Source organism: Urocitellus parryii, chromosome 12, assembly GCF_045843805.1.
Source record: "Urocitellus parryii isolate mUroPar1 chromosome 12, mUroPar1.hap1, whole genome shotgun sequence".
In the NCBI taxonomy this organism is placed as follows: domain Eukaryota; kingdom Metazoa; phylum Chordata; class Mammalia; order Rodentia; family Sciuridae; genus Urocitellus; species Urocitellus parryii.
Genome location: NC_135542.1, coordinates 94,552,784 through 94,624,872, shown reverse-complemented (window position 1 = coordinate 94,624,872; position 72,089 = coordinate 94,552,784). Strand labels below are relative to the sequence as shown.

At 35.4% G+C, this 72,089-nt stretch overlaps 1 protein-coding gene across 3 annotated transcripts; it reads left to right on the top strand.

Moving 5' to 3' along the window:
• Positions 1-23,152: 23,152 nt before the first annotated feature.
• Positions 23,153-69,361, top strand: Gcfc2 (GC-rich sequence DNA-binding factor 2). 3 transcript variants are annotated; one of them, XM_077791798.1, is made up of 17 exons: positions 23,153-23,509; positions 25,557-25,685; positions 29,046-29,270; positions 29,993-30,090; positions 35,003-35,118; positions 38,698-38,884; positions 42,087-42,210; positions 43,114-43,195; positions 43,719-43,831; positions 44,553-44,752; positions 46,803-46,953; positions 49,920-50,041; positions 59,093-59,169; positions 61,015-61,081; positions 63,201-63,347; positions 66,481-66,605; positions 68,605-69,361. In XM_077791798.1, exons 1-17 carry the CDS (start codon positions 23,239-23,241, stop codon positions 68,720-68,722), a joined length of 2,352 nt encoding a protein of 783 aa, XP_077647924.1. In that variant the 5' UTR covers positions 23,153-23,238; the 3' UTR covers positions 68,723-69,361. The 3 variants fall into 3 exon arrangements, with proteins under 3 accessions (XP_077647924.1, XP_077647925.1, XP_026253225.2); XM_077791799.1 differs by lacking the exons at positions 44,553-44,752; positions 46,803-46,953; positions 49,920-50,041; ... (3 more) ...; positions 66,481-66,605; positions 68,605-69,361 and having other exon boundaries at positions 43,114-43,227; positions 43,719-43,799; XM_026397440.2 differs by lacking the exons at positions 44,553-44,752; positions 46,803-46,953; positions 49,920-50,041; ... (3 more) ...; positions 66,481-66,605; positions 68,605-69,361 and having other exon boundaries at positions 43,087-43,227; positions 43,719-43,799.
• Positions 69,362-72,089: the final 2,728 nt, after the last annotated feature.

Below are 72,089 nucleotides of genomic sequence, written 5' to 3'. Positions count from 1 at the left end.
CATGGGGCGCTAGCAGAGGGCCGAGGGAGGATGGAGGAAGGGCTGCCCCAGATGGATGCAAAGGAAGCCATAGGTGCCATCTGCAGCAGTGCCCTCAGTCAACCTCACCGGTGACCAGGCAAATTGAAATGAAAACAATAGCTACATAACATTTGCAGGTTGATGAAATTGCAGTTTGATGATTCTAGAAGTTAGTAAGAATATGGAGCAACAGAAACTCTTGGACTTTGCAGATAGGAGTGTGTTGAGTGCCACCTGTGGACTATGTGTGGACCAAATGGCATGGAAACCCATTGAATAGGAAAATCTGGTATTTGGTAACTTCCAGTGGCAATCCTACTGGTAAGATCACGCTGATACATGTGAGTCCTATTCAGCTCTACCAGGTCCCACACAGCTCAGGAGATGGGGTGAACTTGTGCAGCCACACAGCCTCTCATAGATGGGTGGAGCCTGCCAAGATGCCAATCAACCTGTTTGACTTATCCCTACCTTTGATGTACCCCTTTCAATAAAAACCACTGGGGTCATTGTCCAATTATTCTGTTCCAGCTCCTACCAGGACAGGAAGAATCTATCAGGCGCTCCCTTTAAACCATAATTCTGACTCTGTTTTTTATTTCTTCACAAATTATTTCAGACTATTTTCTCAGGTGACTTATCCCCTCCTGAACAGGAAAAATTACCCTTTGAGGCACTGGCTACTTGGCGATAGGAGTATGAATCTGAACAACCATTTCAGTGGGCAATTAAACAGCATCCGGTAAAGTAGGGAATGTGTAGCCCATCATCCAACAATTGCACTTCTAGATAAAAACCCTCAAGAGAATATTCTTATTTATTATGCAGGTCAATTTAGCTCTGTCATTTCACCTTCCTTTGACCCCACTAGAAAAAGTCCAGAGAAGTCTTCAATTCCTCAACTCCAAAATACATCAAGATGTATCATGATGTTTTTAATATAAAAATACAAAAACAGCTTTCCTGAAATTATGTCATTGCTTTACAAGAAAAAAAAGTTGCTATAGTCCATTATGTTTAAAATAGTATTATTCCTTTCCAACACAAATTCCATTGAAGTAAGAATGTATTGCCAGAAGGAGCAATAAAAATAAAAGTTATCTTCAAGTACTACTACATTTATTAAAAATTCCCTAGTCCTGGGGCTGGGGATATAGCTCAGTTGGTAGAGTATTTGCCTCGCATGAACAAGGCTATGATTTCAAACCCCAGAATCAAAAAAAAACAAAAAAATCCCCAGCCTTAACAGCTCTTGTAAGGTCATCTATGCTCTCTGATTGGCCTGCCTCTGTACCATGTCTTTTCACTCTCCCCAGCTCTCTCTGTGCGAGACATAATCAGCCTCACCCAATTCCTTGATTATTCCACACCTCTCCCACCAGAGGGCTCTTGTTCCCTCTGCTGAACAGTGGTCTTCTCTACCTCTTTGTCTTGCTAACTCATGATCAATTTACAGGTTGCATTTCTTGGAGAACAATGAACATTTGATAAATATTTTTGTCTGATTTAGACTAGTTAAATGCTCCAATGACATATCCTATTGGCTTGTCTTTAGAAGTTGCATCAAGCATAATGCCCTAAAAAAAAAAAAAAAAAAAAAAAAAAAAAAAAACAGGTCATGAACAAGGAGCTGCATCCAATCCCAAGGGAATTGGCAGCCTGGGAAGGCAGGTAACAGGTTGATATTAGGATGCCAGTGGGAACAGGTACAGGATCAATAGTGTTCCGCCTTTGAGAAATGTTCGTCTCTCCCAAACATGACATGAATGGGAATGTGAAAAGGGGATGTTCTGTTAGGGCAAGATCATCTCAAGGGCACAGAATGGTTCTTTTAAATGTAGAGTCTTTTTATACCTGCTGTAAATAACAGAAATTATGGGATTTTGTTTGTTTTGTTTTGTTTTTGGAACCAGAGATTGAACCCAGAGGTGCTTAACCACTGAGCTACATCCCCAGCCCTTTTTATTTTTTTTATTTTGAGACAGGATCTCACTAAAGTGCTCAGAGTCTCTTGCTAAGTTGTTGAGTCTAGCCTTGAACTTAGGATCCTCCTGCCTCAGCCTCCTGAGTTGACGGGATTATAGACATGCACCACCATGCTGGACAGAAATTATGCTTTTGTGTTTCTTTTCTTTCTTTCTTTCTTTTTTTTTTTCTTGGTACTGGGGATTGAACTCGGGGATACTTTACCACTGAGACACATACCCAGTCCTTTTTATTTATTTAATTTGAGACAAGGTCTCCTTAAGTTGCTGAGGTTGGCCTCAAACTTGGGATCTTCCTGCCTGAGCCTCCCAAGTCACTGAAATTTCAGGTTTGTGCTACCATGTCCAGCAGAAACGGTGCTTTTGAAACACTTGTAAAGCATAGAGACAACAAAATCCCACTTGGTTCACATATTAGTCATCATTCCATTATCACAACAAGATACTTTAAAAATCAACTGAAAGGAGAAAATATTTATTTTGCCTCAGGGCTTGAGGTTTCAGTCCACAGTTGCTTAGCCCCATCACTTCAGGCCTGAGATGAGGCTGAACATAGTAATAGAGCACATGTGGTAGAATAAAGCTGTTCACTTCATGGCAGCCAGGAAGCAGAGACAGAGGCAGGATTAGGGGTTCCCTTCAAGGCTACAACCCCAGTGACCTAATTCCTACAACTAAGCCTCATCACCTAATGTTTCCACCACCTCCCAACAGTTCCATCAGCTGAGGACCAAACCTTCAACACATGAGCCTTTGGGAACATTCCAGATCCAAACTATAATTGAACATTTGTGACTTGTATAACCAGGTGATGTCATGGAACAAAGTACCCTGGTGAGATGCCCCACGAGGAACAAACAGTCTCAAACTTCTAAGACCTGCATACACAGCTGCGCCCAGCCTGCTGACTCTGGGGCACTGGCTCTCAGAACAGCACAGTTGGATGCAGGTGTCTACCCACTGATCCTTCCAGGCTGCAAAGTTCTCAGACAGGGGCCTTCTGAGATTATTTCTCTCTGCTTGGCTCTGCAGCTCTCTAGATTCCAGGATAGATTATATCCTGCCAAGAGTTGAGGTTGACAGGCAAAGAATAATAAATGTTCAAATGGTACATCCCTAGGGCACCGAGTCTCAGTCTCTCCTGGTTGGCTGCTTCAAGCTTTGGTGGCCTGCATGTGTGCGGTGGCATGCGAGGCCCTTCTGAGGCAGGCTTCAAGCATCCCAGACATCAGTAGCATTAGACTCCTCCTGAGATAGCTGGTCTCAAAGGGGACAGCTTCCTGAATACTCGTGCTTTAAGTCAAAAAGCTATATGGTGCCTGGATCCCTCATCATTTAATTGTGAAGGTAAAAGCCTACTATACTGACTCCCACGAAGCATCCCTTCCTAAACCTAGGATGTGGTACAAATTTTGTGGTACAATATTCCAGCAGAATAAACATCCACCATCAGCAACCTAGGAGGAAATGATTTTCCCATTAGAGTACATGCTTCACCATATTGCTTTGCAGGAATTAAGGGGCTAGGTAGGACAAGGGTCCCAGGACAGTTACCATAGGAAGTCATGTGCAGGACACCAGATGTGCTCCACTATTTGCAATGAATATATTTATTCAGAAGGCTTCCAAAATTCTGGGTACACTTCACCCTTTGAGTCTTGCGTATGCCTATATAGACTGCTGTTCACTCGAGCCCTGTCAGGGACAGTGGATGGCATTGTTGATCATCAGTGACAAGCCAGACCACAAAAAAGATGGCTTGGATCAGGTTGGAGGTCCAGGTTGTTTTTTTTTTTTTTTTTTTTGGGCAGCCTACAAGAGCTAGAGGAAAGGTACTACCAGCTTCTCTTTTTCTACCAGGCAAAGAACTCACCATGGTTCAGTTCCCAAGTAAAATTATAGCCTGACATTTCTAGGTGCAGTGGGTTAAACAGATCTAGAAATGAAACTACGTCAATGGGCAAAATGAGAAACAGGTTCTTATAGAACTGGCAAAGCCAAAGCCAAAGTAGACACTGCCCTCATGTGGGAGGAAAAAAAAATCTTTTTAAAGAAAGCAAACTCCAGCAGATGACCTGTAGCTGAGTGTTATTCAAAAACATGCAGAATCGGTAAATTGCACTCTACCAACAAGAGCTGACTGACAGTCTTCCTTAGATGGCTAAAATTCTAAAGCCAAATACTATATGAAGTATTATGAGCAATGAACAATGATTAACTTTTTCATGAAATGTAAACTCAAGAAGTTGTTAAGGTTTCGACCGATTTATTTTTAAAACAAAGTGAATATGACATTTAGTTAATAGAAAATCTGCCCCCCACCACCACCACCAATAAAGGTGAAGTTACAAAAGAAAGAAAGAAAAAAGTAGTTTAAAGTGACTCCTGATTATTAATTCTCCCCTGGGGATGACTTATTTCTACTGGGTTCTAAAGCATAGCCATCCTCATGGGAACTAGCAGCACTGTTCCCAAAGCTTGCCAGTTTTGTGTTTGCTTTCTGAGATTGTCAGGAGCACTAGTGTTTGGGTGTAATGGCCTCTGAGTAGGATCTTTGCTCCATCCCCTGAACATGGAGCTCCTGAAAAGAGGGTAGAGAGGGTCTCTCTAGAAGCAGAAGCAAAGTTAGGAGGAAGAGAAAGGGGGGTCCAAACCTCCATAAAACTGAAGATCTGCCCTGTTTTTCAGAATCTCTGTAGCCAAGATATGTGGCAAGGTGCCACCAAGAAAAACAGGAAACCCTATACCTCAGGGCTTTTCACCTGGAGTGCTGGAGGACAAGGGCTTATCAACCCACTACTGCTCCTGTTCTCTACTCTCCCACTCTTCAAGCACTCACTCTTCTGTTCCTGCTACCCTTCCTCTTGACTATATTTTCATTCCTCTCTCCTGTCCTATTTGCTCTCACTGGAAGCCCTCTGGGGGCCTCACTTCTCTCCACATCCACCCTAGACTCCCTGTTCCATATGACTCTATTGCTTGAACTTTTAACAACTTAGTCTTCCCTCATCTAAAATTCACCAACTATGAATGCATCCCACCAGTTGCTCTCTCTTCCATCTCATGGCATTAAAACATTCCTGGAGAAAATCGTATTCCCCCGAGCGTCAGAATCATGTGACTCTGTGGTAGACAAACTTCAACCGTCCCCAGTGCTTCTGGGAGATTTATTCTCCGTGGTTAGTTGAACAGCTTAGCACTATTGAAACTTACCCACTTTCCAAAAGTTGGTTTTTCTCCATTAACCTTCCCCACACACCTTCTTTGTGTAACCTCACCTCCTATGTCAAGAGGAAAAGTTTAAATAGACATCATAGCACAGGAGTTCTCTCAGCACCTCAATGTCAGTGACCAAAATGATTTACATCCACTTCATCTTATATCTCTAATTAAAAAATTTCTCCTTCTTTCCTTCTTTTTTTTTCCTCACTGTATTTCAATTTCTTTATGTGTAAAATACGAATAATACTCCTGAACTCATGGGGGGTATTTGTATTAAATAAATTATTAATGATTTAAAAACATATTTTGAAAAAAGCATTTTTAAAGATCTTTGAGATATAATCCATACACCATAAAATTTTCACAAAATGGCTTGGCTTTTATATATTCACAAAATTGTATGACCAGTATCACAACCTCCATTTGAAATATCTTTATTATATCCACCACCACCAAGTAATCCTGTATCCACTGATGTCACTCTCCTCTCTCCCCTCTCCTTATAGCCCCTGGCAACTATTACTCAGCTTTCTGTATTTTAGATTTGTCTCTTCTGGGCATTTTATATGAAGGAAGAATATACTGTGTTCTTCTGTCTTTGGCTTCTTCCACTTAGCATGATATTTCAGGGTTTGTCTTGCAAGACGTAAACAGGGTCTTGTACAGTTAAGTGCACTGTAAGTGTCCCTGTTTGCAATTACTATTTCCTGGTCCATTATTCCCCAAGGACTCAATCCCAACCCTTTCCATGCTTCTGGGATTTCAGCAATTATTTTTTCCCTGCAGTATTTTCAGCTCTTTTCTAATTTCATCTCTGTCTTGACATAGAAAGCTTTTCAAGCCTATCCAATATCTATTTACATTCTACCTCCCTGTCTCCCCATCCTCTCTCCCTTCAGAGAAAATTGATTTAAAAACGTATCTACTCTTTTTGCCACATTTTCTTATTAACTCTTGATGACTAGCATAGCACTGAGTAGAAGCAGCAATAGTAGGTTTTCTTAGAATTGCTACCCACTCTCAGAAACGGACCTCAGAACTGTCATGGGTGTTGAGTCATGTTGAACCATCTGAAATGGCCCATGTGCAACCACATGTGATTCAGAAAGATGGCAATTTTATATCATTCAATCTGTTAATACCTGCCAGTCACAGATTACCAAGAACACACCCACAGTTAAGCAAGTTGGTTTTATTGTCCATTGCAATGAGGGAAAACCCATACCACTAGACACTGTGGGATGTCTCAGTAGGAAACTGTTAGAAAACATACAGGATTTAAGTTTGTCTTAGATGACTGATGAAAGGAGTTAAAGAAGCACGACTTTATTGTGGGTTGGGTGCTATCAGGAAACAGAAGCAAATCTATCATTTGAAATCTATATAAATCTCATTGGGGGAAGACTAGAGTGAAGCTAACATGGTAATTGACAGAGTAGTAGCACTTACTCATATTAGCCAGGATGAGGGATATCTGATCGTTTTTGTGATTTGAACAAGGTTCATGGACAAGATTACAGAATAGTCTCAATTTTTGTCTTGATTCATCATGACCACAGAATGACCTTATTGGATGTTGATATACAGACACACACACACACACACACACACACACACACACACACACAAACTGGAAAGGTGTCTAGAGAACTGTACAGAGTTGAATTAATTTTTTCCTTCTCTGTCCAAGAATGAGTTCTTGAATCAACAACATAGACATGGCTATAGCTGTGAAGTAACATTTAAGACTGTAGACAGGATATATTAGCCAACTGTAAAAAAAAACTGAAAAAATTATTTCTCACCTTTATAATAAGTCTCAAAGCCAGGGCCCTGGAATAGAAAAAAACCAAATAATAAAACATGTCTCCAAATACACCAGGGTGTCTTTTAGAGAGTCAGGTAGATTTTTATTTTAGCTTAGTCAAGGACTGCTTTACTTACACTTGAGTACAGAAGCACATCAAGACAAGATTATTATAGCATAAATTTTTTCTCGGCTTGTTAAGGATAATTCAAAGGCTAAAAAAGTTTGGGGAAAAAAAGACCAATTCAAAGGTTATGTATTTATAATTTCAGCTAATGAATTTAAATTTGAATGGGTTTATCAGCCTTCTAGAGAAGAAATTGTGTAACTTGTGTTTTTAGGTTCAGGTACATGTTTTTGACATATTTTCCCACTAGTTTTTGTTTTTTGTTTTTGCTATGGAAGTTACAGCCCTTTTCCCTACAGGGGATTTTTCAAGTAGTATACTTGCCTGCATCTTTTTGTTTCTTTTCAAAGGAAACATGATCTGCTGATACTTTCCAATATTAGAAAATCTCTGACAATTATTCCTGAATACACGTTAATGTTAGCATGTATCAGGCAGGTATAAGCCTAATATTCACTAAAGTAACCATCTAGTAGGTACAGACTCCATTGAGAGTATAAGTATACTTTAATACAACCAGAGAAGCAGGCCAATTTTTTTTTTCCCCTCAAGTTAGGCGGATTCTTTAGAGGGAGATAGATAGTCCCTGTGTGTCTTTGAAGAGAACAAACTGACTGTCATGGAAAGAACAGCCCCAAAGTTAGTTCTCATTCCTAGAAGACCAACTTTTCTGATTCAGTAATGACTTTAGTGAAAACCAGTAGGAGGTTAAAGTTTAATTTTTAAAATACTAAATAAAGGTTGAGATTAATTATGTGAGGGAAATTTAAGTTGAAGTAGGTCCTATAAATGATAATCTACCTTTTGAAGTGTTTGATGGAACTGTTATTAAGTTTTGTCAACAGACAGTTAAATTCATAGCCAGAGCTATGATCTGAGAAAAACACATTAGAAAGTTTTTTCCTTTCTCATAGAGTCAAACATAGTAAAATGAAGATAAGGGAGATCATGTCGAAAATCCTTTTATCTAGTTAATAGAGAGCACCAAAATATGATAAGTACATTGACAGTAAATTAAAGGCAAATGGGTGATAAAGAATCGACAATTAGGGCTGGGGATATAGTCCAGTGGTAGAGTGCTTGAGGAGTACATAAGAGAGCCTTAGTTCAATCCCCAGTACTGCAAAACACACCCACACAAATTATTCTTTTCTATTTTCCTGTAAACAGAGGCTTCTGGCCAAATCCCAAGGATCCTAAATTTATAGTCTCAAAATCAAGTGGCCATCCAGCAGCCAGAAGAAAGTATCGTGTGTCTCTTAAGTTGGGGCAACACTGGACTTTTGCTGGTGTTGGCTGTTAATGTCACCAAATAAGGCATATTCTGTTAAGGATCAAGTACAGTTTTTTTTTTTTCCTAGAAGAGAGGAAGCCTAATATCTAGGTATCAGATCATGTAGAGTCTGCTTAGGAGATATAGAAATATTGCTTGATGGTGATATAAGACCCAACCAGAACAATTGTAGAGGAAAAGTTTATTTGAGAGTTCAGTTTCAGAGGTCTTAGTCCAAGGAAGGCCAGCTCCATTCCTCCGTGCTTAAGGTAAGGCAGAGATTGTGGAAGAGTGTGGAAGAGTGTGGAAGAGTGTGGCAAAGGGAAGCAACTCCCGAGATCAGAAAGCAGAGAGAAATCTCCACTTGCCCAATACAAATATATACACCAAAACCACGCCCCCAAGGCCCCACCTCCTCCAGCCACACCTTACCTACCTTCAATTACCACTCAACCCCATCAGGTGATCAACTCACTGATTCCGTTAAGGCTTTCACAACCCAGTCACTTCTCTTCTGAACCTTCTTGCAATGTCTCACATGTGAGTTTTTGGGGGACACCTCACATCTAAACCATAACAAATGAAGCTCTCATGATGTTTGGTCATATTTTGTAACAACAAAAAAGAACCTAGGATGGGGAGCAGTGTCTAAGTGCATGTACACCCTGGTTTTAACTCAGAGGGATTTATTTTATTGTCTCAACACCAGTGGAAATAACTTGGACCCTGGATATTTGAGATTTCTTAGAGCTTTGATAGTTATAGTTTTATAATTTCCTGAATTCTTTCCATTTTTCCTGAAGTTGATAGATAAGGGTAGTGGAGTTTCTGAGCAAACGGTAAAGATGGATTGGAATCAGGTGAAACTCAGGAGGACTTCTGCTCATTGTGAAGATTAAGAAGAGAGAGAGCTAGGCATTGGCACACTCCTGTAGTTACAGCCACTCAGGAGGTTGAGCGGGTGGCTGATCTCTTGAGCTCAAGAGTTTGAGATTAGCCCAGGCCAGATAGCAAGACCCCGTCTCAAACAACATCAATGAAAGTGCAGTTAAATGGAGTGAGTAGATAGGAAGAAATAAACAAAGCAGACATTGAAGACAAGAAATAAAGGCTGAGAATGTAGCTCAGGGGTAGAGCACTGACCTAGCGTGTGCAAGTCTAAGAAAAAGTAAAAAAAAAAAAAAAAAAAAAGGGCAAGAAAATGATAAATAGAGTCCAATTTCCAGTTCCAGTCCTGCCCAAGACCTATTTTATATATTTTAATACCCTAGAGTCTTATAAAAATATCTTTTTTTCAAGTTTTATTTTATTTAAATACCTTGAATTAGTATGCTATTTGCTACCATTGGTCAAAGTTGATTATCAATTAGAATAATAATGGTAATGATTCAAAACATATGTGTAAACTATTACATAGGTACATGTAACTCCTAAGAAATACTAATTTGTCATTAAATGGATGCTATGAAACAAGTTATTATTTTGAAAACAGATAAAAGAAATAAACATTTATAATTTTTTTTTTGGAGGGGAGGGAATTGGATTGAACCCAGGGGCACTTAACCAGTGAGCAACATCCTTAGCGTTTGTTTGTTTGTTTGTTTATTGGTAGATGGGCACAATATCTTCATTTATTTACTTTTTTTTAAAGTTTTTTATTAGTTGCTCAAAACATTACAATGATCTTGACATATCATACATTTGATTCAAATGGGGTACGTAATCTTAATCTTTTTTTTTTTTTTTTTACAATGGTTCCACCTAGTGATATTTTTATTTTATAGTGGGTACAGAAGTGATTTGTATTCAATAGAAATCATACTTCAAATTTTTAATTTTATATTTTCCTGGGATGTGGATTATGTGACTCATACTTTCTTGCAATGCTGAGCTGTGGCAGTAAGCAGCTGCTCCTAGTCAGTCATGTGACCAGCAGTGTAAACAACTGGTATTCTATAGTGTGTTATGTGCTAAAGCTATGATAGTAATTTAGGTGTATTAAATGCATTTTTAATTTGTGATAATTTCGACTTGCAGTGTGCTTACTGGTGTACAGATTGCAGGACCACATTGGTTATACAGCCACATTTATACTTAGGGCCATACTAGTGTCTGTTGTATTGTGCTGCCCTTCCTATCCCCCCTCCCCTCCCCTCCCCTCTTTCTACCCAATCTACTGTGACACATTTCTTTCTCTCTCTTTTTTCTTTCCCCCTCACACCATCTTATATGTAATTTTGCATACCATCTTCCGTGCAATTCCCATTCTCTCTCCCATTCCCATGCACCTCTTGTCCCTATTTATTGGTAATCTTCTTCTTATGCTCTTCCTCCCTGCTCTGTTTTGAGTCACCCCCCTTATATCAAAGAAGACATTCTGCATTTATTTTTTAGGGATTGGCTAGCTTCACTTAGCATAATCTGCTCTAATGCCATCCATTTCCCTGCAAATGCCATGATTTTGTTGTTTTTAGTGCTGAGTAATATTCCATTGTGTATAAATGCCACAATTTTTTTTGTCCATTCATCTACTGAAGAGCATCTGGGTTGGTTCCACAGTCTAGCTATTGTGAATTGTGCTGCTATGAACATTGATGTAGCTGTGTCCCTGTTGTATGCTCTTTTTAGGTCTTTTGAGTATAGTCTGAGAAGGGGAATAGCTGGGTCAAATGGTGGTTCCATTCCCAGCTTTCCACGGAATCTCTATACTGCTTTCCAAATTGGTTGAACCAATTTGCAGTTCCACCAGCAATGGGCAAGTGTACCCTTTTCCCAACATCCTTGCCAGCACTTGTTATTGTTTGACTTCTTAATGGCTGCCATTCTTACTGGAATGAGATGTTATCTTAGAGTGGTTTTAATTTGCATTTCTCTGATTGCTAGAGATGGTGAGCATTTTTCCTGTATTTGTTGATTGATTGTATATCCTCCTCTGAGAAGTGTCTATTCAGATCCTTGGCTCATTTGTTGATTGGGTTATTTGTTTTCTTGTTGTTCAATTTTTTTAATTCTTTGTATACTCTGGAGATTAGAGCTCTATCTGAAGTGTGAGGGGTAAATATTTGTTCCCAGGATGTAGGCTCCCTATTTACCTCTCTTATTGTTTCTCTTGCTGAGAAAAAACTTTTTAGTTTGAGTATGTCCCATTTGTTGATTCTTGATTTTAACTCTTGTGCTATTGGTGTCCTATTAAGGAATTTGGAGCCTGACCCCACGAGATAGAGATTAGAGCCAACTTTTTCTTCTATTAGAGGCAAAGTTTCTGGTTTGATTCCTAGCTCCTTGATCCATTTTGAGTTAACTTTTGTGCAAGGTGAGAGAAAGGGATTCAATTTCATTTTGTTGCATATAGATTTCCAGTTCTCCCAGCACCATTTGTTGAAGATGCTATCCTTTCTTCATTGCATGCTTTTGGCAACTTTGTCTAATATAAGGTAGTTGTAATTTTGTGGATTGGTCTCTGTGTCCTCTATTCTGTACTATTGGTCTACCTGCCTGTTTTGGTACCAGTACCATGCTGTTTTTGTTACTATTTTAAATTAGAGGTTAAAATCTGGTATCGCTATACCGCCAGTTTCACTCTTCCTGTTTAGAATTGCTTTTGCTATTCTGGGTCTTTTATTTTTTCCAGATGAATTTCATGATTGCTTTTTCTATTTCTTCGAGGAATGCCGTTGGGATTTTGATTGGCATTGCATTAAACCTATAGAGTACTTTTGGTAATATGGCCATTTTAATGATATTAGTTCTGCCTATGCATGAACAAGGGTATATCTTTCCACCTTCTAAGGTCTTCTTCTATTTCTCTCTTTAGAGTTCTGTAGTTTTCATTATATAGCTCTTTCACCTCTTTTGTTAGGTTGATTCCCAAGTATTTTTTTTTTTTGAGGATATTGTGAATGGGGTGGTTGTTCTCATTACCATTTCAGAGGATTTGTCGCTGATATACAGGAATGCCTTTGATTTATGCATGTTGATTTTATATCCTGCCACTTTGCTGAATTCATTTACTAGCTCTAGAAGTTTCTTGGTAGAACCTTTTGGGTCTGCTAGGTATAGGATCATGTCATCTGAAAATAGTGATAATTTATTTACTTTTATGTGGTGCTGAAGATCAAACCCAGTGCCTCACATGTGCAAGGCAGGTACTCTACCACTGAGCTACAGCCCCAGCTCCTGATTTTTGCTATTTTATTTTATTTTATTAAAGGGAATCTGTATATTTATTTAAATGCTAAAAAATGATTTCACAAACATTTCTGATTAAAAAACACAAGAAAATGGGCATTTGTTATTTTCTTAACATGTTAAAAGCTATATACTTCAATTCCAAAGCTAAGTGTTTACTTAAGGAGGAAACACTAAAGACATTTCCACTAAACTCAGTAAGAAGGTAAGGATAACCAGTATCTTCTGTACTATTTAGTAATTATACCTAAAGTAAATCCAATGCAATTAAACAAATAGGATTGAGAAGTAATGAGCACAGCTCTCTTTACGTGCAGATGATATGACAGTACAATTGGAGATTCTCTGAGAAATAATTGTAAAAATAAATAAATTAAATATTTTCAGACCAAAATTAGAGGTTAAATACTTTGGATATTTATTAGAATAAATCAGTAAGTTATTCATATTTATAATTAAGAAATAGTAATCAATAGCTTCCATGTAGATAACCAATAATTAGGTACAAAATAGAATGGTAAAGAAAATCTCATGATAAAAATACATAAGAAACACATATATATGCAATATGAAACATAAGAATAAAACTAATTAATAAATGTGAAAAAATAGGAAACTAAAACTCAAGTAAAATTGAAAACATAAATATATTTTATTTTTATATAGCTTATTTTAAATAGCTTACTTTAACATTATGGAGATGCCAGTTTTCTCTGGTTTTCTCCAAATGAAAGGAAGTAAAAATAAGTTATTAAAAGTATTTCATTGGATCTACAAGGATTAACATGAAAGTTACATAAAAACAACTACGTTTTTTTTCTATTCAGATACTGATTTTTTTTTAATTCCTGTAATCAAACAATAGTCCCAAAGTTCAAAAGATTATAATAGGAAGTCCTGAAATAGGCCCAGATGCAAATAGTGGAACAGAAAATTTCTAAGTTTGATTCTTCACCCCAAATAACCAGTAAGCAGGAAAGCCATACTAACTACTTATTTCAGAACTCTAGATCCTACTCAGACAATTATGACAACTGGGGAGTACTTAACGAAAGGAAAGATGACATATTCTTAGTAAGGTGGTGGCCTGAATAAACAACCTGCCCTCTCCATTGCTAAACACCACTGTGCGTGAGGCACAGGCAACCCCTAATCCTGGAGTGGCTGGATGGTTCCAGGAGGGAAATGGGAATATTTTCAGACCAAAATTAGAGGTTAAATATGTTGGTAGGTTTGGTGCAAAGGTACATTTCATGTCATGTGTGATCAATGAAGTATCCGTAGCATTTTCTCTGCAGTTCATCAGTGACATGATGAGGATCTCCTTAAATGTGTGGCTGAAAAAGAAGAGAAAACGGGGGAAGTTATTGTCTCTCCTGTTTTTTTATTTTGAGAAAGAGTTTCACTAAGTTGCTGAGGTTAGCTTTTAACTTATGATCCTTCTGCATCAACCTCCCAAGCCACCATGCTAGTAAACTATTCCACTAAATAAACTACTATTAAATAAAAAGTTTCTTAAAAACAAACAAACAAAACACTCCAGTCCCAGCTATTCAGGAGTCTGAGGTAGGAGGATAGATGCTTGGGCAACTTGATGAGACCTTATTCTACAAAATACTTTTAAAAATTAATTCAGATTGTAATAAAAAAAGAAATGGTAGAAATAGCATAGCACTAATTTTCAAGCCTTAAAGAATTATTATCCAGGTGTGGGGGCACACACCTCTAAATCCCAGCTATTTGGTTGATTGAGACAAAAGAATTGCAAGTTCAAGGCCAGCTTCAGCAACTTAGCAAGACATAGTCTCAATATTAAAAAAATAAAAAAGGCTGGAAATGTAATTCAGTGGTAGACTGTCCTTGGATTCAATCCCCAGGACCCCAGCCCCCCCCAAAAAAAAATCAAATTATTAGGTCTAGATATTAAGCATTAATGGTATCTGATAATACACACACAAAGAGGCAACTAGACATCATATGCCTTTTAAGGAAAGAAAATAATCTTCCCCTGAGGTCATACTGTCATAAAAGCTGAACTTGAATTTAAGGAAATCTCTACTTAAAGAAAATACACGGAGACAAAGAAGCATGTTAAAAATGACATCGTGTGACTGAAAAAAAAATCAGCAAAATTAGACTATGGGAAATATTTTCAAGAGTTAAATTATAAGAATGCAAGGGAGGAAAGTGAGAAAAGAGTAGAAGAAAGAGAAAAGAAATATACGATTATAGATTAAGAGAATATTAAAAGGCATTTAAATTAGTTCCATTGTTGGGTCTTATTTAGATCCTGATTTAAACAAACTGAAAAACAAGTTTAAGAGAAAATTAGAAAGTTTAACACTAATTAGATACTTTATGATATGAAGGATTATTGTTAATTGCTTTTTGCTATGATTGTATTGTGAATGCTTTATTTTTTTCAAATAGTTGTTATGTTTTAGAGGTATTTGAAATATTTATGTGTTAAACATCATATTTGTTTTTTATTTCAAAACAATGCATGAAGAGGAAAATGGATGGAAGTAAAGACTAATCAAATTGTTCATGAATCACATATTGGCAAAGCTAAGTGATGAAAGCTCACTTAACTGTTCTGTCTACTTCATAAATATCATTGTGAATTTTCCAGGATATATATTTTTTAATTAAATTGGATCAATATCCATATTTTTTAAAAAGTAAAATCTGACTGACATATCACTTGAATGAGTCAACTTTCCATGATGGTAACAATACCTGAGATAAATCAATTTAAAAACAAGAAAGGTTTATTGGCACTCATAGTTTTCAAGTTTTCAGTCTATGGGTTCTAAGCCCTGTAGCTTTGGGCTTATGGCAGCATATGACAGGAACACGTGGTAAAAGAAGTCCATTCATCTAATAGAAGGAACAGAAGAGAACAAAAGAGACCATATCCCATAACCGCTTTTGAAGGCATACCCCCACTGACCAAAAACTTTCCACTAGACCCCATTTCTTAAAGATTTTCACCACCTTCCAGAAACATCAGGCCAAGGACCAAACCTTTCATAGATGGGCCTTTGGGGGACAATCAAGATCCAAATTACAGCATTAATCCACATCAAAAGAAGGAGGAAGAGGAGGAGAAGGGTAATGAGAAGAAGTATCAAATGCAGGTATATTATAGATATATATCCATATTGTAATATCATAAAATATTGACCTTGGGATAGAGAAATATTTCTCCAATAGGACACACGTAATTCAAATGACAAGGAAAATGTTAAATAAATTATACTAACATCAAAACCTTAAGAATATTTCATAAAAAATTAGATAGATAATACAGAATGTATAGAGAATGAAAAGACAAACCACAAAGTGGGAGAACTTACTTGCAACACATACATTAGCTAAAGAACTCATGTGCAGAATATACAGAGTTGTACACCAGTAAGACAAGCAACTCAATAGAAAAATGGGTAAGTCACTTGGACAGACAATTCACAAAAGAGGAACTATGGATAGAATGTGTGTGCTCATGTGTTCATATAAATATACATATCTATATGTGTATATGTATATGTGTACATGTGTGTGTATATATATGCATATATATAAAATCATCCTCATTTGTAATCACATAAATTCAAATTCAAAGCACAAGCAAATATACCCAGATGGCTAAAGCTAAGAGAACTGGCAATAATACCAAGTGTTGGCAAAGATGAGGAGCCATGGAAACTTTAATAGGCCATTGATAAGTATAAATCCAGTCAAATACTTCTTTAGATTCTGGCATTTTTCCATCAAAGTTGAAATATGCATACCCTAGAACCCTACAATTCTACTGCCATGTTTATAGTTAACCGAATTATGCACACAGAACCCCAAGATACAGGATTGTTCATAATAACATCATTTGTAATCTGGCAAAAACTAAACATAACCAAACATCAATAAGTACCAGTAAATAAACTGTAATCACATAATGGAATACCACACAGCAATAAAAATGAACAGGAGATATATATAGAACAAGGTGGAATTATGACACAAATACATGTGAAACAAAAAATGCTATACACAAAATGATATACATGGTTTATTTATATTTTTTATAAAGCTAAAAATATATAGATGCAAGTACACCATAGTGTTTAAATATGCTTGCTTAAGTGGTTAAACAATTTTTTTAAAAAGGAAGAACTTGATTATTGTAAAGTTCAGAATAATGTTTACTTTGGGGACAGGGAGAGTGACACACAGCTCAAGTGAGGTAATAAAGGGATTGCTGGGGTGTTGTTGATGCTCTACTTCTTGAGTTTGGTGGTAAAGAGGGATTTACTTTGTGATATGTTCTTGAACTGTAATGTTTTTGTTTTGTGCAATTTTCTGCATGTGTTACATTTTATAAGAAAAATAACTCAAACGATGATCCCCAGTGGAGGCACTATACTAAACAATTTGGGCAGAAAACATATTTTCCTATTTTTTTGTGCTAAACCATACTGGGAACAATGCCTGCTTCTGGAAGGCAAGACCATAAGCCAATTAAAAACAGGGAGTACTGGAGAGTTGTTAATCAGTGGGTATAAAGTCTCAATTATGAAAGATGACTAAGTTCTAGAGACCTGCTTATACACGACAGAGAACTTTGAAACATGGTACACTTGAAAATTTAATGAGGATGAAGATCTCATGTTAAGTGCTCTGACTACAATAAAATAAAAATTTATAAAAATTACTCTGCCCACACCTTAAAACCCTGTGAATACACTGTCCTGTTCTTCATTTTCAGACACTTAGAAGTCCCTATCAAGGAAAGCAACTAAGAACAGAGCAGGGAGGAAGAGCATGAGGAAAAGATTAACATTAAACAGAGACTAGTGGTGGGAGGGAAAGGGAGAGAGAAGGGAAATTGTATGGAAATGGAAGGAGACCCTCATTGTTACACAAAATTACATATAAGAGGTTGTGAGGGGAAAGGGGGGGGAACAAGGGAGAGAATTGAACAACAGTAGATGGGGTAGAGAGGGAAGATGGGAGAGGAGGGGAGGAGGGATAGTAGGGGATAGGAAAGGCAGCAGAATACAACAGTCACTAATAAGGCATTATGTAAAAATGTGGATGTGTAACCGATGTGATTCTGCAATTTGTATTTGGGGTAAAAATGGGAGTTCATAACCCACTTGAATCAAATGTATGAAAGATGATATGTCAAGAGCTTTGTAATGTTTTGAACAACCAATAAAAAAAAAGATGGTGTTCTCCCTGACTGTAGTTGATCTTATTAACTTTGCTTCATCAATAGATTTGTTTCTGGTGGTCCTTGGTTTGACAGTTAATCAATACATTTGTCCAGGCACATAAGAATGTCAGCTTGAAGATGCTACTCATTCTGAAAGTTAGATCTATGATTGAAGAAATTCTCAATACTTGAGATTCCAGGATTTCAAAAAGTATTTCTAATAACCCATCTCCTAAGACTAATTTGGCTACTAGTACTTGATCTTTTGGATCAAGATTCCATGTGATTTATGACTGCCTAGTCCTCAAACAGGATTTCTAATTTAGTAAGAGTTTGAAAAATACATTCTGGGGGAAAAAAATGAAAGCACAATTAGTTCTATCAACTAGTTCTATATTTTATGGATAAGGCATAGCATTATCCTCTGATAAAGTTTGAAATATGCGGGCTTAAAAATGAAAATACATTCGTTGCTCATAAGAGAGAATGACAAAATAATTGCTCTGTAATAGGAAGAAGGCAATTTCCAAGATTATTCCATGAGATCATTCTGTAAGCAGCACATTTCTCACTAGAGGGAGCTCAGCACCCACCAATAAATGGCAAGGCAAACGGGATTAAAATGTCATTTCACTTTAGGGGAATACAATCTGGGTAAATACGATACGAATTTGCAGAAGTTGGGGAATTTGGGGTGTGCCAATTTTCTCCAACAGTTACACTGTAGTTGTAAATCACATGAATGAATGATGCAAAATCTTATAATAACCAGCCAATCAATTAATAAGCTAGCATTGTAAATAAGTGTAAGAGGACAAATAAGAGATAATATTATCTTTATCCTCTGGAGGGGCAGATTCTAGTATTCACAAGAAAGAGGATTTATATAAGGCAGTGATAAATATGGATAGGGTACTATACCTGGGAAAGCTGTTTGGAGAAATAAAGTACTTGCACTCTGGCCACTCTGATCCAGTCTCCATGTGTAACCAAGTGGGGCAAGATCCACTTAAGTACTGGCTTTTTTGTTTGGTACATTTGAGAAATGGGTCAAGCCAATGTGTTCGGTGTCTGCTTCTCACCTGTGATCCACTTTATCTCCTTTGACATTCAAGGCTCAAAAACTATGGAGCCACCAGCCCCTCCATATCTACCACCCTGACCTCAGCCACCAAACCCTTCATTTCTAGCAGTGTTAAGACTGTGTATGGAGTATAGGTTTTTTAGTGACTTAGAAAAAAAATACCATCATATCTTAAAACCCTCTAATCCCCTCACTCTCTGTAACTCGGAACTTTTCACTGGCCAACATTTCTCCACAGGATCCAGAACCACAGCCAACCCCACCCTCTACTCCAGATTCTGAAGTCTTTCTCTACCACTTTACATTCTGCATATCTCTCTTTAACCTAGACTAGGGTTCTAAAATATCTCAACAAGTATACCCCATATATTGTATGGGATGTACTTACAGTAAAAAATGATTTCCTTATCTGAAATTATTTGGCATCCTGTAATTATATATATATATATATATATAGATATAGATATAGATATAGATATAGATATATCATATATATATATATATATATATATATATATATATATACACACACATATATGGCAATTGTTCCCCATAGCCTTCAGTCTGCTTTTCCTAGGAACAGAGAAGAAAACTCAGGATTCCTACTTGTTTATTAAATAATTTATTGTTTATTAAATAATTTCTCTCTATTTGATCCTCTTCCATACAAGCACCTAGAGAAACTCAATTCTTCTTTTCCTTAGAACAAATATTTGGTTGATGTTTTAAATAGCAGAGAGTTTTCTATCTATCTCAGTAGTATATCACGTCTTTCACTCACGCATGCTCTATTTTTTTCTGTGTTGGGGATCAAACCCAGGGCCTTGGGCATACTAGGCAAGTGCTGTATCACTCAGCTACATTCTAGTCCACTCACCTGTCTTTTAGCATATTTGCATCTAACAAGTTATAATGATTTGTTTTCAAGTTTCATTATTGTGATTGAACACAGATGTTTCAGACTCACCCCATCCTCAACATTTAATTCATTGTGTTCTCATTAATTCAGTGCATTCTGTGCTCTAGATAAGAAATGGAGATGAATCAAGATGAATAAGAGAAGAGCCTTGTCTGGGGAATCAGTTTATTTTACAACAGAAAGTTAAGTTTCTAGCTCACTTTCCCCCAAATCATTGAATTCTGCCTAGTGTTTTCACATTGGACACGTTCATAGATTTGGTTACTTTTGAAGAGAAATCACAGCTTTCTGGAACTTCAACATCACACGTAGACTATCCTTACATAAACTGTTTGGGGTTTTTTGCTTTTTAAGCAAGACTGGGAGTGCATTCTGTCCTACTGACCAGCTTTCAAACTGAGATAAACACCTGAATTGATTTTGGAGACTGGTGGTGAACCATTCTGGAGATACGATGGATAACTGCCATCCTTAGATAACCTCAATCACTGTGAATAGGTTCCTATTAGTTTTCCTTTTTAAGGACTACTTAGTTTCCAAATTTTGAAGTACATAATGGCATTTACGTGCTATTACAATTTTATATTAAACTTTTTAAAAACTTGTTTTAGTCAGCTATTTCATTGCTGTGACTAAAAGATCTGACCAGAACAATTTTAAGGGAGGAAAAGTTTATTGGAGGGCTCACGATTTCAGAGCTCTTAGTCCATAGAAGGCCAGCTCCATTCCTCAGGGCTTGAGTTGAGGCAGAACATCACAGCAGGAGAGTGTGACAGAGCTGCTTAGCTCATATCACAATCAGGAAGCAGAGAGAGAAGATCTCCACTTGCCAGATACAAAATATATACCCCATAGCCACGCCCCCAATTAATCACCTCCTCCATCCACACCCTACCTGCCTCCAGTTACCACCCAGTTAATCCCATCAGGGATTAAATCACTGGTTAGGTTAAGACTCTCACATTTCTCCTCTGAATCTTCTTGCATTGTCTCACACATGAGCTTTTTGGGGACACCTCACATCCAAACCATAACACTGCTTCTTAAGAGTGAATCATTTTTCTTAGTACGGCTGTAAGATCTTGTTATTTAAAGTGTGGCCCCCAAGAAACAGCCTTTGGCTTCCCCAAAAGCTTGTTAGAAATAAAGAATCTCAGGTCCTTTCACAGAACAGCTTAATCAGCATCTCTATGTTCACATAGAGATGGTTTCTAGGGGTTTGGGCCATAATCCCTGCCAAAGTTTGAAAATGGAATGTCCCCCAAACGACCATGTGTAAGAGGCTTGGACTCCAGCTGGTGGCACTCTTAAGAGGTGGTGGAAATTTCTTCTGAATTACATGCAAAGTCTCAGTAATCCATCATCAAATTTAGTATGGTCAACTAATGAAATCAACTAAGACCTATCAAGCCCATGATAAGAGGCCAGCCTATGCAAAAGAAACCTAAAACTCCCTCTTCTCATAATCCAATCATCAAAAAGCTTCTCCCGCCACCCCAATCCCATGCAGAGGCAGATCTGAGTTTCTTTCCTGACCTTCTTGATAGTTAGCTCTACAATAAAGCTTTTTCTTTTTGCAAAAACCCTGTTCCTTTGAATTGGCTTCAGTAAGCCTTAGAAGCAAGCCCTTGGGTTTGGTGCTCTGATTTTGTTCAAAGTAAGACATGGAAACCACCAGATTTGCAATATGATTGTAAAGCAAACATTACAGTAATTTACTTTCTTATTCTAATAACAAAATGTTGGATGACTGTGGAAGGTTTTTGAACAGAGGCAGCAGCTGGATAAACACAATGTTGGGGAAAGGTAGCATGAATGGCAGGCTCCTTAATCAGACCAGTCACAGCAAAAATATGGAAGCTGAGAGGCTGAAATTACCAAGAGTTGCCCTTAGATGGAAAGATGCACAGTAGGGACTCCTAAAAATTGGGTACAATTCTACCATCTTCAAAAGTTAAGAGGTAGCGCTTTGGCGAGATTCTCCAGAAACCCCCTCTCCTACCCCAATAAAATTAAGCTCACAAAGAAGTGAGTTGTCTCCTCTTGGTAGGCCTACTCTTGGTTTCAAGAATCTCTATCTTTAAGGGGCTCTGACCCAGGAAACAAGGTTCAGGCATGTTGGAAGAAGATGCAAGATGTACTTAGGACAATAGACATGCTTTATTCAGTGGTGGCCACAGCCTCCAGTCTCCAGCTTCAGGTCCAGCTCCCAGTCAGTTCCATTTTAAACCTCATTTTGCCCCCATTTGTCCCCATTGGCCCCCAAGTCTTTTCCTAGACCCTTTTTATATGCAGGCCAAACAAAGAAGGCACAAGGCCAACAGATTACATAAGGGGGCTCATGCCCACAAGTTTATGTTTGATCTTGAGTATATACACTGAATTGGAGTGTTTCTGGCCTTGCTAACTACAACATAGCCAGGTCCCAGCCCCGGCTACACACTAAAACCATAACAGCACATGAGAAGCCTTGGGGAAGGAGCTTAACCACAGCCATTTGGGGCCTGCCCCAACAACGTCTTTCCCCTTCTTCTGTCTCTTCTAATAAACTTTGCTATACTTTTACTAAGTTTTGTGTACTGCTTGAAGTCCTCTCTTACAAGAGCGGATGACACAACACAGTTTCTGGTAAGACATCTCAAGTATCATCTCTGTTATCACGAATTTGCCTCAACAGTTTATCTTTGTTCATCTGAATGATGCCTTTTTTTTTTTTAAATGATATACCCTTTATTTTGAAGTCCCTTCACTTAAAAGCAACCATGTTTGCTGTTTGCTTCTCTGTGTACTTATTTTATTTTATTTATTTTATTTTTGGTCAAATTAGCTCTTGATTTTTTTTTATTAGCTACACATGACATTACAATGATCTTGGCAATTCATACATTTGAATCAATTGCATTATGATTGCTGTGTACTTATTTTTAATGTGAAGAGTTCGCTGCTTAGCTTTCTCTGGCATCTCCCTATCCAACACATGCACTCTTGTCGGTTTTTAAATCTTGGTTCAGAGAGCTTTCTCTGGAAAAAGACAAGGACCCCATTGCAGTCCAAGATGGCTAGTACACTGCCTGGTTCCTGGATGGGACCTGCACAGAGAGAGCACGTGAGGCTGCTCTTCGTGGGACTCAGGCCTGAGAGGCTGCAGGGAATCCCTGGTCTACAGATCGCACACTCAGGTTTGGCCTGGGGAACCCTGCGGCTGGGCCTGCCGAGTTCGTCGCGCACACCTACGCCGGCACACTACGCATGCGTCGAGGGAAGCGCGAGTTGACTGGCGGCGCGGACGCGCGCTCGGGGCAGCAGGAGAGGCGGGAGTGCGCGCCGCCGTGGACGCCGAAAACCCAATTTGGCGTGAACGGAAAGTGAACGTGCGCGCCGAGATCCGGCCTGGAGTATGGCTCACAGGCCCAAACGGACTTTCCGGCAGCGCCAAGCTCAGTCCAGCGACAGCGATGACGCCGAGGATCCGTCAGCTGAATCCGGGGCCCCCAGGGAGCCGTCGGCGCCGGGCCCGCAGGAGGAAGGCCCGCCCTCCGGAGGAGCCCGCGCGGAGGTGGCCGAACTGTCCCGCCCGGCCCGAGGTCCTCGGGGCCGGGGCCGGGTCTGGGCGAGTTCCCGGCGCGCCCCCGGAGTCGCTCCTCGTGCAGACAGCTCAGGGGGCCAAGGTGAAGAGGGGGGAAACCGTGGGCTCCCGAGGTGACGCAAGGGGCGGGAAGAGGTCGCGGGGTCTTCTCTAGGGGTTCCTAGGACCTGCTGCTGACCAGCAGCCACTTTTGAGTCTCTTCCCTTCTACCGCAAGCCCACTGCCTGCATTTACATATCTCGCTCCTTGGGAGGGACGTTTAAAAGAAATCTTGTTCATTTTAGTGGTTCCTCTTTGCACTATCAGATGACCCTCCCCATTTACAGCTGTAATACAGTTATTAATGTTTATGAAGAATACACATCGTCCCAAAGGAGTTAAATCCTAATGCTGTTAGGTAGAAGTTGTATGTACCTTTGGGAAACTTGCTCACTTGTTCTTTTAAAGGGTACTTAAAAACAGCACATTAAAATAATCAAGTGACAAGGTTTGAAACATTCTCTCTTGCTTGTCTTCGTCTGTCATCAGTTATTTACAAAAACAGATTAAAAGTAATATATGTGACTATCATAAAGAAATTGATAACACTGGACTGTACAAGTAATGGTATTAATTCAAAATGACTACATTGTATTTATCTTTGACTTACAGGGGATCTATCTCAGGTGCTGGTGCATAGGCAAGCTTTACCAGTGAGCTACATTATCCTCTCCCCACGTTTTAAAAATTAATTTATCTAGGTATTTATTTTTGAAACAGAGTCTCTCTGAATTCCCCAGACTAGCCTGAACCTGCAATCCTCCTGCCTCAGCCTCCAGAGTAGCTGAGATTAAAGATGTGTGCCACCCTCTGGCTTGAGTTCTTAAATAAAAGTTTCCAGCATCTTTATAATTTTTACATAAAATGTATTGGTCTAAGTTTAGAGTTTAACAAGGAATACAGTTTGGGGGCCCAGAATTTTCTCCCCACTATTGTTAGTCCCATTAAAGTGATCTTAGTGATTTTGTATGCACTTATTTATTTACAAAGAAAAGTTATACAAGCTTATGGTATACAACATGATTTGAAATATGTATATGCTGTGGGATGGCTAAACTGACCTAATTAACTTATGCATTATCCCTTTTTTTTTTTTTCTGGTGAGAACACTTAAAATTTCTCAGCAGTTTCAAGTACAGTATACAGTATGTTGCAGTACAAATTGTTATAATTACCATCTTGTACAGTAGATCTGTTAAACTTATATTTCTAACTAAAATTTTGTATCCTTTGAGCTGAACAAGGTGGCTCATGCCTGTAATCCCAGTTACTGGGGAGACTGAGGTAGGAGGATTGTAAATTTGAAGCCAGCCTGGACAATTTAGTGAAACTCTGTATCATATTTTAAAAAAGGTTTGGAATATAACTCAGTGGTAGAGTACTCCTAGGATTAAACCCTAGTACCTCAAAATTAATAAGATAAAATTATATATCTACTATGTTCTACTCTTCTATGATTTCCAGTCAACGTTTAGATTCCACATATAAGTGAGGTATTGCCACATTTGTCTTTTTTGTGTTTGGCTTATTTCACTTAACATAATGTCTTTCAGTTTCATGATCTTAGTCATTGTTATGACCTCCTTATCTAAAGTTTTGATGACCTTTTTTTAATTTGTACCCTAAAATATGGTTAAACTTGTAGGGAGAATTGAGGATAAGAGTTGCCTTTTCTCCATTCCTTAGTACTCTCACCGATAATAGCATTTACCTTATAGAATTATGAATATTAAATTATGTGAAACAGGTTTCAATGTGTCTAGCACATAGTAAATGATATTTTTTTTCTATTTACTACCACTGTTTTTCTGTTCAAAATATTACTTTAATTTTTGTCCTTTTATTTTCCTTCAATGTTCCTGTCCCTCTTCTCATTGTGTCCTTTTAGAAATATTAAATGTATAGATAATGCAAGTAGGGTAAGTCTTTGTATATTTGTTAGATCATTCAGTTGTTTCAGAAAGACTGGAAGGTAGAGAAAGATTTGTATGTCTGCTTTAAATAAATGGAATAGGATTAAAATGCTGTATTAATTGTTGATTCCCATATTTTTATTTTTGTGTGTGTGTATTAAAAAAATGTCCTGTTAGAATCCAGAACAGCTGATCTTTCAACAGATGAAGAAGATGGAGCACATCATTCCTCAGGAAGTAATGATGATCACAGTTCATCTTCTGACAGCTTTAGCTCTCTGGAAGAAAAAGAATCTTCATCAATAGGTTTGTAATTTTTTGTAATTTTAGTTAAAACTTTATTCAATAAATATTTATATACAAACATATATAATAATAAATCTTAAAATGAGAAGTGCTTCTTTATTAACTCTATCAATTAGTATCCCTGTAGCCTTGCAACCTTTTCTTATCCAAATCTACAAGATAGAGAAGTATTAAGTAAGAAAGCCAAATTAAGAATTGACGCCTGGTAAACAATTAAAACTCTATATAGGTTCTAGATACAGCACTTGCAACAGAATTTTCTGTTATGATGGAAAAATTCTATACCCTCATTATTCAGTACAGTAGCCATTAGTTACATGTGGCTGTCGAGCTCTTGAAATGTGGCTAGTGCAAAATTTAATTTAGTTAAATTTATGGTCATTTGTGACTGGTGTTTGTTATAGTGAATTGTGCTGCTATAGAAATGGTGGATTAAAAGTGTAATGGACTGGGCTGGGGTTATAGCTCAATGGTGGAGCACTTGCCTAGCATGTGTGAGGACTGGGTTCGATCCTCAGCACCACATAAAAATAAATAAATAAATAAAGATATTGTGTCCATCTACAACTAAAGAAAATTTTTTAAAAGTATAACGTAGTGGATATAAAGCATTGGAACACTCACTACCTAAGGAGAAGTCAGTTTTAGAAATATGTGGAATAGGTTTTAATGGTCATAGTAATTGAGGTATTGTTATCATGTAGTGCCCCAGAAGCACGAGATGATAAATATCCTATGGAGAGTAGGACAGTTCAGCACAGTGAATAATTGTCCTTCTCCCCAATGCCCCATTGAGAAATACTGATGAGAAGTTGAAAACTGACCTTGTGAGGAGCACTTGGAAGTGGAAGGCATGTACTGTTTGGAGAAGAGAAGATGGAGGAATGTGATGATTTGAAGGACTTGTGTGGCAGGAGTGCATTTGTTTCATGTTCTGGTAGACTATGAGAGTGAACCAATAATGGAATATCTGCCTTGAAATATTCCCTGCTTGCTTACCCAAGGGAGATGCTAGTTGACCTCTGCATCTTAGATAATTGTGTGTCAGGTGGAATGGTGTATGTGATAATTATTTAAAGAGTTTTCTTTAACAACATGATGTTAACTTTATGCATTCATCCTGTGTCTGCCCAGCATCCGCTTTGTGGAACCCATTGAGATAGATGTAGGGTATAGAGAAACAGGACAGATAGAATATTTTTCTCTTCCTTGAACTTCTACTTCTTTATTGTAGCTTGAGAATTGGCTCTATGTAGTACTTGTATCTTACCAGTGAGTTTCATTACTTGTAATTTATTATTTAAACCCTACCAAGTTATTTGTAGGTGAATTGCTTGCAACCCACGTTCTTCTGTTTCCATATTCAAACACTTCAATATTCAAACCTTAATGTATTATCTTCTGGCTACATATTAAATTTCCCAAGAAGGCTATAAAAACAAACTACAGCTGAGCCCTATCTCAGATCAACTGAATCTGAGTCTCTGGGATGGGGGTCTGAGCACCAGTAGTTTATCAAGCTTCCCAGATGATTCTCATGTGTAGCCAGGGTTGGCAATTTCTCAAGTAACCTGCATTGAATCTTAATTCTACCTTAGATTATATTAGCTTGTACTTCTCAGCTTTAAAGAGATGTCATCTTGTCTTCACTCACATTACAATAAAAGCATTAAATCAAACAAAAAGTACAGAGTTCTCAAGCAGGTCCTATTGACTTTATAATCAACATTTTTCTTTTTTTAGTAATTATTCATCTAGTAAAGAATTCAGTGAACTATTTGGTTTATCTCATATAACATTGTCTACAAGGAAGGAATCAACCTGTTAAATCCTTCGTGAGGATATAGAAACATCTAACCTTTATCATTCCCCCATAGCAGTCTATAAACAAATACTAGTCTGTAAAAATGCAATCACTTGATTTTCTGTCACTCATTCTCAGTGAATATTTATTGATTTCTAGTCATCACCTTGTATGTTTCATAATTGATTCAAGCACTTTTTATTTTCTCTGGGACTAATGTCAGTCAGTCTGATCTGTAATTATAGACTGATCTGTAGTTACTTAAATCTATCATTTTTGTTGTTATTTCAGACATAAAAGCATTTGTACATCTCTAAGCCAGTGATATGTTTTCTTTCTAAAAAATTTGGATCAAATTTATGGGAAAGATTTAGAAAATTCTACTTGAGCCTTAGGGACTTGTCATTTCTAATATTCTGAAGTGCTTAGAATGAGGAGAATTTCTATTGCCATTTTGGTGGCACACACCTGTAATCCCAACATCTCTGGAGGCTGAGGCAGGAGGATAAAAAGTTCAAAACCAGCCTCAGCACCTTTTTGTGGTGGGGTGGGGGGTACTAGGGGATTGAACTCAGAGGCACTCAACCACTGAGCCACATCCCCAGCCTTATTTTGTATTTTATTTAGAGATAGTAAGTTGGCTTTGAACTCGCAATCCTCCTGCTTCAGCCTCTGGAACTGCTGGGATTACAGGCATGAGCCACATCTCCCAGCCAGCCTCAGAAACTTAACGAGGCCCCAAGAAACTTAGAATCCTTGTCTCAAAAGGGGCTGAGGATATTGCTCAGTATTTAAGAGCCCTTGGTTTAATCCCTAATACCAAAACAAACAAACAAACAAAAAAGGCCATTTTTTTCTAGAATATAAAGATAACTTAGATCACCATGCATGAAGAAACCTGTTCTGAATTGGAAGAGTTCATATTAATGTAGTTTCAAAAAAAGTAAGATAAGCCTCTATTAAAAGTTATTATCGTTTAATCAGGTTGAAAAATACTTCCTTTATACTTTTTAACTTCTTACATTAATGTAGGTGGGACTCACCCCAGAACTCTAGTCTGGTTTGACTTTGCACCAATTGTGTTGTGTTTCTTCTTTGTACTGATGTCCACAGGGGAGAAGGTCATTTCTTTCTTATTTGGTAAGATCTGAAATCAACCTTTCTAACTCCTACAGTTCTTGAACTCAGGAACTGGATGCTCATCATTTTCCATAGCCCTGCCCTAACATTCAGAGTTTTCAAAAGGGAAAATAACTAGCTCTCATCAAAAAGTTATCAAAACTTGATGAGTAAGAGACTTAAAAGATAAAATGAAATGGTTTGAGTGTATTTCCTGATACTTCTAAATTGAGTTAATTTCTCTAAATTACATTTAATCTAGAAAATTAATTTTCTTCTTTTACTGATATAGATTGGAGCCATTTTTAAAAATAATGCATATATAAAAATAGAGAAAAATTTAAGAACATAGTGCTGTTTTTCTTTGTTTAATGTGAGAAATATGTATTTCTGTTGGTGTTTGTGGTTTTCATTGTACTCTTCTTTTTTCCTTTCAGTTAGGATCCCTGATGCAGCTTTTATTCAGGCAGCCCGCAGAAAACGTGAATTGGCCAGGGCCCAAGATGACTATATTTCTTTGGATGTAAAATATAACTCCACCACTCCTAATACAAAGAGGAATAGTGATGAGGATCCTGAGAGTGAGCCTGATGACTATGAGAAGAGAATACCATTTACCCCAAAGCCTCAGACACTTAGACAAAGAATGACTGAAGAAACAAGTATATATTTAATTTATTTATCATTCTATGAATTTTAAGGCATTTTTCCTTATAATATTTTATGATAAAATTTCCATAAAAACATAATGTAGTGTTTCACATGATAAAGAGTGTTAATGTTGGCTTTTATTTACTATCAAATTACTATCAATTTGGTCCATGACATTATAGCCTCTAAAAGATGTATCTGTGTCAAAATATTATAATTAAAGGGTATGTGTAATAATGTTTACTAAGCCTGTACCCTACATACTTTTTGGCGGGTTGAAGAAATTATGCAATATCTTAATTTTGAAACACAGGAAGCTATCATTTTCACCTCTATAAAATTTTTGTTTGTAAATATGGAAGATTCTACAGAGATTTTTAGATGTCATATTAACATCTTCCGTACTTTAATAAAAAGTTTTCTTGATGGAACAGTTGGGTGACATGAGTACAGATTCTGGAGTCAGTTTGCTGGATTTAAGCTTCATCGTGGTCCTCAGACAAACTATATAACAACACCATGCCCGCTACTATTGCAAGTTTTCTCATTTGTAAAATGAAGGCAACAGTGGCACCTTCTTCCCAAATTATAATGAAGAATAAACATATAAAGTGCTAAGTCAGTGTATAATACACCCCAGAAATGTTGACTATTACAACTGGAATTGGAAAATTACTGAGTGTTTATGTGTGACTTTTTTGTTGTTGTTTGTTATTGTTTTTTAATTTTTTAGCAAGTAGAAATGAAGAAACAAGTGAAGACAGTCAAGAAGATGAAAATCAAGATATTTGGGAACAGCAACAAATGAGGAAAGCAGTTAAAATCACAGAGGTAATAATTTTTATATCATATATTATTATATTCCTGTGCCTACTGTAACAAATTACCATAAACATGGTAACTGAAAACAACAGAAAATTTATTCTCTTACATTATTGAGGCCAGAAATCTGAAATCAAGATGCTGACAGGACTGTACTCCTTCTAAATGCCCCATAGGAGAATCCTTCCTTATCTTTTCCAGCTTCTAGTTGTTCTAGGTTTTCTTTTAAGTTGTGACTGCATGACTCCTTCCCCTGCCTTTGCTGTCACTTGCCCTCTTAGTGTCTCTAATTTTTATTTCCTATAAGGACACTTGTCTACATTTAGGGCTCACCCAGGTTATCCAGGATGATTTTGTCTCAAGTTCCTTCACTTAGCTACAACCACAAAGACCCTTATTCCAAATAAGGTCATATTTGTACATTCCAGTGGATAAGACATGGATATTCACTATGCAGCCCACTACACCATAAATATCATGTCCCTTTCCACTGTTTTAAATACCTTACACTTGAAAGGACCATATTTTTTAATTCTTAATTTTCTAGTAACTTACAGTGTATATTACATAACACAGGTGTTTGAAAGTTAAACTCAATATATATAGTGAGGTTTAAAATAAAACTGAAAAGAAAAAAAAAACTGAGGGTTTATTTCAGTGGGAGATTTCTTGCCTAAAATGCACAAGATCTGAGTTAAATCCCTAACACTACAAAAACTTTTTAAAAATAAAATTTCACTTGGGATCAAAAATCTTGAATTTTGTTTCTGACCTTAATACTAGAATATAATCCCCATGAGGTCAAGAATTGTTAATAATTTTGTTCAGAGTTGTATCCAATAACACCTAATATGGGTGCTCAGTAAATATTGAAAGAACTGGAGTAAAACACTTGATTTCTATAAGTTTCAAGGTTGTTTACATTAATAATAAAGAGAATGATAATGATATTAAACACCTGACTAGGTGACTGTAAGGTTCAAAATTATAACAAGTCAAAAGTGCTTATAAACACTATAGTAATATACATATAAAAGGTTTTATATTTGAATCTTTTTGATAAGAATTCTTTAAGAGGCTGTTATTTGTTATTTTAAGTTAGAAAGTTTTATAAGATTTCCATTTTATTTTAATACTAAAAAGCTAACTAAAGCTAAACCTGTGATTGTAATTTTGGAATTTCTGACCCAAGAAATGATTTAGCAGATGGTTTTTAACAATTGTAATAGGCTCCGATGTTTTTCCTTATTTTTTTGGTAAAAGTCAGTGTAACAACATCATTAAAAACATACTTCAAGAAGAAACATGCCACAGTCCTTACTCCACCTGCTCAAAGTTGCATAATTCCTTTGTATTTGATATGCTTTTTTTTTTCCCTCAAATTGATTGCTATTATATTGTCCAGCAGAGGTTCCAAAACTGATGCATTCATGAAGCCCTTAGTATCTCAGTACTTTTATCATGGTGATCCTGAGTTAAAAGATTACCAAACAATTCCAATTATTAAATAGTTAAGTCCAAATTTAACAAGATTTATATGCTAACAACTTGCCCATTTGAAAAGAATAATACAGGTAAATTGAAGAAAAATCTTTTTATTTCATTTTTTAATAACCACAGTTATTTCCTGATAGATTGTGTGCACCTGTTTGACACTGCATGTCTTCTCAAACCTTGAAATCATATTGGTCACTGCCTCTCTTTTCCATACTGATCTTCAATACTTGCTTTTTTTCATAGTATCCTCCTAAAACCCAGCTCCACAAATATGATTTCATCAAAAGGAGTATAGTATAGTCTGATGTTGCAAACTGTGAACTAATTAGAGCTAGAAGTTCAAAAGATGCCGAGTGTTGCTGTTTCCCTAGAAATTTTAAAATATTTCACCTTACCTCTTTGAATTCTCTGGGATTCCTTCACATACTTTGGGAACTAGAGTCTTCCTACAATTTTAATTTATGATTTATTTGTTTTGTTTTGGGTGCTAAGGATTGAACACAGGGATACTTTACCACTGAGCTATGTTCCTGTTCCTTTTTATTTTTTAATTTGAACCTTGAGAGCTTGTTTGGAGGTTCTAGCAGGGGAGTGCAGCTACTTGTTATACCCTTGTCAGAAGAACGATCCTCCTCTGTCGAGGAAGATCATCCTCTTCCACTGAGTGCACAGCTTCTGGAGGGATGCACATGGAGTGGTCAGGGAGGAAGGGGACACCCACCTTGTCAATCAGATCAACTGAATCAGCCGTGGAGATCAATGGGGTAACAGGTGTCATAGCCAGATCATATTCAACATCTTTATTTTTTAATTTGAGACAGCTTCTCACTAAGTTGCTGAGGATATCACTCAGTTGCTGAGACTGGCTTTGAACTTGTTGTCCTCCTGTCTTCGCCTCCTGTCCCTAGCATTACAGGTGTAGATCTCTACACCCTGCTAAGTTCTCATTTCTTTGATTAACATACAAATGTCTTCTCCTTCTTCAATGTAGTTATAATATTAACTAATTTTATTAGCTTTGTGAGATTTAGTGGAGTCAATGAATAATTATTATAACCATTCTTTATTTTGGTCAACATTTTAGATTATTTGCAATATGAATTACTTTCCTATTAGTAAATAATAATCAGTGAATATTTGATTTCTTTTGTTTAGAGGTGTGGTTTTCAACTATTTCCTTAAGATAGTTGCCCCCCCCCAAAAAAAATGAATGTTTTTATGTATATTTTCTCTAAAGAAACTTAACTCAATTTATAATTGCATTGATATTAGAATGTTTCACCAGTTTTGCCAGCTTTAGATGCAACTATCATTGGCAAAAATGCAATTTCTTATTTATTTGATTAGCATTTTTATTACTAATGCACGTGCATTTATTGGTTTCTTATTGAAGATTTACTATATGTTCATATCACTTTCCTGTGATAGTCACAACAAATTACCACAAATTTGGTGGTTTACAATAACAGAAGTTTGTCCTCCCACCATACTGAAGAACAGAAGTCCAAAATCAAGGTGTTAGTAGCCATACATTTCTTCCAGAGGCTCTAGAAGAGAATCTACTCCTTCACTCTTCTAGGTTATAGTTGGTATTCTTTGGCTTGTGGCCACATCTTGGCCATCTTTTTCTCCTTCTCTTATGTCCCCGGACTCCTTCCTTTGATATGTCCTCTCTTTGATAAGGAAACAAGGAACTGCCCTCTGTATAATCCAGGATAAATACCTGCTTTGAAAATCCTTAATTTAATCATATCGTTTGTCATAATATTTACATGAATGTGAGAACATATTTTATAGGGTCTCCATTTGCTAACTATAGCCACTTAGAATGATGTACAGTCTTTGCAAGAAGAGAGACCGCTACACAAAATGATTACAATGAACTCTTTATAGGTTCTCCCAGAACTCACTGCAGGGAATAGCACAAAGAAGCAAGGGATGTTTAGATTTATGGAATGGTGAATAAATAGGGAAGTCTGGAAAAGTCTCCCTAAAAGTGGTGATATTTAAAATTGGATTGGGGCTGGGGATGTGGCTCAAGCGGTAGCACGCTTGCCTGGTATGCCCGGGTTCGATCCTCAGCACCACATACCAACAAAGATGTTGTGTCCGCCGAGAACTAAAAAATAAATATTAAAAAAATTCTCTCTCTCTCTCTCTCTCTCTCTCTCCCCCTCTCTCTCCCTCTCTCCCTCCCTCCCTCCCTCCCCTCCCCTCTCCTCTCTCACTCTCTCTAAAAAAAAAAAGAAAAATAAATAAAATTGGATTATTGAAAGGTATTTATTATGTAAGGGATTTGAAACTGAAGTGTCAGGAATGTTTGGGGGATTTGCAGCTGAGTTGGATATGAGTGGGAGACTTGGTGAAAATTGATGAGAACTGATGGTGCTTCATGGAAAATATAAAGAATAATTAAGCTAATGACTTGGCTAAATATCTGGTCCACTTCTTCACATGTCCTAGTTTCAACCAAAGACTCTTCAGAACCCTTTGAACATTTTAAACATAGTGGTGATGAGCTGTGATTAGCCAGAGGATACTAGTACATACCTGGATATCTATATTATAAAATGTGTTAGCTAAAGATGCATTTGTATGAGCCTTCTGTTACTGTAAGAAATACCTGAGATAATCAATTTGTAAAGAAAAAAGGTTATTTTGGCTCACAGTTTTGAAGGTTTCCATTCACAACGAGATGACCCCATTGCTTTGAGCTTATGAAGACTTAGTACATTATCATGGGAGCACATGGTAGCAGAGGACGCCCAAGATGGCCAGAAAGTGAAAAAGAGAAGAGGAAGTGTGTGGTCCCAATATCCCTTTCAAGGGGCATGCCTCCAGTGACCCCTCTTGTTTTCACCAGGTCCCATCTTTTAAAAGCTCCTTTACATCCCAATAATACCACAGGCTGGTAACAAAGCCTTTAACAGGGCCTTTGGGGAACATGTCCCCAAACCATAGTAGCATTTCTGGGCAAATAACAAAACCCAAATGACAGATGCCAGAAACAAAAGTTTTTCCTAGAAAACTTCCCCCAAACTTCCATTTAACTGGCTGCTTCCATCACATTGTTCTGGTCTACCATGCCATCATTCATGTAGCATTCATCCAAAGACTATTGCTTCTTTAAAAACCACATGACTTGCTTAGAGTACACTGTACTATGAATAAAGGTAGCTTTAAAAACTTTGAGAACTAAACTTCTGGGAAATTTTTGATTTTTAAAATTTGTCTTTTCTAGATTTAAGTTTTAAAATTTAAAACTGAGAATTTAAAAAACATTTTGTTTTAAAAATAAAAGTTACAAAGGCAGAAAATTTTTGATCTGGAAGGGACCTTGGTGTATCCAGTCTCCTTTTAAGCTATTAACATTTGTAAAGTAAATGAAATGTTTTTAAAAAATAAATTTTCATATTATTTCTAGGGAAGAGATATAGACCTTTCCCATAGTAGTAAATCTCAAACAGTGAAGAAGTTTGATGCTTCCATTTCATTTCCACCAGTAAATTTAGAAGTTATAAAGAAACAACTAAATAACAGGTGAGTAATACTGATTTTAAAATTTGTATTTGTCTAGACACTTAGTACAGTGAAAAAGCACTCTGTTCTTTTTAATTATCAAATATTAATACCAAATAGATTTACAGGACAAAAATACCATTTGTTAACTGCACTAATACACTTGATTTGACTTGTGTTTGTATTCTCAGTCTTTTTGACAGATATGTATTACATAGTTGAAATCAGTAATCCTAAAATTCTGGTTTTTTTATTTAATAATTATAAGCATTATTCTACATTGTTAAATGACCCTTAAGTTTTAAAATATATCATATTTGTCCAAATAATTGACATATCATTAACTATTAGTACATGTATAAGTTTTTAGATATTAAGTTATTTCTGGTTTCTAGGGGATTGACAAACTACCAGTTTCTCCAACTTTTATTAGTAAAGTTTTTTTGGAACACAGTCATGCTTGTTTATTTACATATTGTCTGTGGCTACTTTTGTCTACAACACAGAGTTAAATAGTTGCAACAGCAGTCATCTAGCCTTTAAAAAGACTAAAATATTTACTCTCTGGCCTTGTACACAAAAAGTTTGCCAACACCTATTCTAAATCAATGTTTCTGAGTTTTTTTTTTTGTAGTGTTTTTTTTTTTATTTTTTTAGGCAGGGAGGTTGGTACTGGGGTTGAAACCAAGGGCAATTAACCACTGAGCCACATCCCCAACCCTTTTTTGTATTTTATTTAGAGACAAGGTCTCACAGAGTTGCTTAGGGCCTCACTAAGTTGCTGAGTCTGGCTTTGAACTTGCAATTTTCCTGCCTCATGCTGGGATTACAGGCATGCACCAGCAGTGCCCAGCTAAAGTGTTTTTTTAATAATGATGTTAAGTGAGATTACTGTCACATATTCAAGATATTTCTGAAATAACTATTATTATTTAATGGCATTCTGATACAATTTCCTTTTTAGAAGAAAACAGCTAGAATGGCTCTTGCTTCTAGACTTGTATATAAACCAGACCTGAATGGTTGTTCATAATTGTCTTGCAAGAGTGACAGCACAGAACAAAGACAATGAATCACTGGTTTAGATTACTATTTCATTTAATCGTGGTAAATGTTACTTTAACTTTATTGTCATATTCTATTTTCTTATTCACAAGGTTCTATATTTTTTAAAGAAAATATATCTTCATGGTTTAAAGAAAAATAAAAACCAACCAGTACAAAAGAATACACAAAGAAAAGGAGAACTATAGCTGCCAGTTTCTTATGTTTCCTTCCAGAAATGATCTGTATCTGTATAAGTACATGTATATTTTTTTCCTATTTTTATCTGTGCATTATACATAATGGAAGGATTCATTATTACATATTCATACAAGCACAAAATATAATAATGTAATTTGACTAATATCATTCTCCAGTATTTCCCCTTTTCCTCTCCTCTCTCCTCCTGGTCCCTTTCCTCTTTTCTACAGATCTCCCTTCCATTTTCATGAGATTCTCCTGACCACCCTTCTTTTCCTTTTTCCTCTCTAGCTTCCACATATGAAAGAAAACATAACCCTTGACTTTCTGAATTATTTCTGATTTATTTCACTTAACACAGTGTTCTCGAGTCTTCATCCATTTTCCTGCAAATAACATATTTACCTTCTTCTTTATGGCTGAATACAACTCCACTGTGTGTGTGTATGTATGTATATATATATATATGTATGTATGTATGTATACCACATTTAATTTATTCATCTATTGATGTGCATTTAGGCTGGTTCCATACTTTGACTGTTGTGAATTGTGCTGCTATAAACATGGGTATGCCTGTATCACTGTAGTATGATGACTTTAATTCTTTAGAATAAATAACTGAGCAGAGATATACCTGGGTCAGCTGGCGGTTCTATCCCTAATCTTTTGAGCAACCTTCACATTGATTTCCATAATGGTTGTACTAATTTACAATCCCACCAGCAGTGTAAAAGTGTTCTTTTTCTCCACATATTCTCCAGCATTAATCAATCATTCATACTCTTGACAATTGCTATTGTGACTGGAATAAGATAAAAATCTCAATGTAGTTTTGATTTCCATTTTCCAAATTGCTGATGATATTGAACATTTTTTTTCATATATTTGTGGGTCATTTTTATTTCTTCTTTTGAGAAGTGCCTGTTTAGTTCATTTGCCCAATTATTAATTGGATTTTTTTTCTTTTTTGGTGTTAAGTTTTTTGAGTTTTTCATATATTCTGGATATTAATTCTGTCAGAAGAGTATCTAGCAAATACTTTCTCCCATTTTGTAGGTCCTCTCATTCACATTGTTAATTATTTTTTTGTGTGCATATATATTTATATATTGCCCCATTTTTTAATATAATAGAGAAAGCCCACTATCTATGTTGTTTGGTATATCTAGAAATTTTTCACATTGTAACTACTTACAAATTCACTGCTATGACTGATAATATTCTACTTGATTAAAACAATATTTTATTAACGGTGCCTGCTGTACATTATTATCTTGATTTATATCTTAACTCTCACTGTTCTTTACATAAAACAAAGACTGAAAGGAAAAGATAGTAAACCTTTGGGAGAGCACGTTTGGCTTAAGCAAGTACTAGAGTGTCTTTTATGGACCAGGTTAGCAGGAATAGAATAATATTTTAATCCTGATTCAAATCCAAATACTATGAAATTGTATTTTTTATTTAATTCTCTCATTTTTAGTTCTCTCATTCTAAAGTATTCAGAAAGTCAAATATTAGAAAATACATTCCAGATATTTTTAAACAAATGTGTTTCTTTTTCCTCCATTGGCATTTATCTATGACAGGTAACTGATAAACAATGAAAAGATCAGCAGTCATTGAATTGTATTTAACAGTTTCTTCATGTAACATCAGTTGATGGGTATGATATTCCCAAGGGCTAAAAGAATGTGGGCTGTCTTGACTTTAATAGGCAGCATATATCAAAATGCAACCAGTAAGGGATTTGCTTGAAGGAATAACAAATTCCAATGACAAAACAAAAGCATTTCAAATCCAAAACAGAAAATTTGTATCCATTATGTCTTTAAATGACATTAATGCCAGCTCACTCAGATATCTATATTCCTAGAAAGATCACAAATTTAATCTAAGAATAATTCTACATGGTCTCCTTGGATTCAAATTTAAAATGATTGATTCTTCTTGGATCTCACAGTTTATAAATTCTCATGAATCCCAGCATACTCATTAACTTCTAATCTAAAACTAGCCTATGGATTAGCCCTCACCTTTAAAAACCTAGCAGTGTCTGTACAACTATAATTTGCCAATTTTTAAAAATGGGGGAAAAGAAAGGATTAACAGTTAAGAGAAGATATGTCTAGAAGTAAAAAATTAAAATTAAATTAAAATTTAAAAACTTACCAGTGTCATCTCTTTCCACTTTGAGAGCTCTGTAACTGTAATGATATCCTTTTCAAGTCTAATAAACTTAGATTTATAAGATTATCAGTTCCCTTGGTTGTCTTTGAAAATGTTTGCAATAGAGTACTACTTCAAAAGGAAAGATTGGAAAAATAAAGCATTTTTATTTTACTTATTTAGATTAACATTACTACAAGATACTCATCGCTCACATCAGAGAGAATATGAAAAATACATGCAAGATGTCAAGAGCTCAAAGAGTACAATTGAGAACCTTGAGAATTCATCAAGTCAAGCTGCAAATTATAAATTCTATAAAAGCATGAAAATCTACGTGGAAAATATAATTGACTGTCTTAATGAAAAGGTACATATAAATCTATCATTCTGGGAAAAACACCTTTATTATACAACTAAATAATATTCTAAATCTTATTATGTGCTTTTAATTTTCTATAAGTATTTTTTCTACATTTTTTTCTATTATCCCCATTTATTAGTCAATAATTTATTTTATCAGTAAAGGGTTATAGGTATTTCTCACTAGAAAGGTATTCTAGTTAGGTATTGTCTAACTAGAAACTATTTCACCTAATTATAGGTTATAGGTATTTCTCACTAGAAAGGTATTCTAGTTAGGTATTGTCTAACTAGAAACTATTTCACCTAATTTATTTCTCAAATTGTTCCAGCTATGGCAATTAGGAACTTTAAAAAAAAAAAAAAAGTATTTGTTTTTTTAGTTATATGGCAGTGAAGTATATTTTGACATATGATACATACATGGAGTATAACTTCCTGTTCTTGTGGTTATATGTGATGTGGAGTTTCACTAGTTGTGTATTCATATGTGAACATAGGAAATTTATGTGCAGTACATTCTACTATCTTTCCTATTCCCATACCCCTTCCCTTCCCTTCATTCCCCTTTGTCAATTCCATTGAATTCTATCCCTGTCCCCATTGAGTGTTAGCATCCACATATCAGAGAGAACATTTGGCCTTTATTTTTTTGGGATTGGCTTTTTTCATTTAGCATGATAGTCTCCATTTACCTCCATTTACTAGCAAATGCCATAATTTCATTCTTCTCTTATGACTGAGTAATATTCCATTGTGGATATATATCATATTTTCTTGATCCATTCATCTGTTTAAGAGCACTTAGATTGGTTCCATAGCCTAGCTATTGTGAATTTAGCTGCTATAAACATTGATATGACTGTATCACTATAGTACGCTAATTTTAAGTCCTTTGGGTATATGCCAAGGAGTGGGATAACGGGGTCAAATGGTGGTTCCATTCCAGATTTTCTGAGGAATCTCCATACAGCTTTTTAGAGTAGTTGCAAGAATTTGCAGTCCTACCAGCAATGTATGAATATACCTTTTTCCTCACATCCACACCAACATTTATTGTTAGGTGTATTCTTGATAATTATCCATTTTGACTGGAATGAAATGAAAACTCAGTATAGTTTTAATTTGCATTTCTTTAATTTCTAGAAATGTTGAATATGTTTTCATATATTTGTTGACTAATTGTTATTTCTTCTGTGAAGTGCCTATTAAGTTCTTTAGCCCATTTATTAATTGGGTTATTTGTTTATTTGGTGTTAAGTTTTTTGAGTTCTTTAGATAGCCTTTTCCTACATATTTTTTCCTCTTATTTTTTATTGATATAATTATGCATAATAGTAGGATTTGTTGTTACATGTTTCTGTATATGCACAGTACAATATAATTTGTCAATCATATTTCTCAATACCTTCCCTTTCCCCTTCTCACAAGGTTCCCTTCCTCTCTCTTCCTGGGTTTCCCTTCTATTTTCATGAGATTCCTCCCACCTTTTCTTTTTCTTTTTTTCTCTCTAGCTTCAGTGAGAGAAAACATATGACCTTTAATTTTCTGGGTTTGTCTTATTTTGCTTAACAGCACTCTCAAATTCCATCCATTTTCCTGCAAGTGACACAATTTCATTCTTCTTCATGAATAAAACTCCATGGCGTGTGTGTGTGTGTGTGTGTGTGTGTGTGTGTATTTTCTTTATCTATCCATTCATTCTACAGGTTTTTAACATAGTCCCTTTGGACATTAAGGGGATTTGTACTTGTTTTGATGCTATAAGTAATGCTGTATAAAATCTTATGTATTTTATAATAAAATTTTATGTTTAATAATTCCTAGAAAATGAAACAAGTCAAAGAAAATGAATTATTAAGTACAAATATTTTTAAGGCTTATGAAACATATTGCCAAACTGTCCTCTAGAAAGGTTGTGTCAGTTTTATTAGTTGACTAGATGAGGAAAAAATGAATTTTGTTCTTCTATATTATATTCTGATCTCAAACCCTTTATTTTATCAGCTATATGTAGTTTTTCTTCTTGCAGATTATCTCTGCCTTGTTATTATGTTGGTTCTTAATGGGAATTTTTTTTCTTTTCTTTTTATTTCCTTTTAGTTTTCTTAGGTTGAACAATTCCTCTTGTGTGTTGAGGGTAGGGGGTGGGGTAGAGGTAACCTAGGATTGTACCTATGGGTCCTTTACCACTGATCCACATCCACCCTTTTCTTAGTTTTTATTTTGAGATAGGGTCTTACTAAGTCACTGAGGCTGACCTCAAACTTGCCATCCTCTTGCTCAGCCTCCCAAATCACTAAGATCACAGGCACATCCTACCATGCCTGGATATATTCATAAATTTTGAAATTTTTATATGATCAGATTTATAAATGTTTCAGCTTATACTTTTTGGCTTTGTTTTATGCACAATAAGTTCTTACACTGGGATCTTCAATTATCCTTAAAAAGATAGGTTATTTAAAAATAAATCACGTTCTACTTTCCATATTACTTAAATCATTAAAATGTTGTCAATTAAATGCTTTGTCCTCTGTTGTTTTAAGTTGATTGCCTTTCTATACCATATGGTAGTTGCATTCTAATGTATCAATTAAAATGTAATTTTTTTCTTCATTCATCCTTGAAAAATTACACATTTAAAATCTTACCAGTCCACCCATTGATCGATCTATCCATAGCAGCAGCTGTGGAACATCACTGGAATAAAAAAGCAACTATTGTCCAAGAAATAGAAGTTCCAAATTCAACTAGCCTGTGTTTCTGCATCACGACTTTCATACTCATCCCTGGTTAGTTCTCTTTCTCATTCTCCAGTTCTTCAGATTTCACCAGCTTCAAGTGCCCCTACTATCTTCTCCTCAGCCTGGGGAAAAACAGCTGCACCCCTCATTTCCTCCTGCTTTTCTATCTCTTATGTTTTTATCATAAACATCCATGTTCCTCACTCTATCTCATTTGGTTTCATTATCTTTTTATACTTGTTCTAGTAGAAAAAGGTGATTTTCTGGTTTTTGATATTAAAAGTATTTGCAGCTAGGTCTTTTGCTCACAATGTTTTATAATTAAGATGCAATAGTATTAGAAATGTCTCTTCATATGAAAATTGAACACATAATGTTTATATATTTTCTAAATATTACTTATTTATACTTTTAAAACTGCTTATCAGTGACCTGTAGATGTTACTTGTATATGTATTTCAGATGATCAACATCCAAGAAATAGAATCATCCATGCATGCACTTCTTTTAAAACAAGCCATGACCTTGATGAAGCGCAGGCAAGATGAATTAAAACATGAATCAGCGTACTTACAACAGTTATCACGTTAGTGTTTTTTATGTTTAATACGGTTTATTATTCATGAAGATACATATTATCATTGGAGAATAAAAATGGTTTTATTCTTACTTAAAAAAAAAGTAAGCTTTTTGTGTATTTTCTCACTAATCTTTCCTCTGTTCCCTTTCAAAAACAAAACATTTACAGGTAGAGTTTCAAAATAAATTAAATCTAGCATTAAAAAACAAATATTATAACTTCTAATCCCTTAGTATTTTTAAGCAAAATATTTATATGGCCATTTAATGAAATGTTTTAAGATGAGTTCATATAAATCTACAGACTGTTAGAGATCTAACTTTGTAGTTTTAAGGACTCTTCAACCAACTTGTTATGGTGAATTTTAGTATAGGTTCATCTGTAAGATTTCACTATATGAAATTTGTATATTTCATGTTAGTTCTTACACTGGTTTTGTATTTTCAGAGATGTCTTCCTCTCATTGAAGTGCTATCAGGGGATAGTGAAAGGGATTAAATCGCATTTCTCAGTCATAAATAATGATCTATACTAAAATAGATAACAATATGAATAAGGTGTTGGCAATGCAAATATTTCTAGTGTTTGGCTATAGAGAAAATCAGTAAAAATTATTGAAAAAGAATATGAGGAAAAGAAACATGGAAATAAAATTATCTTGTTATTATCAAGTACTAAACTACCAATCAAGGTACCTTTTTTGGGCTAAGAAACTTGAGACCTAGTAACATTGTGAGAGGGAATTAACGTGAACAATTAATTGAGCAATGAAATATGCGATGTAAGCATATTTTGTGTGTTTATATGTACTTGTATGTATATGCATTCATGATATTACCTTTGTTTTTCAAGGTGTTTCTTTTTTCTTTTGAAAATTTGCAGTACAAAATGAATTTTATTCATTAACAGGCAAAGCTGAGACATCAACAAATGGAAGTTTGGCTATAGATGAAAAATCTCAGTGCATTTTAGAAGATATTGAATCTCGAAGGTACCTATAGAAAGTGAAGACTTAAAGCATCAGTGAGCAAGTACTTTTCACTATTTAAATAGAATTAACTGTATGATATAATTAAACCTAATCTGACATGTTAATTTGTGAAAATAATATAAGACCAAAATTTAGTAAGCAGTTCTCAGCTGCTTTAAAGATATATTTGAATCTGTTGAAAGGAAGGGGGAAAAAATTGACATATATCAAGCTGGGAATTATTCTTAACTAGAAGCAGGTTCTAATTTTATTGTTACCCCTTCTTCAGTAACTGGTTAACCCACAAGGATGTTTTTGCCAGGAAATTCTTATAAGAAAAAAGAGGAAGAACCACCATCACAAACTTATGAAGCTGAAAGTTTCAAAAATAGTAACATAAAATTGTATCCTAATATTATGGTGTGTTTCTGGCCATTATGTATAAATTATAAAATTACTGCTACTTTTTGTTTTAAAGAATTTATTTTGGCAAGAACTATTTGCTTTCCATTTATTTGTGATTCATTTCAATTACAAATTATAGGATACAAAGAAGACAAGCAAGAGCACTTTCTGGTAACTATAACCATCAGGAAGGGACATCTAGTGATGATGAGCTGTCTTCTGCAGAGATGACCAACTTCCAAAAAAGCCAAGGTCAATTACCATGTTTCCAAAGATGAAATGCTTTGCTATGATTACCTTTAAATACATAAGTTATATAAAACATTTGGGAAAATTCAAGAAAAAGGAAAAATGATTTTGTCCTTTAAGACTTTTCCACTCTCTGGAAAAATAGAAAATAATGGCTAAGGAACATTGTGAATATTCTTGCATCTATATAGTTTTTTCCCCTCAGTTTTTTCCCTTCTTTTGTTACAAATGAATATTTTAGTTTCATTTATTTACCTCCTACTTCCAATGCTAATTATTTTTACTTTAAAGCAATTGAGTTTAGTGAAACCATTATTGACATCATGAGAAGGTTCAGTGTGTATGGTTAAAAGAGTCTGGGCTTTAGAGTCAATTGACTTAAGTTCAAAGAAAGGCTTTATTCTGTGTGGTCATGGGCAAATTCATTGACCTCCTAAATATATGATATTGTTTGTTTTCTATAAATGAGTATTATATCCATCTTGGTGATGAGATAATGTATATGTAGTATTTTAGCAAAAAGCAGGGGCTCATTAAATGGTAGCTGCTCTTAGTATTGATATTATCACTTTTGTTACTAACATGAGTTTTTTATGAAAATTATATATTAATATCAAAGGAAAGTGTTTAACTCAATTGATTACATAGTCATATATGACTATGTTTATAAGGAAAGCAAAACTTAAAATGCATAACTTAAAGAGGTTTTTTTTCTTTTTTACAGGTGACATTTTACAGGATCATAAGAAAGTATTTGAAGATGTGCATGATGATTTTTGTAACATCCAGAATATTTTATTGAAATTTCAGCAATGGCGAGAAAAGTTTCCTGATTCCTATTATGATGCTTTTATTGGCTTATGCATACCAAAACTTTTAAATCCCCTAATACGAGTCCAGTTGCTTGATTGGAATCCTCTTAAGGTATTTACGCTTAACATGTGATTATCCTGGTCACAATAATTTCTTAAATTCTTTTGCTATCAGGTTAGCTATAAAACACCTTACCCTAAGAGTTGGAGCTGAAATTCAGAGCTTTGGAACAATAGTCTGGAAATGTGTACTTTACACTACATTCTTCTTTACTTGGCTGTGACTCAATTTTTCAGTCTTAGCATCACTAAATTTTTATATATTATTTGAAATCCTTCCAAAAAGTATAAGGTGGTATAGGTTTGGGGAAATCCAACATAAAAGTCTTGTTCCAAGGGCTCTGAAGCTAGAGATAACATATTGGAAAGAGGTGGTAGGAGGCCTGCATGGAGGAGGGAAAGGATTTCAACAATAAGAGATTAAAGATATAAAGGGAGAACTATTATTTCAGGAGCTGGAGTTTACACTGAAATTGACAGATAAGAATTTATTTTGGTAAGTAATTGAAGGAGTAACAGATTGAAACTAGCCCTCCTTGTTATCTAACTTGAATGAAAGTAAAATAAGAAATGGAAAGCCATTCTTTTTTTTTTTTTTTTAAGAGAGAGGAGAGAGAGAGAGAGGGAATTTATTTTTAATATTTATTTTTTTAGTTCTCAGCAGACACAACATCTTTTGTTTGTATGTGGTGCTGAGGATCGAACCTGGGCCGCACGCATGCCAGGCGAACGTGCTACCGCTTGAGCCACATCCCCAGCCCCTGGAAAGCCATTCTTATAGCCCAAATTCAATGTGACAGATTCCATGATAGTGGCAAAGGGAAGAGAAGGAAAGAATTGATTATAAGAGGAGTTATAAATTAAGAAGTAGTGAAATGTAGAGAATAACCCTAACCCTCTACATTAAAGATAACCCCCAAGGTGTTGGATCCTGGAGTATTTGAAGAATAGTCATTTCATGCATAGTAGTAGGGACTTTGCAGAAAGAATGAAGAGGATTTTATAGGAAGTTTTTTTTTTTCTTCATAGATGATGAAACAATAGGGGACATCCTTGGGAACATGCCTACTCAGCAAACAGAAATGAGAAAATGAATCTAGAAGAGAGGGAAGTTGAGGATAAAGATTTAACAAAATAAATGATTTCTTCTCTTTGCCTCTCTCTACCTGCCACCACCATGCTGGGGACTGAACCTAAGGCCACACACACTACTCTTTCTTAGTCATGATGCCTGTAGACTCCAGGTTAGGTTCAGGACCACATAATCTTCATGGTTCCAGAACCAAGTTTATTTCTAAGAAAGTGCTAGGTAGACAGGCACTGTGGCACATACTTGTAATCCCAGTGGTTCAGGAGGCTGAAGCAGGAGGATCGTGAGTTCAAAGCCAGCTTCAAAGTTCAGCAATAGTGAGGCGCACTAAGCAATTCAATGAAACCCTATCTCTAAATAAAATACAAAAAGGGGTTAGGGATGTGGCTCAATGATTGAATGCCCTTGAGTGCAATCCCTGGTACCCAAAACAAAACAAAACAAAACAAAAAGTGCTAGGTAGTCAGTTGGGTAGCAGCCTAATTTGTTAACCATGCAAACTGAATTGGGTACTTATGTGCCTAGCAGAGATCATTTCATTAATGCATTCAACAAATAATAACTGGTCATATGTTATTTTCTAATAAGCTAAAAGCACTTGCAAATCGCATATTTATGTTTATGGAATTTTAAAAAGACCAGAAGCAAATTTTGAGATCGCTAAATTTTTATAAGCAAATTTCACGGTTATTTCAAATGTATTTTGCTCCTACAAGAGCACTTGCCATAGGGTAAGCTCTGAAGGTCCTGAGACTCAATGTGCATTTGCTGATTTTTTGCTGAATGAATGAATGCATACAATGCAGCTTTTTGTTACATTGCATAGACATTATGTCTTACCCATGACATCTGCCAAGTGGTGGTCTAATGCTACATACACAGTGTTAAAATGTGAAAATATTTTCTTCTTGATCCTTAGAAAAAATTCTGATGATTACTGGAAAAGTTAACTGTTTTAAAATACTCTATTGTGTAAGTATTTATTTATAACTTTTATAATTCCATTTTTAAGTTGGATTCCATAGGGTTAAAACAAATGCCATGGTTCACGTGTATAGAAGAATTTATGGATAACAGTGTGGAAGATGCAAAGAGAGACACTAGTTTTGATAAAAAAATTTTGTCTTCAGTCATCAACAAGACAGTTATTCCTCGACTTACAGGTACTCCCTTTTAATCTTGCTAACATTAATTTGCTTTTTGACAGTATAAAATCATTCTCTTCAATTATATTTTTTTCAGAAGTTTTGTAACAAAAGGAAAAGTTATATGCAGTAAATATCAACAGGGGCTGGGATTGTGGCTCAGTGGCAGAGCGCTTGCCCATTAGCACGAGCGAGGCCCTGGGTTGGATCCTCAGCACCACATAAAAATAAACAAATGAAATAAAGGTATTGTGTCCAACTGCAACTAAAAGATAAATATTTAAAAAACAAAAAAAAAAAAAGATCAACCAATGTCAAGTTTAAACTGTTTTAAAAATGCTTGTAGGCGGACTAGGGTTGTGGCTTAGTGGTAGAGCGCTTGCCTAGCACACATGAGGAACTAAGTTTGATCCTCAGCACCACATAAAAATAAATAAATAAAGATACTGTGGCCATCTACAACTAAACAATATTTAAAAAAAAAAAAAAAATGCTTGCGTGGGCAAATGGTTGGCTACCAAACTTCTACAACTCTGATCATTCAGCATTGTGACATTACTGCTACTTTTGTGACACCTAATTCATTTGTTAGGAGAATGCTTTCATACATCCTTCACATCTCTTTCTTTCTCTTAACTTCTCCTTTTATGATTTTTCTCTTTCTTTTCCCTTTCATTAAAAGAAAATTACTGTATTTTCTGTGTATCTGCCACTTGCAACTATGGGCACTTAGGATTAATGCCTATGATTCAGACTTCAGTCTGAAGACACTTGTTTTACCTAAAATTGCACTTGACAAGGATCTGTTTCACCATGTCACAGAATCAATTTTGATAGAAAAGATTACAAAACTCTGTTTTTAAAAAATTGACGTGAACATACTTTATGTACAGATACGAAAAATTGTGCTCTGTATGTGTAATAAGGATAGAAATGCATTCCACTGTTGTGTATTTAAAAAAAATAATAAAAACAATTAAAAAAAATTTAAGCCATTGCCTTTATATAGTTTCTCAGCAGACTCCATTAATTTTTTTTTCTTTTTTTTTTTAATTAGTTACACATGACAGTACAGTGATCTTGACATATCATACATTTGAATCAAATGGGGTATAATTACTGCTTTTTCTGAGTGTACAGGTTGCTGAATCACATTGGTCATACAGTCATGTTTATACATACAGCAGATTTTTTTTCATCCAAGTATTCTCCTGAAAAAAATCAAATTCTTATGATTAAACAATTCCATAAATAAGTCACTTTATAAAAAATGAAAACCATCTGGGTTCCTGGGGTGATTGCATTCTGTATATATTTCAAAGGTGGTACTAACAAATTTTTTCTAATGCTTTGGTTATGGAGCAGAGATAATGATAGGAATTAGTGGTAATTCCATGATTATTGGAAGAAGAGCATTGTTATTTCTTGAAGTGGAGATGACTGACAGGTACATCTAGGTAGGAAGGTATATTAAACATATTGAGTTTGGGTTGCCTGACATCTAAATGAGTGTCAATTACATTGTTGAATGTATGAGTTATAAAGGGGCAATCCAGTCAGATAGAAATTTGAAATTTATGTACATATTGATTACAGTTAAGCCATAAAATAACTAAATATTAAGGGAATTAATATAAATAGGAAAGAAAAGAGAAGTGACCTGAGTCCTAAGGTTTTCTGGCATTTAGATGTCAGGTACGGAGCAGACAACAAAGGCCAAAGAAGTAGGTAGGAAACCAGGTAAGTGGTGTCCCAGAAGCCAAGTAAAGGAAGGGTTTCTAGGAAGAAAAAAAAAATGATGAATTGTTTTAATTGTTGACAGTCAAGTAAGGATTAGAATTAGCCACTGGAGTTTACTATGTGAATATCCCTTGTGATTTGATAAAAGCAGTTTAGGTAGAATGATGGGAGGTAAGATGTAAGCAAAAGGAATTCAAGAACATAATGGAAGAGAAAAATTGGAGATAGAAACTTAGTAGTTTGAGGAATTTTGTCTTAAAAGGAAGGGGAGAAATGAAGTAGTACTTGGGCATGGGTGGGGAATAATAGAATTAAGAGGGGACTTTTTTTTTTTTTTTTCCTGGTAGTGGGGATTAAATCCAGAAGTGCTCTACCACTGATTCACATTCCCAGCCCTTTGTAGTTTTTGAGACAGGATCTCACTAAGTTGCCCAAGCTGGCCTCAAATTTTATGATCTTCCTGCCTTAGCCTCCCAGTCGCTGGAATTACAGGCATGTGACAGGCACCATACCTAGTTCAAGACCGGTATTATTTTTAACACAACAGAAATGACTGCTTCTAATGAGAAAAACCCAGTAGAAGTGATAACAATACCAAAGTGTAAAGGCAGAATTTCAGGAATAGTATCTTTGAGAAAACCCAAGTAGTTGGGATCTCATGTATAAGTAAAGGATTGGCCATAACTGGGAGTGTGGGTGCTTCATCCATAAGAATCGGAGACATACAGGCAGAAGTGTAGGTAGATGTATGAATGCCATAGTAGAAGATCATGGAGCTTCTCTTCTGATTGCCTTTTTTTTTTTTTTTTTTTACTCAAATCAAGAAGTAAAGTAAGTAGCTGAGAAAAGAGTAACAGAAGGTATGCAATAATCATCTAGGCAAAGGGGAAAGTAATGGGTCAGAAAGTGTGATTGCTGACCAACATTAAGGACTCATTGGAGTTTTATGGTGATCAACTTAATGTGATTTCTTTTTCCCCAGGCATATCTTAGCTGAATTATACCAAACACAGACTCAGAGACAAGTGGATTTAATTAGGGTTGTGGTTTAACCAGATGATTTCAGCAAAGCACAAGGAGGACAAAGAATTGAGGGTGTGTGCAAATGTAATGGCAATGACTGCCATAGATTTTAACTTAAATAAGGAGGAAAATAGTCTGTGCTAAAGGCCTTGGTTATTTGTACATGAGATATAAAATAATCTAGTAAATAAATTGCACACCACTAAAAATCTTTGTTTCAGACTTTGTAGAATGCATTTGGGATCCATTGTCAACCTCACAGACAACAAGTTTAATAAACCACTGCAGAGTGATTCTTGAAGAACATTCCACTTACGAAAATGAAGTTAATAAAAGCCAACAGGTAATAATTTCTTAGGATTGGATTGTAACCCGGTGGTTGAGCCCTTACGTAGCATGTGCAGGGTCCTAAATTCATTCCCCAGCACTGTTAAAAAAAAAAAAAAAAAAAAAGTAAATAAATGAAATGAAATATTTATATAGGTTCTGATACTATTTTATAGAGATATTACCTAGAAAATGATTTTTTTCCTTAAAAAAATTAAAATGTTTAAGAAATGAGTTTGTTTTTAATGTTATAAATATTGATATCTTGGCCACTTGAGTAATATGGTACGGATAATTAAATTAAAAAAAACATAAAAATTCAGTTTAATATGCCTCTTTGGAAAAAATATGGTTGTGTATGGTGGCATATGCTTGTAATTCCAGCAACTTGGAACCTGAGGCAAGAGGATCACAAGTTCAAACCAGCCTCAACAACTTAGTGAGACTCTGTCTCAAAATAAAAAGGGCTAGGGATGAGGCTCAGTGGTTGAGCATCTCTGGGTTCAGTCCAGAGTACCAAAAAGGGGGGAAAAATTTGCTTGAATTCTACATTTATGAATAAGTCAGTTTGTTATAGGTATATGACAGCTTCATTTGTGCTGCATATAGTATCATTGACTTTAAAATAACTTTTATTCTAGTGTTTAGTATGCCATTATTATTATTCAGATATGGATTCTTTAAGAATAAGAACAATATCTCTTTATAGAAATATTTTTCACAATTGAAAAAATATTTGAAATTCCCATCATGTTTTCATCATTAGTAATCATATCAAGGATTGGTACTGTTGTTGGATATTTTCACCCAGCCTTTTTTTTCCCCCCAAAGTTATAGTCCTAATGGACATGTATGTATTCTTCTTCTACTTAACATTATCTCATTACATAGTTATAATTGTAAGTTACTATAGTCTTAAAAAACTTTAGCTAATATTTTCATTTAGTGGATGGATATAGCATGATGTCATTAAAATTCCCTGATAGAATACTTAGGTCATTTCTGATCTTTGATATACAAACAAAATGAATTTTCGCAAAGTAAATTTACTATGTCAAGGACATAAGCAAACCAACAAAGGACCTGTAACTAGAGTACATGAAGTGCTTCTGTAAATCAATACGAAAAAGGTAGAACCTAATACAAAACAAAATGAAACAAAGAAAAAAAAAAGAAACATAGACAAGCAGATTAACTAGGTACTTTGCAGAAAAGCTTTCCAAATGGCAAATAAATATATGAAAATATGCCCAGCATTACCCAACAGGGAAATGAAAATTAAAGCACAATGGGATATGACTAGAATTATAAACATTTAGGAAAAAAAAGCAATAAGTTTTATAAGGATATAGGGAAACAGGATGTCTCATACACAGCCATGGAAATATAAAATAGTACCACTATTTTATAGAATAATTTGGCATTTTATATAAAGTTGGACATCCAGTCATAAGCATATTCCAGCAGTTCCATTTCTATGTATATGCCTATTAGAAATGTATGCTTATGTATACTAAAATATCTGCAGGAACTTTTATAGTATCATTGTTCATAAAAGATCCTTAAAAGGAAACCATCTAAATGTCCTACTACTAGTATTTATACAACAAAATACAATATAGCAGTGAAAATGATCATCTACAGCCACAGGCAATAGCCTGAATGAATAGGTATCCCAGTTGGTAATTATTTTAATAGCCAATTCTATGAATGTGTACAAATTTTCACTACTAAAATTATGGTTGTTATGCATCAGAATGCACCACTCATCTTTTTTATTCATAAGCTAATATTTTTTAAAATTATGTTTAGATTTTTCTCTTTTACATCTACATTTGAAAAGGATAGAATGAAAAGATTTTTAAAAATTACACTTTTTCTGTTGACCTTCCCATTATAATGACTCTTTTGAAAGGAAGTTTCTTTCTCATAGACACACCTAAGAAAACTTCTATAGACACTTTGCAATATTCAAGAGCCTCATGCTGTTTTCCTTAGTACAGCTTCCACATTACATGTTCATTTTAGCATATTTTGGTATTGGGAGTTTGATATATTTAATGGTGGCAAATATTAACTTTATTTTGGGACTTTATAGAACTACCCTTGTTAAATAGCATAGGAAAATGTTCTTGTGATTGTCAAGAGTTTCCTAGTATTTATCTCAATCCTTTTATAAGTCTATGGAAATTGTTTAATTATTTTATTTTATTTTTTATTTTTTTATTGGTTATTCAAAATATTACAAAGATTGCAGAATCACATCGGTTACACATCCACATTTTTACATAATTCCCTAATAGTAACTGTTGTATTCTGCTACCTTTCCTATCCTCTACTATCCCCCCTCCCCTCCCCTCCCATCTTCTCTCTCTACCCCATCTACTGTAATTCATTTCTCTCCTTGTTTTTTTCCCATTCCCCTCACAACCTCTTATATGTAATTTTGTATAACAATGAGGGTCTCCTTCCATTTCCATGCAATTTCCCTTTTCTCTCCCTTTCCCTCCCACCTCATGACTCTATTTAATGTTAATCTTTTCCTCCTGCTCTTCCTCCCTGCTCTGTTCTTGGTTGCTCTCATTATATCAAAGAAGACATTTGGCATTTGTTTTTTAGGGATTGGCTAGCTTCACTTAGCATAATCTGCTCTAATGCCATCCATTACCCTGCAAATTCCATGATTTTGTCATTTTTTAGTGCTGCGTAGTACTCCATTGTGTATAAATGCCACTTTTTTTTATCCATTCATCTATTGAAGGGCATCTGGGTTGGTTCCACAGTCTAGCTATTGTGAATTGTGCTGCTATGAACATCGATGTGGCAGTATCCCTGTAGTACGCTCTTTTAAGGTCTTGAGGGAATAGTCCCAGAAGGGCAATAGCTGGGTCAAATGGTGGTTCCATTCCCAGCTTTCCCAGGAATCTCCATACTGCTTTCCATATTGGCCACACCAATTGGCAGTCCCACCAGCAATGTACAAGAGTACCCTTTTCCCCATATCCTCGCCAGCACTTGTTGTTGTTTGACTTCGTAATGGCTGCCAATCTTACTGGAGTAAGATGGTATCTTAGGGTGGTTTTGATTTGCATTTCTCTGACTGCTAGAGATGGTGAGCATTTTTTCATGTACTTGTTGATTGAGTGTTATGTCCTCCTCTGAGAAGTGTCTGTTCAGGTCTTTGGCCCATTGGTTGATTGGGTTATTTGTTTTCTTATTGTTTAATTTTTTGAGTTCTTTGTATACTCTGGATATTTTGGGCTCTATCTGAAGTGTGAGGAGTAAACATTTGTTCCCATGATGTAGGCTCCCTGTTTACCTCTCCTATTGTTTCTCTTGCTGAGAAAAAACTTTTCAGTTTAAGTAAGTCCCATTTGTTGATTCTAGTTATTAACTCTTGTGCTATGGGTGTCCTATTGAGGAATTTGGAGCCCGACCCCACAATATGTAGATTGGAGCCAACCTTTTCTTCTATCAGACGCATAGTCTCTGATTTGATATCTAGCTCCTTGATCCACTTTGAGTTAACTTTTGTGCATGGCGAGAGAAGGGGATTCAGTTTCATTTTGTTGCATATGGATTTCCAGTTTTCCCAGCACCATTTGTTAAAGATGCTATCCTTCCTCCATTGCATGCTTTTAGCCCCTTTATCGAATATAAGATAGTTGTAATTTTGTGGATTGGTCTCTGTGTCCTCTATTCTATACCATTGGTCCACCCGCCTGTTTTGGTACCAGTACCATGCTGTTTTTGTTACTATTGCTCTATAGTACAGTTTGAAATCTGGTATCGCTACACCTCCTGATTCACACTTCCTGCTTAGAATTGCTTTTGCTATTCTGGGTCTTTTATTCTTCCATATGAATTTCATGATTGCTTTCTCCATTTCTACAAGAAATGCCGTTGGGATTTTGATTGGCATTGCATTAAACCTATAGAGAACTTTTGGTAATATCGCCATTTTGATGATGTTAGTTCTGCCTATCCATGAACAGGTTATATTTTTCCATCTTCTAAGATCTTCTATTTCTCTCTTTTGGGTTCTGTAGTTTTCATTGTATAAATCTTTCACCTCTTTTGTTAGGTTGATTCCCAAGTATTTTATTTAATTTTTTTTTTGAGGATATTGTGAATAGGGTGGTTTTCCTCATTTCCCTTTCAGAAGATTTGTTGCTGATATACAGGAATGCCTTTGATTTATGTGTGTTGATTTTATATCCTGCCACTTTGCTGAATTCATTTATTAGCTCTAGTAGTTTCTTTGTAGACCCTTTTGGGTCTTCTAGGTATAAAATCATATCATCCGCAAATAGTGATAATTTAAGTTCTTCTTTTCCTATCTTAATGCCTTTAATTTCTTTTGTCTGTCTAATTGCTCTGGCCAGTATTTCGAGAACTATATTGAATAGAAGTGGTGAGAGAGGGCATCCCTGTCTTGTTCCAGATTTTAGAGGGAATGCCTTCAGTTTTTTTCCATTTAGAATGATGCTAGCCTGAGGCTTAGCATATATAGCTTTTACAATGTTGAGGTAAGTTCCTGTTATCCCTAGTTTTTCTAATGTTTTGAACATAAAGGGATGCTGTACTTTGTCGAATGCTTTTTCTGCATCTATCGAGATGATCATAGAGTTCTTATCTTTAAGTCTATTGATGTGGTGAATAACGTTTATTGATTTCCATATATTGAACCAGCCTTGCATCTCAGGGATGAATCCTACTTGATCATGGTGCACGATCTTTTTGATATGTTTTTGTATACGATTTGCCAGAATTTTATTGAGGATTTTTGCATCTAAATTCATTAGGGATATTGGTCTGTAGTTTTCTTTCTTTGAAGTGTCCTTATCTGGTTTGGGAATCAGGGTGATATTGGCCTCATAGAATGAATTTGGAAGTTCTCCCTCTTTATCTATCTCCTGAAATAGATTGTGGAGTATTGGTATTAGTTCTTCTTTAAAGTTCTTGTAAAACTCTGCTGTATATCCATCCGGTCCTGGGCTTTTCTTGGTTGGTAGTCTTTTGATGGCTTCTTCTATTTCCTCACTTGATATTGGTCTGTTTAGGTTGTTTATATCTTCCTGACTCAATCTGGGAAGTTCATATTTCTTAAGGAATTTATCGATGCCTTCACTATCTTCTATTTTATTAGAGTATAGGGTTTCAAAATAATTTCTAATTATCTTCTGTATTTCTGAATTGTCTGTTGTGATGTTGCCTTTTTCATCCCGTAAGCTAGTAATTTGGGTTCTCTCTTCTTCTCTTTGTTAGTGTGCCTAGTGGTCTATCAATCTTATTTATTTTTTCAAAGAACCAACTTTTAGTTTTGTCAATTTTTTCGATTGTTTCTTTTGTTTCGATTTCATTGATTTCAGCTCTAATTTTAATTATTTCTTGCCTTCTACTGTATTTGCTGCTGATTTGTTCTTCTTTTTCTAAGGCTTCGAGGTGTAGTGTGAGGTCATTTATTTGTTGGCGTTTCTTTCTTTTAAGGAATGAACTCCATGAAATGAATTTTCCTCTTAGTACTGCTTTCATAGTGTCCCAGAGATTTCGATATGTAGTGTCTGAGTTTTCGTTTACCTCTAAGAATTTTTTAATTTCCTCTTTGATGTCTTCTGTAACCCTTTGTTCATGCAGTAGCATATTGTTTAATCTCCATGTGGTGTAGGATTTTTCCTTTCTCATTTTATTATTGATTTCCAGTTTCATTCCATTATGATCAGATAAAATGCATGGTAGTATCTCAACTCCTTTGTAATTGCTAAGATTTTCCCTGTGACATAATATATGGTCTATTTTTGAGAAGGATCCATGTGCTGCTGAGAAGAAAGTGTATCCGCTTGATGTTGGGTGGTATATTCTGTATATATCAATTAAGTCTAAATTATTAATTGTATTATTGAGCTCTATGGTTTCTTTATTCAATTTTTGTTTGGAAGATCTGTCCATTGGTGAGAGAGGTGTGTTAAAATCTCTTATGATTATTGTGTTGTGGTCTATTAAACTCTTGAACTTGAGAAGAGTTTGTTTGATGAACGTAGCTGCACCATTGTTTGGGGCATATATATTAATGATCGTCAAGTCTTGTTGGTGTATGGTTCCCTTGAGCAGTATGTAGGGTCCTTGTTTATCCCTTTTGATTAACTTTGGCTGGAAGTCTATTTTATTTGATACAAGTATGGACACCCCTGCTTGCTTCCGGGGTCCATATGAGTGATATGATTTTTCCCAACCTTTCACCTTCAGTCTGTGTATGTCTTTTCCTGTCAGATGAGTCTCCTGTAGGCAGCATATTGTTGGATCTTTTTTTTTAATCTATTCTACTAGCCTATGTCTTTTGATTGGTGCATTTAAGCCATTAACATTTAGGGTTACTATTGAGATATGGTTTGTATTTCCAGCCATATTTGGTTATGTATGATACTTAACATGATTTGTTTTTCCTCTATGCTTAGTTTTTCCTTTACTGTACTACCTCCCGCTGTTGGTTTTCATTGTTATTTTTCATTTCCTCTTCCTGTAATGTTTTGCCAAGGATGTTTTAAAGAGCTGGTTTTCTAGCTGCAAATTCTTTTAACTTTTGTTTATCGTGGAAGATTTTTATTTCATCTTCAATCCTGAAGCTTATTTACGCTGGATACATGATTCTTGGTTGGAACCCTTTTTCTTTCATCGTTTGAAATATGTTGTTCCAGGATCTTCTAGCTTTCAGAGTCTGTGTTGAAAGATCAGCAGTTATCCTGATTGGTTTACCCCTAAATGTAATCCGCTTCCTCTCTCTTGTGGGTTTTCAGATTCTCTCCTTATTCTGTATGTTGGGCATCTTCATTATTATGTGTCTTGGTGTGGATCTCTTATGATTTTGTACATTTGGTGTCCTGTAGGCTTCTAGTATTTGGATTTCTTTTTCATTCTTTAAGTCTGGGAAGTTTTCTAGTATTATTTCATTGAATAGATTGCTCATTCCCTTGGTTTGGATCTCTGTACCCTCTTGTATCCCAGTAACTCTTAGGTTTGGTTTCTTGATGTTATCCCATAATTCTTGTATGTTCTGTTCCTGATTTCTTAATATTCTCGCTGAGCTGTCTATGTTCTTTTCAAGTTGAAAAACTTTGTCTTTGTTGTCTGAAGTTCTATCTTCTAAGTGTTCTACTCTGCTGGTAATACTTTCATTTGAGTTTTTAATTTGGTTTATTGTTTCCTGCATTTCCAGGATTTCTGTTTGTTTGTTTTTTATATCCTCTATCTCCCTATAGAGTTGATCTTTTGCTTCTTGGATTTGTTTATGTAATTCATTGTCAAAGTGATTTTTCATTGTCTGAATTTGATGTATAATGTCTTCCTTGAGATTCCAGATCATCTGAAGCATGTATATCCTGAACTCTTTGTCTGACATTCCATCAGCTGCAGATATTACCTCATCTAATGTTGAATTGACCTGTATTGTTTGTGGTCCTTTCTTTCCTTGTCTTTTCGTACTGCTCATGATTCTTTCTAGCTTTGTGAAACTGTTGTGCTAACATGTTTTTCCCCTTATATATTTGTATTGTTTTTGTATAGTTCCAAAATCCCTCTTTTTCGGAGAAAGACGATGTTTATAGATCCCAATATCAACAGTACATTATCTAAGCACAAGTTTTCATTGTTAATACATTTATAGTTAGATTCTAAGACTATAGATATTGGTTTTAATTATTACTTAAGAATATATTCATTAGTTTCATAAAAGGCGTACCATATCTGGTGGCATATAGAAAACTTAATTTCAGACGAAGGATGTTATACTTAGAGGGAAAGGAGTGAGGGTATGAGGTTAAACTAACTTAGCACCTTTGGAGAACTCTAACCACTAGACTGGTAATTTATGGAAGAATGTATAGACTCAACCTCCTATCTGTATATGTATAGATAGCAAAAGTTAGGATGTTGAAAGTGGGATAGAGAGAATACGAATAAAAAAAAAGAAAAAAAAGAACAAGGAAGAAAAGAGAAATAAGAGAAGGAAAAGGGAAGTAAGATAGAAATAAAGAAAAAAATGGGAGGTGGGGTATATGCAATTCCTCTATATTATATTACTTTGGTAATTCGGTTGTTCATGCACAGTTCTTGGTTTCACATATGCTGAAGTTGTGGAAGAGAGAGAAGAAAAGAGAAAGAAAGAGAGAAAAAAAAAGTCTCTCAGAACACTGTTTTCCTTGCTTCCAGTAGGTGGCGTTGTCTATTCCTAGCTTGAGCCTCTGTATTCAGGGTGGTGGGTATAGCCAGTGTGAAAGGAAATGAGCTTCCACCTGTATCTTCCCTGCTCTAGTCTCTGAGGTAGAAACCAGGTGCCTGTACAGTTGTTGTTTTGCGTTGATAGCTACAACCCCCAAAAGCTTGTGGGAAATATTTTGAGTTATCGCAGCTAAGGGTGGGGGAGTTGGAAACCGGGTACCTGGATCAGCCGCAGAACCGTGCTGGTAGCCACACCCCCTTTGATGGGTTTTAAGGGTTGATGGGCTTCTTCCGGACTAGCACTCGGGGCAGGGCCGGACTTCCTCCTCCGGTCTGGCTGGGCGCCTGCTGCTTCCCCCCCCCTCGTCTGGCTGGGCGCCTGGCGCGTCTTCCTCCTCTGGTCTGTCTTTGTTTAATTATTTTAAAGCTTACACTTTTCTTGTAAAAATGTCACATCTGAAGTGTCAAAAAATTACTTTGAATGTCTTAATATTTGCTGCATTTTTTTTCCTATGTGTGTAACTTGTCCTTTTTCAGAACAGGAATATGTGCATGCTAGTGTTACTATTACATCTTTGTATGTTGAACTGGTTGAGCACTGTAATGACCTGAGAATACACTGCATAGAATTTTTTTTAAATATGTTTTTTTGGGGGCTGGAGTTGTGGCTCAGTGGTAGGGCATTTGCTTTGCGTAGCATGTGTGAGGCACTGGGTTCTATTCTCAGCACCATATATACAAGTAAAATAAATGTCCATCAACAGCTAAACAATATTTTTTTAAAAATGTCTTTTGATAAATGTATTTCCAATTATGACATTTTTGCTGATACTTTCCAATTTTTAAATAATAGGATTTACTTAAATCCATTGCTTCAAGAATGAAGAAGGCAATAGAAGATGATGTTTTTATTCCTCTATACCCAAAGAGGTAAAAGCTGTTAACTTTTGTATTGTTTGAAATAGCTCATCATATAATACAGATTTAAGGACATAATGCAAGAGAAACTATACTGTTACATGTACATAGTAAGATGCAAATTGAGTTTTCAACAAGTATTTCTCAGTCACCTGCTGTATACCATGTATGATGCTTAGCACTTGGACTTTGGATTTTTTTGTTTGTTTAAATGAACGTTAGGAACATGAGCAGTTGCATAAAATGGTAAAAAGCACAGGTTCTAGGGGTTGGATCTACCATTACTAGATATTTGATATTGGTCCTTTCTATGCATTATTGTCCTCATTTGTAAAATGAGTATAAAATTAGTAGCTATTTCACAGAACTTTAGGAAGACAAGAAGAGTGCTCAGATTAAAACAAAGCTTTGTATAAAAGTTAGAATAGTGTAAGCCTAGAACATCACTGAATGTCCAGAAACTGCAGCTGTGAATTATGTATTTACTTTATGAAAAAAAGTAGTATTGGGGCTGGGGATGTGGCTCAAGCGGTAGCTCACTCGCCTGGCAGGCGCGCACTGGGTTCCATCCTAAGCACCACATACAAATAAAGATGTTGTGTCCGCCGAAAACTAAAATGAATATTTAAAAATTCTCTTTCTCTCTCTCTCTCTCTCTCTCAAAAAAAAAAAAAAGAACAAAAGTAATATTAGAAGCATGGCCATTATTAAGTACATGCTAAACTATAGCTACCCAGTAAGTAGTCACAGGATAGAAAACTTTGTGGAGTAGGAAGAAAGAAAGCTCTTGGCTTTTTGACTTTTTTGAGTCAAGAAGTGATGTCTGCATATAAAAATTCTTCCTTGGTAAGGTTTATTTTGTAAAGTTTTACTTAAGTCCTTCTACATGTGATTTATTTGCTAATTTCTTTTAAGAGAGAGAGAGAGAGAATTTTTTTTTAATATTTATTTTTTAGTTTTCGGCGGACACAACATCTTTGTTTGTATGTGGTGCTGAGGATCGAACCCAGGCCGCATGCATGCCAGGTGAGCGCGCTACCGCTTGAGCCACATCCCCAGCCCTATTTGTTAATTTTTAATTTACACTTAAAATGAAAAAATTTACTTCCATCCTGCCCTCCATAGACTCAGATTTTGCCCTTCTTCCTTTATCCACATACCTGCATGCAGTAATCAATTATTTTTATTTTCTTCATACAAATAAAAGTAAATACTTTTATATATATGCCATTACCTTACCTTTCCCTTTGTTCTACAGCAAAGTATATTATAAAGTGTTGCATCCAGTTTGAATTTTATTTCATGTAGTACCCTTTTTTAAAATATTTATTTTTTAGTTGTAATTGGACACAATACCTTTATTTTATCTGTTTATTTTTAATGTGGTGCTGAGGATTGAAACCAGGGCCTCGCACGTGCTAGATGAGCACTCTATTGCCGAGCCACAACCCCAGCCCTCATGTAGTATATCTTTGAGATCATTTCATGTTATCATGAGAATTTTCCTATATTTTTTTGAAGCTTCATATAGCAGGGCATCATGTAGATATACTGAAACTGATAGACATCAAAGTGCTGAACTTACTAACAGTGGATATTGCAAATAAACTAGCAGACATACCATTCTGTATATTTGAAAACGTATATACAAGAGACATTCTCAAAAATGGGATTGGTGGGTCAGAGTGTAGATGTGTTTGTAATTTTTGATAGATATCAGGTCACCTCCATGTAGAGAACTTCCATTTGTATTAAATTAAGGCTTAGTATGCTTGTTTAAATAAATGTTTTTTAAAACTCTGATTCTGAAAGAGTAATTTGCATTTTCTCCTTTTTCTTTCTGTTGTCTCAAATTAGTGCTGTAGAAAATGAAACATCACCGCATTCCAAGTTCCAAGAAAGGCAATTCTGGTCAGCTCTGAAGGTAAAATAAAAATGCAGATTTATTTTTAATAGAGTTGACTATAAAACAAAGTGGTAGACTTTTTCTTAAATATTTTAGGCTTTGCAGGTTGTATAGTATCCACTAAAATACCGGATTCTGCTACTGTAGTCCAAAAGAATCACAGATAATATGTAAACAAATAAATGTGGCTATGTTTCAATAATACTTTACTTATAGACATTGAAATTTGAATGTCACATAATTTTTACTTGTTATAAAATATTGTTTTTAAAAAACATTTTTTAATGTCATTTAAAAAATGTGAAAACTATTTTAGCCCACAGGCCCTATAGAAACAAGCAGAGGTTGAATTTAACCCCCAAGTCATAATTGGCTAACCCTTGTTCTAAAAAGTAAACATAAAGTCATTGTCAAGTCAGTAGTAATAGGAATGGTAAGAAGATGGGTTCAGAAGACATTTAAGATGTACCACTAAAAAGACTCAATTAATTTACATCTGAGAACATAAGGTCATAGCCAAGTTTCTGACTTTGGCAACCTTGTGACTTACTTAATATTCTCTGGGAATATTATAGGAGGTAAAGGATGAAGAAAAGGCCAGGGAGGGAAAGTAAGGTCAGTTTTGGACATAATTAATTGAACACAGCTCTGGGACTAATCCAAAAGTCTAGGAGGCAATTGGATATATGAATCCAAATGTCAGGGGACAGATCTGAGTTGAGGTTTTGGGAGTCAGCTTGCATTTAGAGCCATGGTCTTGAATGACAAGTTCTAAGGAGATAGGGTAAAGCATGAAGAAGAGGCTATGGAAAGAACGTTGAAAATATTGACAGAAGAAGGGAAATGGAAAGTAGTGTTTTCATAGAAACCTTAGAACCCTTAAGAGAGTGGCCTTAAGGAAGCTAAATGAAAGACAAGCCAGGTGTAGCAACACATGCCTTTAAATCCCAGTGGCTCAGGAGGCTGACACAGAAGGATTGCAAGTTCAAAGCCAGCCTCAGCAACTTAGCAAGGCCCTGAGCTACACCCTGTCTCAAAATTTAAAAATAAAAAATAAAAAGACTGGGGATGTAGATCAGTGGTTAAGCACCTCTGGGCTCAATCCTAGATTTAAAGTAAAGACCAGCGTGTTAAGTGCTACCAAAAAGAATTAGGAGAGTTAAAGTGTTTATTAGGTTTAACAAAAAGACAGACCATATCAATAGATCATATCAGAAACAGTAGTTTCAATGGTGAATTAATGTTTGTCATATGGTTGAGTCAGGGAAAGGACTTTCAAGGTGAGGGGACAACATCAGTGATAATATAAAGCATGACATTATAGAAAAATTGCATGTCATTCAGCACTCAGAGTAGTAAATAACTTCTGGAAAGAAAGCGGGGAATGCAATAAAATTCACAGGAAGATCTGGACTTAAAGACAGCTAGTATTTATTTTATAGTTTGGAGGACTTCACCAAATGCCCAGGTTATTATTCTTTCTTTATATATCAGAGCAATGAAGTTCTCAGCATTGACTGACTTCTTAAGGTCACACCTTGGCAACAGTGGCCCTGGCTTTAACAATGGTCCTTTATGAATCCTGGAATCCTGCAGCCTTGTACTCAGGATTGAGGAGGAAGATTGTTGGTCTGGAAAGGACCTAGTGAATTCATTTGAAACAGATTTGTGGTGGTTATACTAGAAAAGGAAAATAGAGTGAGCAAATAAAGGTTGTAAAGAAATAGGTATTTTTCAGAGATGTTTTCAGTTCTAAAGTTGATAGCTCCAACTAATTGTAATTGAGAGTTATAGTTAATTGACAGGCTAATTGTAATGAGAATTGAAGAGTATGACCAACTCTTTATGTTGGTTAGAGACTTAGAAAACACATGCATAAGCCAGGCACAATTGTTCATACCTGTAATCCCAGCAACTTGGGAGGATAAGGCAGGAGGATCACAAGTTCAGGCCAGCCCCAGCAACTTAGAGAGGCTGTAAGCAACTTAGTGAGATCCTGTCTCAAAATAAAATATAAAAAGTGTTGGAGATGTGACTCAGTGGCTGATTGACCCTGACTTCAATCTTTAGTAAAAAAAAAAAGAAAGAAAGAAAAGAAAAGAAAACACATGTGTATTCACTTTATGTTTTATTTTAGCTCTTCCGCAATATTCTTCTTTGGAATGGAATCCTTTCAGACAACACCTTGCAAGAGCTAGGACTAGGGAAGCTGCTAAATCGCTACCTTATTATAGCTCTTCTTAATGCCATACCTGGACCAGATGTTGTGAAAAAATGCAACCAGGTAAGTTGTGTAGGAGCAATTATGATTTTATCATTTTTAAAAATATAGCTATTAAAATTTTAGCAAATTAATTAAAATTGTGATGCTCACAAAAGAATAGACAAGTCAATAAATCAACAGTAGACACCCAGAAGCAGACCCTCTCTATTTAAGAATTAGTATACTGATTTGAAATATCACCAATAAGGGAAAATTACTTAATAAATGATGCTAAGTCAACTGGCTCTTCACAAAAAGAATGTTAGATTCTTGCCTCTCACCATATACCAATATAAATTTTAGGCAAGGACTGGGGGTATAGTCATTGGTAGAGTGCTTTCCTAGTACATTCAGGGCCTTGTTCAACCCCCAGTACCACAATCAGTCAATAAATAAACCTCAGGTGAAATAAAAAATGAAATTGTAAAATTATAGCAGTAGAGGTAAATAACTATCAAGAGTGAGAGTGTCCTTTCTAAACTTAAATACAAATGAAGAAATGATAACAAAAAGCAATAGATTTGACAAAAATCTAAACCTTAAGTGGATCAAAAAAATTCATTGAGATTAATTGATAATTGTTTGATCAATTGTTAATTGTTGATAATTGTTAATATGCTTTTCTAGCCACATATTATGGAAAGAATGTTCTATAAACATATTTTGTCTTCTGTACTTCACAATCTTTATGTTCAAAGGGGACTCTCTAATTTTATTGATAATTGTGATACAAAATTAATTTGATAATTAATTGATAACTGAAGACTATGTTCACTGGGCTCACTATACTATTCTTTTCTCCTGTTGTTTATTTTTGAAGGATGTTGAGAAAGTAGGAAAGAAGTTGTAACACATAACAAGGATTAAAATCTATGTTAAATTTAAAAAATCCCTTTGCAAATCAATAAACAATTCAAATGTTCTTTTTAAAAATAACCAAAAATATGCAAATCAAGTTACCAAAAAAGGATATGTAAAAATAATGTACAAATTACATGAGAAAGATTATAGTATAATAATCAGAAAAATGAAAATTATTATATAGTAAAGACAATTTTTTTAGAAGTTGTATACAGCCAGGTGCTAAGGTATACAACTGTAATCCCAGGTGCTCTGGAGGCTGAGGCAGAAAGACCACAAGTTCAAGGCTAGCCTTGGCAATTCAGGGAGACCCTGTCTCAACATAAAATTTTATTTTAAATAGGGTTGGAGTTGTAGCTTAATGGTGGAGCACATGCCTCACATGCATGCATGAAACAGTTGCCAGTACTACAAAAAGAAAAATGTGTGGGATCCATGTTTTTGCTGTTATTCTATCTGTAATTCCCAGTGTTGGCATAAGCAAGAGCACTGTGACAAGAGTGCATAGCACAGTGGGTTCCCACACTGTGGGAGAAGGGACACAGGCCTACTGGAGAATATTCTGGCATGATGGGTACAAAACTTTTAAAGTTCATACCTTTGACTTCTAAGAATTTATCTTAAGTCAAAAATCAGAGCTGTACATACAGATATTTTAAATGTAAAGAATATTGTTGTAGCGTTACTTATAATAGAAGATAGTTGGAAACTACCTAAATGTCCCCCAAAACATCTTGGTCTGTCCAAAAAGATAAGCCTGTAGTTGAAGAATTTTTAAGTATATGAGAAAATATATACTTCATAATTTCTAAAAAAAAAAAATACATATGAAATGATGTACACTTCCTAGCCAACCATGATTTTTCTGACTGTAGTTTTCATATTGGGTATAGATTTGGACATTACATATCAAAAATTTAAATTATCATCTGTACTGTGTTTCAGATTTAGAGAGTCCTCTTTGAACATAAAGATTGTAAAGTAGAGAAAAAAATATGTTTAAAGTACATTCTTTCATAATATGTGGCTAGAAAAGCAGATCAACAAAATGTGGGTTTAAGTTCTAGTCTCATTTATATATGAACTTCTTTGTTACATGAGAATTTTATTGATACTTGTGATACAAAATATGGGGCAAGCAAGTACAAATGGTATTAAATTCCAAACCAGTTTTGAAACTTTTGAAAAAAGTAGTCTGTGTAAAATTTTATAGGACCTTTGGCCTTTTTCAGTTAACTAAGTGTCTGCCTTTTTTTCTCAGTAATTGAAGAAGGTCATTAAGGAATACAATAAATCTTTTTCCTCATCCATAATTTTTTAGGATTTTTTGTTGTTACTATTACTGCTGCTGGAGTTCAAACCCAGGGCTTCACACACATGAAGCATGTGCTCCACACCTGGGCTACACGTACCTCAGCGCATACACATCTGCTTTTTTTTAACTAAGTATTTAATTCTGACCAGCCGTATTTATTTTAGAAGGTATTTTTGGGAATTTTTATTGAACATATATTATAATATTTGGTTCATTTTAATTTTTCTCTTATCTCCTCCCTTCCCCCACTCCTTTCACCAAGCACTGAGGATTAAGCCCAGTGCCTCACTCGTGCTAAGCAAGCACTGTGCCACGGAGCCACACATAAATCCTTTTATTTAATTTTTAAATATTTTGCTAACTTTACTAAAGCTTTCCCAAACCATGCATTACCTTCAGGAGGATGATTATAAAATGCCATTTTTTGTTGTTGTTGTTTATTCCAAAAGAACAATTGAATGCACTGCATTGATTCATTTTGCTTCCATGGACATTTAAAGCAATGTATGAGATTAGTAGACTATCAAAGCATAATTAATTTTTCTTTCACCCTGTATATCTTAGAATCACTCATTTGATTCCTTAACTCTAATTTGTTTATGTAGATCATATACTAGGTGAAACATAGTTAGGTTAACTGAAAGTATCTTATGTCTAGGCATTGTGGTTGTTAGTTGTAAGTTATGTTTTATGTGGATTTTTTATCCCAGGAATACCCAAGTATGGAAAGAATTATAAGCACCTCTAGAAAACATTCATAAAAGTAGTCTGTTTTAAGCTCTTAGCAATAAAGAATGATTTTTTTAAATGGCATATGACCTTTCACAAAATAAAGGAAATTTTCCAAAATTTTTATTGAATCAAACTATAATATGGGAAGAATAATACTCAACTTGCATAATTACTGTGAGATTATGTTAGCAAGAGTCCTTAGATAATTATCATTATCATAAACCAGCCATGTGTTTTAATTAACAGATAGTAGTATGTCTACCAGAAAAATGGTTTGAAAATTGTGCTACGAGGACATCTATTCCCCAGCTAGAAAACTTCATTCAGTTGTTATTGCAGTCTGCACATAAATTGTCTGGGGATGAATTCAGGTAAGGCATGTTTCATCTTAACTTTCATAAGTATAGTTTGAGGATCTTGCATGAGCTCAGCAATTCTTAGAAATTTTGTATAATTTTTACAAACATTTGTACATTTATTATACTTCTCAAAAATCTGTTGAGACTTGGTAGAATTAGTACATATTTTTATGGTTACCTTTGAAATGGCCCACTGTAATCACACCCCATGCATATTCCTATTTTTAAATATAAAATCTTTACCAAAATAACATTTCCAAAAAATACATATGGAAATTTAGAATCAAAACTCTAAATCAGAAACCTCTTATTAAACATTTAAAATGAGAGTTGGGATGTAGCTCAGTGATCGAATGCTTGCTTACCATATAAGAGACCATAGATTTGATCCCCAGCACTGAAAAACAATTTCCATGTATTTTTAATTTTCTTGACTATTTTTAAAAATTCAGCACTCCCTCAATACAAGTGTGCATCCTGGTTTTTACCCAACAGTAGCTAGATCTCTGGTTTGAATGTCTCATTCACAGCATCAAATGTTTACAGGATACAGTAGTGTTCTGGTAAATTGCCAATTGAAAAAATTTACATGAAAAAGGCCAAATTTGTAACATTTGCTGATGCCTTGGGGTAAATATTCCTACTCTGGCTTCCACCATAATGGCATTAAAACTGTAGTATAACAACAGGGATATGTTCCAAGAAATGAATCCTTAAGAGAATTATTGTTGTACAAACATCATAGAGTGTGCTTACACAAATATAGTTGGTGTAGCTGCTACACACCTGGACTATATGGTATGTGCGTGTATGTGTATGTGTATAGGGGTGGGTGTGTGTGTGTGTGTGTAAGTAAGTGTGTACGTGTGTGTGTGTGTGTGTGTGTGTGTATTGTTATGCTCGAATTCGGAACCCCCAAAGACCACCAGAGACCCAAGATCGATGTAAACAGCAAAGAGGTGTTTATTGCGAGCTAGCTCGGTCCTCCACACGCACACACAGCAACTGGTGCTCTGAGATAGAGGCTGGTTTATATATATATATATATATATATATATATATATATATAATAGTCTTTCACTCCTAGGGCCATCAAATTAAGCACAGGAGAAAATGATGCAATCGAGATTCAGTAAGCACTAGATATATGAGGCTACTTCTGACATAACACAGCATACTGTTTTACTCTAAATTTTAAAAAAAAATTATATACTCTTAAATAATAATTAAAAAGTATTATAGACCCGATGTGGTGGTGCATACCTGTATTCCTAGCTACTCAGGAGACTGAAGTAGGAGAATCACAAGTGTGAGGCCATGTTGGACAATTCAGCAAGACCCTGTTTCAGAATTTTTAGTTTAGAAAGGGCTGGGGATATAGCTCAGTGGTAGAGCACCCCTGGGTTCAATCCCTAGTAAAATGCATCAGGGCTTTTACTCCTTCTTTCTCTTCTTCCTTCTACCAAAAAAAAAAAAAAAAGTATAGTAGTAAATACATAAATCACTAATATAGTTGTTTATTATCAACAGGTGTTACTACATAATCGTATGTACTGTACTTTTATATAGCAGCAGTACAGTAGGTGTGTTCACACCAGCATCCCCACAAACATGAGTAATGTATTGAATATGATGTTATCATGGCTGCAGTGTCACTGGGCAATAGAATTTTCAGCAATTTTCAGTCATTGATCAAAATGTCACTGTGCAGTGTGTGGCTGTAGGGGAAGAAGGCAGCATCTCTGTATTTCATGCTATATTAGGTACTGACATAAGGTTAAGCTTTTGTTTTGGAGTAATGAATAATTAGTGGGTCCTGAGTTCATCACTGTGCCTTCATAGCTCACTTTTTATTGGTGGTGGTCCTGATCTGGAAGTTGAACCGAGGACCTTGTGCAGGAAGTTGAACCGAGGACCTTGTGCATGCTAAGAACGTACTCTTCCACTGAACTACACTCCCAGCCCTGATGCATTTTTAAAGAGGGCAATGTTTCTTTGTTTTGTTTTTCAGGAATGAAGTCAAGGAAATAATTCTTATTCTGGTGAAAATAAAAGCTTTGCATCAAGCAGAATCCCTCACAGAAGAGTATCACCTAGACCATCTTAAATCACTAATTAAAGAAGTTTGAGTACACTTAATAGGAAAGTACTAAAATGAGATTTATATATTTTTAAATATAATACTCAATCCCTTTTCTTGCAAACAAAACAAAACAAAAAACAAAGCCTGGTGCCTTTTTATTCCTTGTAATGGAGGGTAGAATATCCAAAGAACAGAATTCCTCCCTCCATTCCCTCCTTCTGCTTTCCTGGAAAACTGCCCTTCCTAATTAACTGGTGCTTGAAGAAATTAAATGTACAGGGAGCAGTAAGAGATCAATCTGTATGTCTTTGAATTTCTTTACTTTTCCAAGAGGGGAGATGGAGAAATCTCAGATGTAGCTATTTTGGCTTAGAGGAGCAAATAAGTCTTCTGCTTTGACCATAAAACTATGTTTAAATTGTAATTATTTTAACGACTCCTGTTTACAATTAATAAGGAAATCTTAATTAGAAAGAATTATGTGTTAATTGGATAGTCAAATTGTCCTTCAGAAATCTGTACCAATCTCTTGTACCAAGACCAAATAAGCATAAGAGTGTCACTGAATCGCCACCAGTTATTATATTTGACAGATAAAAAGAATTGTAATTCTTTTGTTTTGGCTGTTAGCAAAAAATGTATTGGGTTGGACAATTCATTATTCTTTTTGAAATAGCCATTCTTTTTTTTTTTATGGGCTTGAAGGCCTTTATATTGTAAAAAGGACTTTTTTTTTTTTTTTTTTTTTTTTTTTTGCCCTGTGTGGTAAATTAGTTTTTCTCATTTGTCACTTTTCTTTTGTATAATTGTTTTTTTTTGGTATGCTGCCGTTGCTTTTTTAGCAAGTTGCTGCTTTTTGGTCAGACCATTGCTGGAAAGCACTTAGCATTCCTTCACTATGACTATCTCCAGCAATAATTACTGTTTTCATCTTAATTTTATCCTTTCAGACATTTATCTCTATGAAAGTATGTGGTCAGGTCCAATGGCCGCACGCCTGTAATCCCAGTAGCTCCGGGGGCTGAGGCAGGAGATCATGAATTCAAAGCCAGCCTCAGCAACAGTGAGGCTGGCTTTGAACTCATGATCCTCTAAGAAACTCAGTGAGACCTTTTATTTCTCAGTGAGAAATAAAATATAAAATAGGGCTCAGGATGTGGCTTAGTGGTTGAGTGCCCCTGAATTCAATCCCAGGTACCCCTCTCTAAAAAAAAAAAAAAAACTTTTGTGTAATTTTTTGTTTTTGCATAAATGGCAGATTTTATTGCATGTGAAATGTGTAAATTTTTTATTATTAAAGTGTACGTTTGTAAATTAGCCTCTGACTTTTGTATTTTTAACTAGAAATTTGTCAAATGTGTTCCCTTAAGATTTTTAAACAGAAATGCTTCTCTTGCGTTTCGTATAATGAAAAATATTAGAACATTCAACTATTCTGATAGTCTTTAATTTCATTATACCTAAAGTTTGAAAAACTTCAAAGTTTTGTTATATAATTCATAAATTTTTGTGAAATTTTACCTAATCATTAATGCAAAATTCTTTTTTTTCTATTCCTATGAAATGGATGGAATGGAGAGGATACAACTGGCAAGAACAAAACATGGATTTGAGCACTCATCTCATATCTTAATTCTTTTCCTGGATTTTTACAGCTTTTTGTTCACTTAAGAATGTAAAGAGGGATATAACTCAATGGTAGAGCTCTTGCCTAGCATGTGTGAGACCCTGGGTTTAACACCCTAGCACTGCAAAAAAAAGAAAAGAATGTGAAATTTTTATAGATTAGACAGATGTTTATGTTTATCATGATGGAAAAACCACCTCAACACAATTGATTTTTGCATTTCTTAAGCCCCTGACAAAATGATACTTACATATGTAGATGACTCCTAAGAAATATCATGTGACACAGAACTTAAACATATCAGCCCAATATCCATCATGAGTAAATAGAGTCCTTAAACATTTATAAAGGACTTTAATTATTTCTAAACATAAGTTTAATTTGCTAAGGACTTTTTTCTAACAGTATGTGTATAAAGTGATAATACACCATGACTAAAAGGATTTATTCTAGTAAGTCAAGTTTGGCTTAACATTGTGTTCCATGCATTGTGACCCCAGCTACTGGAGAGACTGAGGCCAGAGGATGCCAATTCAAGGCCAGCTTGAGCAATTTAGTGAGAACCTGTCTCAAATTTAAAAAAAAAAAAGGGGGGAGGGCTGGGTTTGTGGCTCAGTGGTAGAGTGCTCGCCTAGCGCTTGAGAGGCCCTGGGTTTGATTCTCAGCACCACATAAAAACAAATAAAGGTATTGACAATTACAACTAAAAAATAAGTATTAAAAAAAAATTTAAAAGAAAAGAAAGGCTGAGGATGTAGTTCAGCAGTAGAGCACCCCTAGGTTCCATCCCCTGTACCAAACAATAAAAAATTTAGAGACAATCTGTGTAAGTCACCCATAAGCAGAGTAAAGGAGAAAAACCATATTTAGATGATAACAGAACCAATCATCTCAATGATTACAAAGCATCTGACAAATTCAGCACCCAATTAAAATACAAAAACCTCTCAGAAAACTAAGAGTATAAATTCCCTGGTCTTGTAAAGGCTATCCGTGAAAAACACCTAATGGTGAGTCATTAAACAGTAAGATATCTGCTTTCGGCATTTCTGTCCAGCGTCATTCTGGAGTTTCTAGCCAGTTAAGACAAAGCTAGGGTAGTTGTTCATAAATAATAGATCATTTACATAGAAAATCTCATATAGGAAGAAGAGAAAAAAGGAGTAAAAGACAAAAAAAAATTTAACAAGATCAACCAGAATTAAAAAGTGCATTTAGCAAGATCATTATAGGAATTAAAGCCAGGGCATGCTAGTGATCTGATAGAAACTTGTGATCTAATTTGAAACTTTAATATGTGTGTGTGTGTGTTTGTATAATATTGGGGATTGAACCCAGGAGTGTAGTGCCTCTGAGCTATATTCCCACCCTTTTTAAAACTTCATTTTGCAAAAAGCCTAACTAGAGGGAGCAAGCGTATTCATGAATTAGAAATTTTAATTTGTATATTTAATGCATTAATTACCAAAATTTCACTGTTTTTTTTAAGAAAAGGGGGAAAAAATAGATGACTAGCTGATTTTAAATTTTCAAAGTGCAAAGACCTTAAAGTACCCAAAGCAATCTTGAACAGTTTGGAAGACTTGGAATATCTAATTTTCAAGACTATAAAACCACAGTAATCAAGACACTGTGGTATTATAATAAGAATAGATGAATATGTCAATGGATTAGAATAAAGAGTCTAGGAAAGAGACCTACATTTATAGTTTTTCAGTAAGGGGCCAAGTTAATTCAATGGGGAAAGCATACCCATATTGGTTGAACAACTAGATATCTAAAAAAG

Excerpts from the sequence above, each read along its gene's own strand:
- Gcfc2 (XM_077791798.1), top strand. The coding sequence starts at position 23,239 with ATGGCTCACAGGCCCAAACGGACTTTCCGGCAGCGCCAAGCTCAGTCC. Across the intron at positions 23,510-25,556 it reads AGACAGCTCAGGGGGCCAAG|AATCCAGAACAGCTGATCTT; the intron begins GTGAAGAGGGGG and ends ATGTCCTGTTAG. Across the intron at positions 59,170-61,014 it reads ATTCCTCTATACCCAAAGAG|TGCTGTAGAAAATGAAACAT; the intron begins GTAAAAGCTGTT and ends GTCTCAAATTAG.